The 72,089-nt window shown below is 35.0% G+C and overlaps 3 protein-coding genes and 1 pseudogene across 5 annotated transcripts; 3 read left to right on the top strand and 1 right to left on the bottom strand.

Moving 5' to 3' along the window:
* The first annotated feature begins 3,079 nt into the window (after positions 1-3,079).
* On the top strand, positions 3,080-4,950 carry AMT1;1 (ammonium transporter 1;1). The gene has a single exon (XM_082875333.1). It carries the CDS (start codon positions 3,171-3,173, stop codon positions 4,656-4,658), a length of 1,488 nt encoding a protein of 495 aa, XP_082731459.1. The 5' UTR covers positions 3,080-3,170; the 3' UTR covers positions 4,659-4,950.
* Positions 4,951-23,325: 18,375 nt separating this feature from the next.
* Positions 23,326-28,722, top strand: LOC114295293 (carboxyl-terminal-processing peptidase 2, chloroplastic). 2 transcript variants are annotated; one of them, XR_014333541.1, is made up of 13 exons: positions 23,326-23,537; positions 24,354-24,708; positions 24,837-24,986; positions 25,393-25,475; positions 25,614-25,822; positions 26,282-26,350; positions 26,767-26,885; positions 27,358-27,433; positions 27,516-27,557; positions 27,722-27,830; positions 28,009-28,096; positions 28,180-28,273; positions 28,357-28,722. XR_014333541.1 is itself a non-coding variant. In XM_028239520.2 (13 exons), the coding sequence occupies exons 1-13, from the start codon at positions 23,442-23,444 to the stop codon at positions 28,480-28,482; spliced, it is 1,626 nt and encodes a 541-aa protein (XP_028095321.2). In that variant the 5' UTR covers positions 23,326-23,441; the 3' UTR covers positions 28,483-28,722. The 2 variants fall into 2 exon arrangements, 1 of the variants encoding a protein (XP_028095321.2); XM_028239520.2 differs by having other exon boundaries at positions 27,999-28,096.
* Positions 28,723-38,459: 9,737 nt separating this feature from the next.
* Positions 38,460-46,858, bottom strand: LOC114262577 (uncharacterized; annotated as a pseudogene). Its single transcript, XR_014333930.1, has 12 exons — positions 46,698-46,858; positions 46,481-46,565; positions 44,897-45,005; positions 44,725-44,792; positions 44,520-44,645; positions 43,527-44,446; positions 43,021-43,231; positions 42,858-42,918; positions 42,379-42,493; positions 41,842-41,955; positions 41,667-41,753; positions 38,460-38,985 (listed from the first exon to the last, which is right to left on the bottom strand). The product of XR_014333930.1 is annotated as an uncharacterized LOC114262577 (transcript).
* A 263-nt stretch (positions 46,859-47,121) lies between these two features.
* LOC145793029 (uncharacterized) lies at positions 47,122-49,763 on the top strand. The gene is made up of 2 exons (XM_082875342.1): positions 47,122-49,414; positions 49,522-49,763. Exons 1-2 carry the CDS (start codon positions 48,616-48,618, stop codon positions 49,548-49,550), a joined length of 828 nt encoding a protein of 275 aa, XP_082731468.1. The 5' UTR covers positions 47,122-48,615; the 3' UTR covers positions 49,551-49,763.
* Positions 49,764-72,089: the final 22,326 nt, after the last annotated feature.

The raw sequence follows: 72,089 nt of genomic DNA, 5'->3' as shown, positions 1-72,089 counted from the left end.
GTAACCCTTTCACATTGATTCCATTTCCAATCTTCTTCTTGCCCAACAAAACCACCCACCTGAAATCGAGACAGAAACTTGATTTCTAGAGAAAGAGAGAGAGAAAGGGAGGGACAGAAGGGAGTAGAGAGAGAGAGAGAGAGAGAGAGATGTGGGTGTTCCATCTGATCTCGCTACCTCTAACATTGGGCATGGTGGTATTGACGCTGCGGTACTTCGCTGGACCATATGTGCCTCGCTACGTCCTCTTCACCGTCGGCTACACCTGGTTCTGCTCTATCTCTGTATGTATGTATGTATGTACATGTCTGTGTATGTGCGTGAGAGTAGACAAAAGGAAGGGACATAATTTCTGTGTGATAAATGAGAGAGACCTTAGATATCAAAAAATAATTTTGTGGATCTCTTCCATTATGAAAAGTGGGAGATGGACCCTAGACCAATTTTTCCTTTTAAATATTTTAATTTTTTTGTTATGTATTTGGTTACGATTTGAGTGTAGAGTTGTGAAAGTAGTGTGAAATTTCAAGTTATGTGTTTGGTTATGAGTTTCAAAATTAATTTCTTAATTGAGTTTTGTTTTATGTATTTGGTTATAATTTGAGTGTAGAGTTGTTTTTAAATTTAAAATATTAACATTTTAAATTATTTAATTTTTTTGAGTATTTAAATTTTTACGATTTAAATTTTTTGAATATTTATTTTAATTTTTTACTTATTAAATTTTTTAGATTATTTAAATTATTTAAATATTTATGATTTAGATTTTTTGAATATTTATTTTGAAAAAAAAAATTATTTTCTTTGTAATATTTTCAATTAAAAAATTGATTAATGTTATTTTCTGTTAATAATAAATTTTTTTAATTGAATTTTAAAAAGAGTTTGGTTATGAGTGTTGATCAAAATTTTCAATAGTGTGAAAGTAGTGTATTTTATTATGAGTTATAACAATTTGAATTAAGTTTTGAAAACTCTTTTCAAAATTCATAACCAAATAAATTTTCTTACTTCACATGTCAAATCAAACTTTCAAAACTAAATTCCACACTTAATTCAACACTCTATTTAAAAATCATAACCAAACAAATTTTCTACATTCAAATCATAATTTCACAACTCATAAATTCAAAATATAACTCATACTCTCAAATCATATATACAAAACTCTACCAAGCGCAACCTAACATTTCAAACCACAAAATCAACTAAAAGTTAGCTCAATTATTTATTTATACATTTTAACTGAACGGTCATGTTCTCATGAGTCTTGATATTTGCCAAATACAAAGATTAAATTATATATCTTTCATTATGAGCGTGTTTTGTTATAATGAGTTTATTTCTTCCGACTTGTTATTGTGTTGATTGTGTTGAACTTTCTTATCGTGTTGATTGTTGGCATTAACTAGAACTGACCAATTTAATATAATTCTTTATAAAATTCTATTTATAAATTGTCTTGACTATGAATGTCTAATTTAATATAATTATCTTTATATTTACACTATTTATAAATAATCACATATCACTGGGAAAAAAAATTCAAACTACAATTTATGAGTTATGGCCATGTATGTGGAAAGAATGTGACCACTCAATTATTTAATATTATTATCTTTCTTTATTATTATTTTTTTTCGTAAGAATGTTCTGATTAGCACGTGCTATGATGTCATAGAAATGGCGTTAGGATCCTCTGGAGTGTAAATCCTACAATGATCTCCTAAAGTAGTTCATCCAAGGGCTAATATTAAGCTTCACCAAAATGACGTCGTTTTGGTGAGCAATTTCAAAAAAAAACAAAAAAAAAAAAAAATCAAAATTCAAAATATCGATTGTTCCTGTGAAGCATTACAGAGAGAGAGAGAGAGAGAGAAAAGAAGAAACTGAAAATATTAGGGCTTTGAAAAAACAGAGTGCGAGAGTAACAAGAAGATAAACCCACCTCTGTGGATCTGTGCTTGTATTTGTATTTTTTTCCTAGCAAGTTATTGAGCATCAAATTGAAGAGAGAATGCATGGAGGTGGGTTTTGGAGGAAGAAAATACTGTAACTGGCATTGGAGAGAAGGCATCAAGTTACAAGTTTATCTTCTTCTCTCTCTCTCTTTTGGTAACTTGGGCATCGAATTGAAAAGAGAAGGCATGGAGATGGGTTTATCTTCTAAATAAGATACATTCACAAAAAATTCAAAGAAATCACAAAGGAATAAAAAAGGATATATATATATATATATAGAAATTCAAACAAACCCAGCTCGAAAAATCCAAAGAAATTAAAAATAAATACAAAAAAATAAAAGGAAATATTCACAAACCCAACTCCTAAATAGGATATATATATATATATATATATATATATATTCACATATGTATGAACACAAACACAAACCAGAGAAAAAAATAAAGAAAAGAAAAGTAAAACTGTTGGAGTATGGCAGGGAAGGCGTCGGTGATGGGGTGGCAGCGACGGCGACCGAGCGTCGGGGTAGGAAAGGGCGGGGTGGGGGTGGCTTCTCCTCTTCTCTCCTCTCTCAGCCCTTTTCTCTCTCCCTCTCTCTCTATCTCTTTCCCAGAAACTGAGTGAAATGTGAAAAATTTTGATTTTTTTTTTTTCAATTTACTCACCAAAACGACGTCGTTTTGGTGAGGCTTAATATCAGCCCTTGAATGAACCACTTTAGGAGATCATTGTAGGATTTACACTCTAGAGGATCCTGACGCATAGAAATGTAGTTCCACAATCACCTATTGTTAAGGTCTATTTTGAAAATTAGAAAGAAAAAAAAAATTAACATTTTGGGTTTTTTTTTATATTTTTAAAAAACAATATATAAAAAAAATAAAGAAATAATATAATCGAATAATTTAATAATTTTTTTTTTCTAATTACTAAAATAAGCATAAATGACTCATTTATATTTTTTTTATCTTTTTATTATTTTTAATCACATAATCTATTTTCAATTTTTTAACATCTTTTTATAAAAAAAATAAAAATATATATTTATTTAAATTATTCTAAACACCTACACTTCTATGAAAGAGAACAACAAAAGTCAAAACGCTTTCTCTATAAAATAGGATCCAATAGTCTATCCCCACCATTTTCATTCTCCCCCCCCTCTTCTCTCTCTCTCTCTCTCTCTCTCTTCAGAGCACTCAGCCATGGACCGTCTGAACTGCTCAGCCGACCAACTAGCACAATACTTAGGCTCCAACACCACCGACGCAGCCGCCGCCGCCTCCTACATATGTGGCCAATTCGCCGCCGTCTCCAACAAATTCATTGACACCGGCTACGCCGTCGACTCCACATACCTCCTCTTCTCCGCCTACCTCGTCTTCTCCATGCAGCTCGGCTTCGCCATGCTCTGCGCCGGCTCCGTCCGCGCCAAAAACACCATGAACATCATGCTCACCAACGTCCTCGACGCCGCCGCCGGTGGCCTCTTCTACTACCTCTTCGGCTTTGCTCTCGCCTTCGGCTCCCCCTCCAACGGCTTCATCGGCCACCACAACTTTGCTCTCAAGTCGATCCCCTCCTCTCTCTTCGACTACAGCTACTTCCTCTACCAATGGGCTTTCGCTATAGCCGCCGCCGGAATCACCAGCGGCTCGATAGCCGAGCGAACCCAGTTCGTCGCTTACCTAATCTACTCTTCGTTTCTAACCGGGTTCGTATACCCGGTTGTTTCTCACTGGTTCTGGTCTCCAGACGGGTGGGCCAGCGCATCCAAACCCGATAATCTCTTGTTCGGATCCGGAGTCATTGATTTCGCTGGGTCCGGAGTTGTACACATGGTTGGCGGCCTTGCTGGGTTGTACGGCGCTCTCATCGAAGGTCCGAGGATCGGCCGGTTCGATCACTCGGGTCGGTCCGTTGCGCTTCGTGGACACAGTGCCTCGCTTGTAGTGCTTGGTACCTTTTTGCTGTGGTTCGGGTGGTACGGTTTTAACCCGGGCTCTTTTACCAAGATCTTGAATCCGTATAGTAGTGGTAGTTATTATGGGCAGTGGAGTGCGGTGGGTCGGACCGCTGTGACCACAACCCTAGCGGGCTGTACCGCAGCGTTAACGACCCTGTTTGGAAAACGGTTCATTTCGGGTCACTGGAATGTAACCGACGTGTGTAACGGACTTTTGGGCGGTTTTGCCGCCATCACCGCCGGGTGCTCGGTGGTGGAGCCCTGGGCGGCAATAATATGCGGGTTTGTGGCGGCCCTAGTGTTGATCGGGTGCAATATGCTGGCTGAGCGGGTCGGATTTGATGACCCGTTAGAGGCAGCGCAACTTCACGGCGGGTGTGGAGCGTGGGGGGTGATTTTCACGGCCTTATTTGCCACTAAGGAGTACGTGAACCTGGTGTACCCGGGGCAGCCGGATCGCCCATATGGGTTGTTTATGGGCGGCGGAGGGAGGTTGTTGGCGGCGCATGTAATCCAGATTCTGGTGATACTCGGGTGGGTCAGTGTTACAATGGGTCCATTGTTTTTTGGTCTTCATAAAATGAACCTTCTTCGGATCTCAGCCGAGGATGAGATGGCAGGTATGGATCTGACCCGACATGGTGGTTTTGCATATGTGAACCATGAAGAGGAGTCAAACAAGCCAGGGATCCAGATGAGTAGGATTGGACCATCAGTTCAAAGTTAAACCATTTTTTCAAATTTCAATTTCAATTTCAATTTCAATTTTTATGCTCTTATCATCAGTTAGTAGTAATTTTCGATTACTTTTGGGGTATTAGTTATTAGTATATTAGGTTGTGAAAAATGTATGTATGTAAGACAATTCTTGGGTTGGAGATGAGAGGTTGTGACTGGAGTCTTTAGAGATGATGAAGACATGGACATTCTTTTTTTTCTCTTTTCTTTTTTCTTTTTTAATTTCATTGTCATTTTATCATTTTGTGGAGTGCTTATCCAATTTTCATAGTTCAGTCCAAGTCACTCACCATTCATATTCTGAAATTTCTACGAATAAATGTTTTATTATTTAGAATGGGGTGGGTATCATTTTTCATAATATCAAAACGCACTGCCATGATAAGACGAAATTTATGTATAGCAACGAACAAACTGAAATTAATTTAGATAATAAAAAGAGAAAAATACTTTAGAGTTTTAAAATATCATTATTTTAAATTTTATAAAAATAAATAAATATATAAATTTATCCATAATGAGACGAGTTGTTACATGTCAATTGTTAACTTATTTATAAATAATGTTTTAAGAGTTTTTAATATTAAGAAATTGTTTAGAATGATTTAAATAAGTGTATTTTTTAATTTTTTTTTATTAAAAAATAAAAAAAAAAAGAAGATGTGATTTAAAAAAATAAAAAGATTAAAAAAAAATGTATTAATTTCGAAAATGTCAAACAACTCATAAATATGAAAAGAGACCAATGCAAGGAAGCTTTAGTTGCACATTGCCCATAAAACAAAATAGTTAAAGAGCATTTAGATCTCAACTAATGTCTAGTAGGTAACGTTGTAAAAAAATTTAATGAAACTGAGCTTACTATATGAGATTGATCGAGTCCTATCTCTATATTGAAAATTTTAACACGAATTCTGACGGAATTGATTGAAAATTTATATTCATTTACTTTTTATATTTTTTAATCTTTGAACATTAGAAAATACCAATGATATACATTTTACATACATATGTAGGGGTTGTTTGAGATGATCTAAATAAGTGCACTTTTTATCTTTTTACGAAAAGATATGTAGAAAAGTAGAGAAGTAATGTGATGAAAAAAAGATAAAAATATGAATTATTTGAGACTTTCCAAACTTGACCTTAGAGGGAGTCGTTTATATAGCTTCACTCGCTCACTTCACTCATTAATAATGTTGAATTCTATAAGTTATTATAAAACTTTAAAGCTATAAATTTCTATATTTTTTAAAATTGAAATCAGACATTTAGCTTGTTGCAAATTATCATCTTAACTTAGGAAAGCGTTTAGATTTGGTAGGTTTATTTTTTGATTGATTTTGATGATTTGGGACGTTCATTTTTTAGAATTTATTGAGTAGAATATTTAAGTAAAAAATAAGATGATTGAACATCGATAGCAATATCTTTAAATCGTTAATTTTAAAAAAATAAACAACAAATATAATTTCAAGAATAACTATTCATATTTTGTAATACAAATTTGATTTAAACATATAATTATCGATATCCGATAATTTTGACTTTTTACATAAATATTTTACTTAATAATTTTTAAAAAGTAACGGTTCAGATCACCGAAATAGGTTCTAAAATGAGACTATCAAGTCCAAATGTTCTTTCAAGTTGAGATAGTCAACATAAGAGAAGTTCAACCAAAATCAAAATATAATGTAATGATCAATTATAGAGATTATTTAGAATGATCTAAATAAGTATATTTTTTTTATTTTTTATGAAAAAATATGCAGAAAAGTATAGAGATAATGTGACTTAAATAAGTATACTTATTTAATTTATGCCAAATAATGCCTTAATTTCTCAATTAACAAAAAAAAATTAGTTATAAATTTCCATTAGCTCAACCAAATCCAATTGATTTCTCTTATTTAACTAGTTAATAGAGGGAATTTATACACATCCTAATAGGTGAATTTATTATTTAATAGATTTTGTGAGGTATTTTTTAGGAAAAATTAGTCTAAGGTCCTTCTCTCATTTTTAGTAATAGAAAAGATCCACAATATTATTTTATGATGTTTAAGGTCCCTACAGAGAAATTTGATATATCTTACACATTCAAACCCTTGCCCCTCTCTCTCTCTCTCTCTCTCTCTCTCTCTCTTCGCTGCTCTTTTCTCTCTCTCTCTCTCTCTCTCTCTCTCGTCGATCCAGCTTATCGGCCACTCTCACTTCGTCGAAAACGTCGTCCTCTCTTCTGACAGCCAGTTCGCTCTCTCCGACAGCTAGGACTCCGAGCTCCGCCTCTCAAACCTCTCCACCGACATCACATGCAATGGCATTCTAATCGAGTTTGTTTCAATATTTCAAAAGCACCAAAAATATCATCTATGTTTTCCATTCAAATAATTTGATTCTTAATTGTTCTCTAGTGCATCTTCAGCATTAGCTAAGGTTACACTGTAAATTTCCATATTTTGCTCCATTTTCAAAAGTTCACTCACAAATTTTTTACTTAACATCATATCAAGCTCTACACTAATATCTTCGCATTCATTGAAACTAAACATTTTTTTAATTTTATCTCCCTTCTAGATCAAAGATCGAGTAGAATCCCACAATTAAAGACTGATTAAAGCAGTGATTTCTTGCCTTTATGCTTGCATCAACAAATAACAGATTATATCAGGAAGCTTCTCCCAACAGTTCTGAACTGGAAAGGTAATTGGACTTCAAGATCTAATAATGGGTCTGCCTATATATATGGCTAGTGGATATGAAGAAACACGTTCTTTGGGTTACTTTTTCTTTGATAATGTTAAACCTTCCTTGATACTCCGTGTGAGAAATTTGTGTTAAAACTTCTCTGGTTTGGTTAATTTTCTCGGCCTTGTTTAATTTTCTTTGTGGTGTTCAATTTTCTCTGGATAACGTACCTTCTCCGTTGCTTCCTTTGACAAAGGAAGTTAGCAACCAGAAATTAGCGGCTCAGTACATCCACATACAGTTACGTGAGGCAGATGAAGCAAATTTTCTTGATGAAGAAGGTGAGTTTTTCCTTTTTTTGTCAGATACCAATTCATGCATGCTTGCCTTGTCTGATTTAACTTTGGTTCCCCTTCATTCAAAAGGTTTAAAGTTACTTTTGTATAGGTTGTACTTGTACATCTTTAAGCTTTTTGTATAGTTGGGAGTTGAGATTTGTTTACCCCACTCTTGACCCATTATTGGATTTTGTAGAGTTTTTTTGTTAAACTAGGCAGTGTATAGGTGATTTCATGCTTTTCTTTCCTTCTTTTTATATATGGATGGTATTTTGTGCCTTTTCTCAATGGAACTATTATTTATCAAAAAAGAATATTAAATTTTGGTTACTTTTGCACTGATTGGTGTTAATACTTCTTCAACTATCTTGATAATTTTGTGTTGCAAATATGCATGTATTTGATTGGAAGCCCATGACGGATTCTTTGCATTTGGTAAGTTTTGGAAAATCTCATTCTTTTAGTAGGTTTTCGCATAGTAGTATCTTAATGCTTTATGATGTTGTGACAAGGGAGCCTATCCTATAAGTATTTTTGCATGTTCTTGTCCACTTTACTTCCTCTGAAATGTCCCTTTGTGAAGCTGTTTGTATGTGTACAGTGGGCCATGGTAGGAGATATTTCAATTCCAATTCTACTTGTAATAGTCTAGACATCCAGAGAAATTTGAATATTAGTCCAGAGAAATTTGTGAAAGGTTCAAGGGTTTTTGATGTTAGTCCAGAGAAATTTGAATGTTAGTCCAGAGAAATTTGTGAAAGATTCAAAAGTTTTTTATGTTAGTCCAGAGATCCAAAGAAATATGATGTTAGTCCAGAAAAATTTGAATATTAATCCAGAGAAATTTGTAAAATGTTCAAGAGTTTTTGATGTTAATATAGAGATCCAGAGAAATTTGATATTAGTCCAGAGAAATTTGAATGTTAGTACAGAGAAATTTGTAAAAGGTTCAAGGGTTTTTGATGTTAGTCCAGAGATCCATAGAAATTTGTGAAAGGTTCAAGAGTTTTTTTATGTTGGTCCAGAGATCTAGAGAAATTTGAATGTTAGTTCAAAGAAATTTGTGAAAAGGTTCAAGGATTTTTGATGTTAGTCCAGATATTTAAAGAAATTTGATGTTAGTACAGACCAAAGAAATTAGTCTAGAAAAATTTGAATGTTCAAGGGTTTGAACCCAGAGAAATTCTTTGGGAAGTCTAGAATTTCTCTGGATTGAAATTTCTCTAGAAAGAATTTCTCTAGATTGAAATTTTTCCGGATCAATGTTGAAGGATCTTAGACATTATAAAAATATTAAATGTCTTTTATGTTATAAAATCTTAATATCAAGGACCTTAAAAAAAAAACCTATTTTTTATTAAATACTATTAAAAAGTCATTAATAGTTAATTTTCAACGACAGTTTAAAAATTGTCACAAAAATATCACTAATTATAAGTTTTAGTAACAGTTTAAAAAAATTGTCATAAAAAAAGTCACAAAATTTTAATTTTCAGTGACAATTTAAAAATTTTGTCACAGAAAAACGTCTCTAATTATAATTAGTAACAATTTATAAAAATCATAACAAAAAAAATTACTAACTGTTAATTTTTAACGATATATCTAAAAAAATAATTATAAAAAATTATTTTTAACTACACTTTTATTAAGACTTCAATAAAATTTAATAAAAATTAAATTTAACTATTAAAATTTATTAATAATTTACCGTAAAATAGACAATCCACATCACTTAAAGTGACATTTTGGTGAAGTAGAGGTCCACTGAATCCACAATCCATTGGTCACATGAACACATGCGATGTGAACAATCTGGTTAGGTTTGACATTGCTTTCAATTAATAATTTGAGTCTGCAATTTTTTTTTTGGAGTACATTGAATTATAACTTTTTCATGAATTTTTTATGTTTCATTCCGTATCCCAAATGATATTGGCAAAATCTAGAAGTTCACTTTGAAGACTTAGCCTTCGTTTGGCAAGCAAAAAGTCAGGCTTTTTTGGCTAAAATAGCCACAAAAAACAAAATAGGCTATTTTAGTCACAAAAAACAAAACATCAAATCCAACCCATAATCATTACAATCCTCTCTCACAAAAAAAGCCAAAAAAGCCAAAAAGCAAAAAACCCTTCCCAAACCAGGCTAAAATAGCCCATGCTAAAATAGCCAAAAAGCCAAAAAGCCAAAAAGCCAACCCACTTCCCAAACGGAGGCTTAAGAAAATTCAAAGCAAAACTTATGTGCAAATAAAAAAAATAATAATAATAATTAATTAATTATAAATACATCTTTTAAAATTTATTTAAAATATAGATGACCTCTTATGATTTAAAAATTTATAAATATCCTATTATTAGAATTTTTATTTAACAGAATTAACTAAAAAAATAATTTTTTTAACAGCTCACTTATATAATAATAAAATTACCTAAATTATTAATTGAAATAAATTTCATACATCATTAAAAATTATTAATTAAATTGATAATTTATTAATAAAAGAAGCTATTTGTTATGAAATTAAAAATCTTATGAGGCATGATATAATTTTTAGAACCACAGTGGGTAATTTGTATTTTAAACAAACTTTAGGGGGTGTGTTTGTAATCTACCAAAAAGAAAGTGAAATGAAAGAAAGAGATAATAAAAAAGAAAAAAGAAAATATATTTTCTTACAAGTATTTGATTAAGATTAAAATTTTGTAAGGCTCCGTTTGGGAAGAAAAAAGCCAGGCTTTTTTGGCTAAAATAGCCACAAAAAACAAAATAGGCTATTTTAGTCACAAAAAACAAAACATCAAATCCAACCCATAATCATTACAATCTTCTCTCACAAAAAAGTCAAAAAAGCCCTTCCTAAACCAGGCTAAAATAGCCAAAAAGCCAACCCACTTCCCAAACGGAGGCTAAGAAAAAGACTAGAAAAACTTAAAAGTTTGGTCATAAATAACTCACACATTTAATTTTCTAATGTTTTCTTGTATTTTTGCAAAAAAAATAAAAAATAAAAAAATAGTTTCAATGTTTATATGGGTTGTATTAAAAAAATATTTTTTCTATTTTTCACAACTTTCAAAATAAATAAACCCATAAAAGTTTGATTTTTTTCTTTCTCTTTTCCTCGCTTTTTACTTATTTTGTCTTGTATAAATTGTACTTTTGTAATTATATAACGCTTTTTATAGGGTGAGATCTCGAGTTTAACTTCTATATAGAGGGATTTGACACCTTTGATAGTGCTGTTCCAAATTTTCAAAGAATTTGACTGGGCAACTCACAATTTGAGCAATAGAAGTCATTGGCGTGTGGTCGGCAAGACAAATCAAAGAGTCCTTCTGGAAACGGTAAACAATCAGGCTCATTTGAAATTTATTAAAAAAGTAAAAATATTAAAACCTAAAAAAAATAGAAAAATTTACCAATAAATTCTATTTCACAAACTATTAAACCAATTAGTCTCAACTTTATTCTTTTGTTCGGATAAGTCCTATCAGTGGGGAAGTTTATTTCTTGTTAATCCTATTTTTCATATTTAGTGTAACTGTGTGGACGATTTTACCCATTATTGTTTTGTTTTCATATACTGTTGGGGCCATCAATGTGATCCCTCACTTCACCATCACTTCACCATCTCCCACATTATAACTCTTCCTCCCTTCTGTCTGCAAGCTCACCCGCGCTTCTCTCTCTCTGAAATTTCGTTCCCTCCAAACCCTTCCACACAACAAAAAAGAGTAAAATCGAACTCCTTCCGACTCACCATCAACAGCGACAAAGCAACGAACACGAACGCGAAGTTCCACAACAGATCCAGAATCACGATCGGCTTCGAGTACGCCCAATCGCTCTGCTTCTCTTCGATCTGCTCCGCCGTCGCCTCTCTTACCCTCAACTTCGGCTCGCGCATCATTCTCCGACTACCGCGGAAGCTCGGCGGGCGGCGCACGAACCGGCGGCTCAGGAAGATCTGATGGGTCAGCAATGGCGTCGCATCGATTAGCTATTGTGTGTGTGTGTGTCTGCCCCTCGTAATGTATGTGTGTATCTGTGTGTGTGTGTATCTGTGTGTGTGTGTGTGTGTGTATGTATCTGTGTGTGTGTATCTCTGTATCTCTGTGTGTGTGTGTGTATGTATCTGTGTGTGTGTGTATCTCTGTGTGTGTGTATCTCTGTGCGTGTGTGTATGTATCTGTGTGTGTGTATCTGTGTATTTGTGAGCAACGGTTAGATGAGGGTAATTACGTCCCTCACAATTAAATGGGACTAAACAGTTTACTAGAATAAAAATGGGACCAATTGGTTCATAAGTTTACATTTTGGGATTTATTGGTAAATCTCCCAAAAAAATATTTGTCATCAATTAAAAAATCAACTATCATTAATTTTTTTGCTCATAAAAACATAATCACTATACCTTTCTAAATATATCAAATATTTAATTTAAAAAGAAAAATGTTAGAGATCATGAAAAATTTTTCATGAAAATGATCATGAAAGATTTGTGACCCTTACATTACCTTGATTAGTATGTGGTACTTTATTTTAAGTGTAATCCAAAAGTCACAAATTTTTTATTATTATTTTTATAAAAAAAATTTCATAACATCTAACACTACTGATTTAAAAAATAAAAAATAAAAAATAAAAAATAAAAAATAAAAAAGCCAATCCAAGCTGATTCCCCTAGGTGGGTGGTGAGTCAAAATGCATTGGTACGAAACGCAAAGCAAAGCAACCGAATGCTTCCGTAAATGCATGCTTCAATAAATGTCATCATACGACTTTGAAATGCTTTTTGACTTCATAATATAAAGATTCGAAAAAAGAACATTTTTTAATAATTATCAAATTAATAATGTGATAATGAAATTCTTCACTGCAAAATACTTGTAACTTTTAATTCTAAAACCATTTACAAGGAAACTAACTCTACGGGCACGAAATATTCTTTCCGTATAATTCTGTTGATCAAGTCTGTGCTCTTTCGTATGTCGTCACTTTATTCCCTGAAAACACAAACGTGAACTAGCCGGCAAGTGTGTGCCGGATACCTCTCCGATGCCTAAGTCAGTAAAATAGACAAATAGAAAAAAACTCTGTGTATTCGAGAATCAAAGTTGTGTTACCTCTCCATAAGTGATATTTGTGAGCTTTTATAGGTTCCGTGTGGCACAATCCTAGTAGGACTTTTACTTCTTCATGTAGAGTCCTTCTAGGATTCACTCTCCTGAAAGGATAATACTTATCCTTCAACACCCCCTCACTGCTTAAACCAAGTAAGATGGTCTTACCATGGCCGGACTCCAACATGACCGAGGTAAGCATGGCTATGCTAAGCCGCAGACTAGACCGAGATAACTCTACCTCAGTTCTTCCATTCACTGCTCCTACCACGGTTTTCCTAGTGCTGACCATAGTATAGCTTAGATAGTGCTAACCATTAGCTAGGTCCGACAGAGCTAGCTGCGCTATATCGTGACTGTACTAACTCTGAGTGCAGCAGCCTAGCGACCAAGCTATCCGTAGTACTCTCCTGGACCAAGATAACAATAGGCTTTCAGGGACCGGACTAACTTTAGGGCCGTCTGGGACCGAACTAATTTTCAAGGTCTTTTTACTCTACCCTCCGTATTGTGGCCCATAACGGCCCATTGCCCAACTCGGCCCAATTTATGAATATAAATTACCCTCTCAATTGCCCCTTAATTCCATCTGCATAGCATGATAGGGATTACCTGTTTTACCAACCGAACCAAAAACTCTAGTCTTACGACCGAGCTAAACTTTTAAGCCTTTCCAACTGAGTTAAAACTCTTTAGCCTTTCCAGCCGAGCTAAATTCACACCGGGCTCTAGCTGTCCGGTCAAAACGTCTCTTCAATCACACCAACTGAATCACTTCTCATTCCCATGACACGTAGCGTATTCTGATTGGCCCAAGGCAGCTGTCACACCGTCTTCATATCTCGCGAAATTTGAACAGTCCCGCCATTTTTGTCCTTCCTTCTACACAAAACACACTCTTCATTTTGAATCTATCAACTTACTATTCATTTCCTTCATTCTCTCTCTCTGGGCTTCTATTTCTTCTCGACCCTGAACTTTGCTGAGTTCGTGTTCTTCACTGCCGTTGCTTCCATCTTCGATTTCTTCTTCTTGACCTGGTAAGTTTACTCAAATCTGCTTTGTTTTTGTTGTTTTTCGCATTTGCTTTTATAATACATGTATTTTGTGTGTTTTTTCAAAACACATACCTTTCTTTCGTTGAAGAGCCATGTAATAGAACCTCCAATTTTCCATGAATAAACTGAAAAACATTGATTTTGATCCAAAATCACAGTATAACCGAACTAAAAAGCTGTTTGTAGTTGATGTCACTTTAGCCAGACTTACCAACCGAACTAACACTGTACCAGTAGTTTCAACAAGTAAAACATCTTTTGATTTAATTTTGCCGAGCTAACAAACCATACTAAGTCTGCGTAATAGTGTGCTTAATAGTCTCGACCATGGCCGAGCTATAACCTAGGGCTAGACCAGCCTTCGTAGTTCAGACCGAACTAAGAGCGCTGCCCCTAGAGGCTCAACCGGACTAACAAAACCCATGCACAAACCGAGATAACAAACCCCTTGCACAAACCGAGATACCAAACCCTTTGCACAAACTGAGATACCAAATCCCTTCTACAAACCGAGCTAGGACTATATTTATCTTGCCTTTATTTCTTTTAGCACGGTCCCATGATCTGTGTTTAACACTTTTCTTTTCACTTTGCAGACTTTAGGTTGCCCAGGCCCTCCCTTGAGCGCTTAACCAAGCTACTCAACGCCTTTTTTCAACCGAGCTAACACTAGTTTAATTTATTCGTAACTTAATAGAGAATGGGTAAATATAGGTTTCTAGTAGACACACCTGATGGCTTGGCCGAATTCCGAAGAGAATATAACATTCCTGACGATGTCCATCTCACCTTAGCCAAACAAAATATCATACCATGGGGAAACCAAGGTTTTGTACCTTTTACCCTCCTGTCCATTATAGAAACTGGACTAAGATTCCCTATACAGCCTTTACTTTGTGAATTCCTTAAGCAAACTAGGATATGCCCCACCCAACTCTTCACAAATTCATACCGCATAATAAATAGTATAGCCGAGCTAAACCACCGAGCTAGCATTAACCTCGGCTTAGTCGAACTCTTCCATCAATATTCCCTAGGATCAAAAGAAGATGGCTGGGTCTATTATCTAAGAATACGCCGCCGCCGAGAGAAAATAATAAAGGACACATCGGACAAAGACTTAAATGATGATGATTTTTTCTGGGTATCTGGGAATTTTGAAGACCACCAAGCCCAGATCCCAGGTCGCAATATAAACTGGAAGAAAGGAACCCCCGGTATAACTACCTCGGCTTCTTTGCATGCCTCCCTTTATTTCGGTTTCTTGTTCCTGAACCGAACTGACAGTTGTCTTCTTTATGCAGATTCAGCCCACCTCAAGTCACTCTACAGCTACCCCAATCTAAACACACTTCGCGCCGCACTACGATATCCTGAAAGAAGTTGGGCCAAGCTTTTGAATTTTGAACCGACGTACAGATACAGCAGTCGACGAAAAGCCAGAGTAACAGACTTCTTACAGGAGGCATCTCCTAAACCAGATCCAACCTTGCCACAAATTAACCTGGTTCGTACTACTGTTGAACAAGAGATGGCCAAGAGGAATAGAGTAAGGGCCCTGCTAACTGAGACACACCAAGCTGAGGTACCATCACCTAACCAGACTCAGGAAACCATGGTGGCCTTTCCATCTCAACAACCCTCCTCATCTCGTCCAAGTAAACGTACCCGGACTACCATAACCGAGCAACGCCTTGTCAATGAAGACGAAACCCTTCTACCACTAAGCCCTCCACCGATCCCGTAACCGGAGCGCTCTGACCGGGCTAGCTCGTCCAAGTGGGTTCCCAAAATCACTTTCCAGAACCGAGCTATTCAGGACACTGACTCAGTGATTGCTGAAAAAGATCACTTAATGGCATTCAACCTTGCCAAGAGTGTTTGTCTCCCAGCAGACATGGAGCACCACAACCATTTGACCGAGCTGAAGGCCATCCGCTCGGCCACAAAGTCCATGGTGCTTGTAAGTAGCTTCTTTTGTTGATTTTTCTAATTTGCCCAACTTTTATCTCGGTTTGATTACAAGTCTTCCCATTCCTTCGCAGGCCATGCAGAAGAGTCACATTGTTCACAAGCATGTGTTAGAACTTCATAAGACAACAAGGCAGGCCATGGCCGAAGTGACTGAAAAAATTGCCGAGCTAGAGCAAGGCAGGAAGCAGATAGCCGAGCTACAATCTGAGAATGGCCGTCTGACCAGACTGGTTAGCTCGGCGGAAGCAGACAAACAAAAGGCTGCTGCCGTGATATAGGATAAATATTTGCACGAACTGGCTAAACTAGAAGGAAAGAAGAAAGCCGAAAGCCGAAATCGAGGAGCTGAAGAAGAAGCTGGAGGATGCTGAAAGCCGAGGTTTCAAAGAAGACGAAGCCTTGTACATTAAGCAGTGCAAAGCTGCGAAGGACCTTTTTTCAAATGCGGGTGGAAGGCGGCCGTAACGTAGCTCGGTCATCAACCAAAGACCGAGGTCTACAATCCTCCACCATATTTTATACCGAGCTCAATTGCGAAGTATGCTTCGACCGTTCAACAACAATTTCTTGAAGAATCAGATGAGGAAGAAGAAACCGTACCCAACGATACCTCGGTTGTCAATGATCTTGCTGATCAGTCAGCTCGATTGGAGCCAGTAGTGGAGAACCTGACTGATGAGCTGTCTACTGAAACCGTGCTCCCAACCGAGACTGTGCTGCCAGCTGAAACCGGTCTTAGAGTTGATCTTGATGCCGATCTTGACGATCTATTTGCCTGACTTCACTTTTCTTTTCATTTTGCTTGATTTCTGTATTTTCTTCTGTTTGTTGGACAAAAGTTTGTAACCAGGCTGAAGTAACATCCTTTTGTACTTGTGAATTTTAAATGCATGCCTCTTTTTTTTTCAATACTTATTTCGGTTTGATCTGCATACTTGTACTTGTAATGAGTTGTTAATGAAATCTTCTTTTGCTCCAACTGTTATCTCGGTTTGCTTTCCTGTTTGTGCTTGTTTTCTTACTACAAAACACAATATTTCCTGGCCGAGATACTTTACCCCGGTCATACCTGCCAACCACTCTTTTACTGAGATGCCTACCTTGGCTAAAGAGTACTAAGAGTTGGTTTAATCCAGCCAACCACTCTGTAGCTGATATTCCTACTTTGGCTAAAGAGTGCTAAGAGTTGGTCTAATCCAGCCAACCACTCTTTAGCCGATATCCTTACTTCGGCTGAAGAGTACTAAAAGTTGGTCTAATCCAGCCAATCACTCTTTAGCCGGTATCCTTACTTCGGCTGAAGAGTACTAAGAGTTGGTCTAATCCAGCTAACCACTCTTTAGCCGGTATCCTTACTTCGGCTGAAGAGTACTAAAAGTTGGTTTAATCCAGCCAACCACTCTTTAGCCGATATCCTTACTTCAGCTGAAGAGTATTAAGAGTTAGTTTAATTCAGCCAACCACTCTTTAGCCAATATTCTTACGTCGGCTGAAGAGTACTAAAAGTTGGTCTAATCCAGCCAACCTAGAATAAAGTGTTTGGTTATTCTGACCAAACGTCCTGCAGCCTGGATCTTTATCCTGGGCTTAGGAGGGGTGTTGGTTTTGCATCCAACCTCTAAGTTGGTTTTTCCAGCCAACCTAGAGTAAAGTGTTTGGTTATTCTGACCAAACATCCTGCAGCCTAGATCCTTATCCTGGGCTTAGGAGGGGTGTTGGTTTTTCCAGCCAACCTCTAGATTGATTTTTTCAGCCAACCTAGAGTAAAGTGTTTGGTTATTCCGACCAAACGTCCTGCAGTCTGGATCCTTATCCTGGGCTTAGGAGGGGTGTTAGTTTTTCCAGCCAACCTCTAGATTGGTTTTTCTAGCCAACCTAGAGTAAAGTGTTTGGTTATTCCGACCAAACGTCCTGCAGCTTGGGTCCTTATCTTGGGCTTAGGAGGGGTGTTGGTTTTTCCAGCCAACCATGTTTTCAATACCCCTAACTCACTAAAACAATTTTTACAGAAAAAACGCTTATGCTGAAAAGAAAACTACTTGTTTTATTGGGGAAAAGAAAAATTACAAGTATTTTGAAGACAAGCTAAAAATAAAATAGCTTGAGATTGGTAGTGTTCCATGGCCTGGGAATTGCTTTGCCGTCCTCATCTTCTAAGTGGTATGCCCCATTGCCAGCTAATCCGACCACTTTGTAAGGTCCTTCTCAATTAGGCCCTAACTTGCCATCTCCTGGTGTCAAGGTGTTTCCCATCACTTTGCACAGCACCCAATCTTCGATCTTGAATTGCCTTGGATGCACTGTTTTGTTGTATTTCCTGGATAACTCTTGTTGGTATGAGGCAATGTGAACCAGCGCTCTTTCTCTTCTTTCTTCGGTGAGGTCGAGTTCCAATGTTATGGCCTCTCCATTCAAGTCTGGATCAAAATTTTCGCTTCTAAGTGTGGGGAGGCCAACTTCTAGTGGGATTACTGCTTCCATGCCATAGGCTAAAGAGAATGGTGTCTCTCTAGTTGATCGCCGAGGTGTGGTACGGTAAGCCCACAGAACATGAGGCAGTTCCTCAGTCCACTTGCCTTTTGCCTTTTCTAACCTCTTCTTCAATCCATCCAAGACAACCTTGTTTGATGCTTCTGCTTGGCCATTTTCTTGGGGATATGCCGGTGCAGAATTGTAGAACTCTATCTTGTATTCTTCACAAAAGCCTCTAAAGATTTTGCCGTCGAACTGAGTGCCATTGTCTGATATTAGGGCTTTAGGTATGCCAAACCGAGCGATGATATTCTGCCAGACAAACTTCTTCACATCTTTTTCCTTGATTGATGCTAATGCTTCTACTTCCACTCACTTTGTGAAGTAGTTTGTTGCTGCGAGAAAGAACTTCCTGTTTTTTGGGTACTGTTGGAAGTGGTCCTACTATGTCCAAGCCCCACATTGCGAAGGGCCATGGGCTGGTTAGCAGTAGGAGCTCTCTAGTTGGCTAATGTATTTGGTGTGCAAACTTCTGACATTTCTCGTACTTCTTCACATACTTCTCCGAGTCTGCTTGCATGTATGGCCACCAGTATCCTTGCAAAATGGCTCTATGAGCTAACGATCTTCCTCTTTGGTGGCTTCCGCACACGCCTTCATGTATTTCAAACAAGAATGCTTCTACTTTGCTGGGGTGGACACATTTTAAATAAGGTCCTGAGAATGGCTTTTTGTACAATGCCATAGATGGGGAGAGCTAAAATCGCTGCGACTTTGCTCTAATTTTGTTGGCTTCTTTCTTTTCTTCCGGTAAGATGTCGTCTTTAAAGAACAGTATGATGGGATCCATCCATGAGGGGCCTAGTTCGGCGCAACATACCTCTTCTACTTCGGGGTTCTCAATGCTTGGTCTTGGTAGGTAGTCAATTAGTAGTGGATGAGGGATGGATGTAACTGCCATTGACGCAAAACCTGCTAGTTCATCTGCTCTACTGTTTTCCTCCCTGCCAATTTGTTCTATCCTTACTACTTCAAATTTTTTGATCTTTGTTCTGACCAATTCTTGGTACTTGGCCATCCTGTCATCCTTTGCTTCATAGTCGTCAGAAATTTGGTTTACCACCAGCTGTGAGTCGCTGTAGATCATTAGTTCGGTGGCCTTCATGTAAAATGCTGATTTGAGTCTTGCAAGAAGTGCTTCATACTCCGCTTCGTTGTTTGATGCTGGGAAGCCAAGGTTGATTGCTTGCTCCACAACCAGGCCGTTTGGTGAGATGAGGACTATGCCATGTCCTGCACCATGCCGGTTGGATACTCCGTCCACAAAGAGCTTCCACATTTCTCCAATGAATAATTTCCAGCAAGTTGAGGGATCAGATGATGCCGTGGGGTCAAGAATGTTGCAGGTGTTTTCTTCAAAGTCTATGCTTGCTGTCTGCCCCTTACTATCTGATTGAACTAAGTCTTTATTTGTTGGCGAGTCTTAGCTTAGTGTAGTATGGTTTGCTTCTGTCTTGCTCTCTTTACTTTGGTCTGCCTTGGAGTTTGACCGAGTATTCTGCACCAGGAGTTGCGCTATTCCGGCGTCAACTTTCATCCCTAGTTCGGTTGTATTAGTCAGGTCGACTGGGCAAATATGATGACTTCCAGGAGTAAATTCTGCGACAAAGTCTGCCAAAGCTTGGGCCTTTATCGCGGTTCTGGGTTGGAACTTGATGTCGAATTGTCCCAACTCTACTGCCTATTTCAAGATTCGCCCAGAAAAGTTCGCCCTCTCAAACAAAGCTTTTAATGGGAAAGCTGTGAGGACGACCATGGTGTGGGCGTGAAAGTAGTGTGATAACTTTCTTGAGGCCATCATTAAGGTCAAGGCCAGTTTTTCCAGTGGCAAGTACCTTGTTTCGGCACCCAGCAATGTCTTGCTGACATAATAGATGGGCAGATGTTGGATTCCTTCTGCACGTACCAACACTGCACTAATTGCGTGCTGAGAGACTACTAGGTACATGAAGAGTTCTTCTCCAGGTATTGGGGTCGCCAGTAGTGGTGGAGAAGACATTTATTCTTTCAAGCTTTCTAGAGCGCGGTCGCATTCTTCGTCCCACTCGAACTTGGCTTTTAACGCTTGAAAAAATGGTCGTAGTTTGTCTGACGACCGGCTAATGAATCGATTGAGTGCAGCTGCCATGCCGGTGAGATGCTGTACTTCTTTTACTGAGTTAGGTCTCTCCAGATCCTGAATAGCTTTGATCTGGGAGGGGTCTGCTTCTATATCCCGGTTGGTCATCAGGAAGCCCAGGAATTTGCCAGATCCTACACCGAACGCGCACTTAGATGCATTAAGGCGCAACTTGTGCCTATTTTTTTTTTTTAATTTTATACCTTTTTTTTGAAAAAATTATTTATAAGTCCTATTAGGGAGACTTATGTTACATATGGTCCTACTAAAAAACTTATGTTCTCATAAGTCCTGTGGGAAGTTTGTTGACACATTTACCCTCAATATTAGTTGTTAATATCATAAATAATACTAAAATCATATATAGGAAATTGAATATTATCATAAATCATATCTATATAAACATAACGTAACGTGACACCTACATAAACGTAACATGACACCTGTACGTAACGTGACACCTACATAAACGTAATGTGACACTTATAATCTATGGCAACATTCAATTTCCTATATAGGAAATTGAATATTACCATAGATCATATCTACATAAACGTAACGTAACGTGACACCTACATAAACGTAACGTAACACCTATGATTTATGGCAACATTCAATTTCTTACCATAGATCATATTTATATGAAACGTAACGTGACACCAACATAAACCAGCAACATTTTCACATTCAATTTAAAAAAATAAAAACTCATTAAGTTTGCGAAACGTAACGTGACACGTTACGTTACGTTTATGTAAGTGTCACGTTACGTATATGTGTCACGTTACGTTACGTTTATATAGGTGTCACGTTACGTATATGTGTCACGTTACGTTACGTTTATGTAGGTGTCACGTTACGTTACGTATATGTAAGTGTCACGTCACGTTACGTTACGTTTATGTAGGATCTTGTGGAATACATTTCTATCTAAATAGGACTTGAGACTATAAGAAATTATACAGGACTTAACCTATCATAAGTATCTAAAATATTGTTTATAAATAAGTCTCCCTTTTTTTATAAATATTGTTTTATAATTTATTCAATTTTGTGTTTGCTCTCTATCTGCCCATTAAAAAAAATAACTTATAATATGCTTGAGTCTAAAAAAAAAAGAAGGTTTAATTTGTACTGTATGACTTAATGATTATCATGCTAACAAGGAATCTTTCAAAGATAAGATCATATTAAACTCAATTTTATTGAATAAATTCAAAATACGTACAATTACCTGTCAATCAAGTATATCAAGTAATGAACAAGTAAAAAATGGATTAGAAACCTACTTTGCCGAATCATAGGGTTAGCCCTTACTCCTCATCAAGTTGGTTCATTAATTAAATTGAAGTGAAATGCATGTATATTGAGAAATATTTTTCTTCATTTGGAAAGTCCAATGGAGTAAAGTTATCATAATTTTAAGAAAGATATTGCAAAAATTCAAGAAATCCAGAGGAAGAGTGATCAGACTACCTACCCAAAAAAAAAAAAAGAAAAAAGAAAAAAAAAAAAGAGTGATCAGACCACCTTTAGCTGGGTAGTCTGGTTAATGAAAAATTATGTTCTGGTCTAGGTTAACGAAAAATTATGTACTGATTTTGAAACAAATTCACGTGATGTCTCAATATGATATTTATTGATTAAAATTGTAAAATCTAATACTTTTTGTTAAGATTTTAGAAGATAATTTGATAGATGTCATATGATAAATGGTATGAAGCAATATTTTAAAACAACCCAATAATCACTTCCTGAGTAACATGGGTGAAATTGGACCCTGTTGAACCAGTCCCAGGCTCCTCTTGGGAGGAGTTTTTTTATTTTTATTTTTGTTTTTGTTTTTTTAAGTGCCAAAATCAGGGTTTCAATTCAAAGGCCCAAAACAAATTTAAAAAGGGTCTAAGATGATTTAAAAGTATTGGTTTAGCCCAATGTCCAATTGTTGCCATGATTTTGGACATTTCGCAACCACAGCCCTAGGTTAGCCTTGAAAGCAAAATACTTGAAACTTTCTATTTCTAAAGCAATTTACAAGGAATTTTATATCATTGAAAAGTGCTATGAAAGCACAAAATAATTATGTTTATGAAATTCGCAAAAATTTGGACATAAAATGATGCAAAGAAATTTAGGGGACAATTAATATGTTTTGAAGGCCTACAAAGGATTTTTGAATTCAAATATTTTACACAGGTGTAGGGTTTACCTGAGGCTCATATTGTGTGGGTCTAACACTCATGTGAGACATTTAATAAAAATTTTGACAAATTTTTAGAGTCTTTAGTATTACTCTTTTGGATTTAGCAATGGTTGAACCCTAGTCCAAGATTTAGCCCAAAATAATAATAATAATAATAATAATAATAATAATAATCCGAGATTTAGCATACATTCACATTTTGTTTTTGTTTTTGTTTTTATTTTTATTTTTGTGTACCAATTGTTATTTTTCCTTCTCACCACCATTGCTGACCACTTCCTACCTCCAATAACCATAGCAAATATATATATATATATATATATATATATTCAAACAAATAAAAATATATGTATTAAGCACTAAGGGTTTATTTATTTATTTTTATTGGTGTATCAAGTATTCATCTGATGATTAAATTCAAGTAAAAAATAATATATATGTATACAATAAATAAAATAAAAACCAAACTTTGTATCATGAAGCTTTTTTTATCCCAAAATGCTAAGTATTTTTTTAATTTTTTTTTTATGTTACTTTTACTTTTAACTAATTTAGTTTTAATATATATATATATATATATATATAATTTTTTAATAAATAATGAAAGTCCAGGCATAAATTGTAGTCCTCACACAAAAGAATGTTCCCAAGCAGAGTCGATAAGGAACCTAAATACTACATAAATTGGAACTAAAATAATTTTCTGACTTGGCTCTCTGAAATGCTCTACAATGGAGGTAGTGCTATTTGGATCCTCTGATTATGCGTCTCTCTCTCCTCCTTTTCTCCTCTCCAACGCACACAGAAACCCCAATTTCTCTCCCAAGGTAATTCACAAGAAAACAGCGCCACTCAAAATTCTGAAATTCGTTTTCTATATCTTTTTTCCTTTGTTTTCTCCGTAACCAAACAATTAACATGTGAATTTGGGTTTATGCATTTACTTGATATCAATAGGAGGTGAAAATTATGAATTCGATTTCTGTCTGTTTTCTTGGTAACCAAACAGAGCGTTATGCGAATTGGGTTTATGCTTTTACTTGCATTGGCGAGACAGCTTTCCTGTAATTTGCTAGTTTTTAGAAGTGTTATCTTTTCTTACTGTAAATAATTGTATTAGTAGAATGACGAAACCCCATTTGAAAAACAAGGCTTTTTTGCTCTCAGGAGGAGGTTCATGACCCCCAAAAGTGGGCAATTCTTCCTCTCTTTTTTTCTCTATGTTTTAATTGTATTACATAATCTGATGTCTTTTCAAAGTTCACATGGAGATGGATGTTTATTGGTGTAATTCACAAAACATTCGTAAGCTTTTAAAGTGAATTTTTGTTCTTTCAATGAGACAAGCCTATTGAACTACATTTATTGCAGAGTAAACAGACAAAGTGATCTGAACGTCCCTCACATTCTTGGAAAGATTTGTGATCACCTGATCATTCCTATTATATGAAATGCAGTGGTGACATAAACCACATGCATTTCATTGCGTCTATATGTATTACTGATTTAGATAGGCAGTTAAATTTTGTTATTGTCTATAAGGAGAAATATTTTATCAACTTGCATCTCCTGAAATAGTAAGATACTGATTTTTGGTTTTATGTGCATATGAAAACGTTCAACTGTATTCTTTGCTGGTTCAGCTGCAGAGGTCTCTTCCCATTAGGATCATAGAAACTCGATTATGGAGTTCCTTATCGTATATAAGCAAAGGTGTCAATGGCAGGCCAAGAAGTTGCAAGCCAGTATTCTATTCTTTGCAAGATTATAGACACAGGTTCTTTTGTCAACCAGTACGAAAGATTACATTGCAATGTGGTTTGTTCTCAGTATGGAATGGATGCCTTCTCAAGTTCAGGAAGCACACAATCCGTCTTCTGCATGTAGTAAAATGTTCAGAAAATTTAAAAAAGCATGTATCCTTTCTTTTTGTCCACATCATTGTTGGTATGGTTCTTGTTATGATGGTTTCTGTTGCTGTTAGCAAAACTCCTTCCTGTAAGTTGGATCGTTTTGTAAATTAAAATTTGGTTTGAAGCTTAAGAGAATGGCGATTTTATTTTTTTCCGGTGGTTGAAATTTTATTTTATATCCTATCATAATACTTCAATGCTAACATGTTGTAGTGGCCCTGACTGAAGAGAATCGTCTTTTCTTAGAGGCATGGAGAACAATTGACCGTGCATATGTTGACAAAAATTTCAATGGACAAAGTTGGTTTAGGTACAGAGAAAATGCATTGCGCAATGAACCAATGAACACCCGAGAAGAGACATGTACGCTTTCGGAGCTTCTTAGTCATGTATTTTCCAGTGGGGTTTGCATGCATCCTAGAATTAGTGATAAAACTTTGTATACTATAAAAAGTAAGACCACGGTGACAATAATTCAATCACGGTTATATTGTGCAGGTTGGTGTGTATGTGTCTAATTCTTCCTATTATATGCAATTTATATACAACAATGATAATTCAGGTTATGGTTGTGATAGTGGGTTTCACTGAACACCAAAAAGATTGTTCTTTGTTGAGGTGAAAATTTTGATCAATAATAATCAGGCTGTTCTATGTCAATCATGTAGTTTTTAAACTGTTATAGGCCTTCATTGGGACTAGTTATAACTTCTATTTTTGTAAGTTAAATGCAGAATGTCTTTTAAGTTCAGTTTATCTCTGTAAACAGATAAGGCAATCAGGAAAATGCTTGCCACCTTGGATGATCCTTTCACTAGGTTTTTGGAGCCTGAAAAGTTTAAAAGTCTGCGGGTACAAGGCAGTTTCTTCTTACCACTTTAATTCACCGTACTTTGACTTGAGAAAGACTTTTAGTAACTATTTAGGGTCAGCAAATTAGCACCTTTTCATATTGCCTCCAAAATCTTTGAATATATCTTTTGAAGGCAGTTAGGGACACAAGGCAGTCTTACAGGTGTAGGACTGTCAATTGGCTACCCTACCGGAGGTGATGGATCAACTGCAGGACTGGTGGTAATTTCAACTGCTCCAGGAGGTCCTGCAAATAAAGCTGGTATTTTGTCCGGGGATGTTATCCTGAAAATTGATGACACAAGTACAGAAACCATGGGCATATACGATGCAGCAGACCGTTTGCAGTGAGTTTTGACTTATTTTTTGGCCAAAAACTAACATTCATTCAATGAGATCCAGTGCTCATGGAAGAATGATTACTTGTCTTGCAGCTTATATAGAAGATTTTTTCATAGAGCAGTAACTTCCCATCTGTATCAGTTTCAGAAATCTGAGAGAATGATTTATTTATTTATCCTTTCTGAAATAAAAAAAATTATATCGTCAAGATGATTTGGAAGTATCATTCTTGCCTACAACTAATTATTGTTGTTTGATGAACTTTAATGCTGAGAAGTTCAGCTAGCTGAAAATGCATATTACATTTCATATTGTTTAACTGAAATACTCCAAAAAACTTTACTTCTGATTGTCTTAGTTAGGTTCTTGCCTGTCTGATCATCTACTATCTTCTTGTTTCCTTTCAAATGTTTGTTAGTTATTTATGTAATTGTTGATATTCTAAACATTCAATTGAAATGCAGGGGACCTGAAGGCAGTGCAGTGGAACTAACTATTCAGAGTGGACCCGAGATAAAGCACCTATCTTTGGCGTATGTTTAACATCTTGTTTTTTTCTGCTCCAATGAGCTATGAGCTTTTTTTCTATGTAGTTTTTTGTTTTAATTTTGTAAGGGGATTTTTTTTTCTTTTCATTTACTGTTGTGGACCAGTAGTTTATGACTTATGGTGCTTAGTTATACTTGAGATATATAGATGAATGAGTATGCATGTTTGTATTTAAGCATGAATTTGCAGATATTATTATCAGTAATGTTAGAAACACAGAGACCAAATGGGATACAACACTCGCACTATTGTTGGGGCCCATATGTGTGGGATCCACATGTGGGACCCACCCCTCGTGAGAGGGTTGTGTCTCATTCTGTTTGGTTTTTGTGCACATAGACTTATTGTGCAGATATTCTAATCCTACAAATGTAAAAATTTACCAACTGCTGCTTTTCAGGCGAGAGAGAGTTTCATTGAATCCGGTGCAGTCGAGGCTCTGTGAGATAACTGGTTCGGGGAGGGAGGACTCCAAAGTTGGATATATCAAACTAACTTCATTCAACCAAAACGCTTCTGGTATGGTATAGTTATAGTTACTTTCTCTAAGTTATGTGGAATTATGCACTTGTAGTTTCAGTCAAAGTCACTCGGATAACATGATGTGTCCATTAATTTCCCAAAAGCTTGTTTTGACTTCGTAGCATATAACTTATCAATGAGTTTTCTCGTTTGGATACGCTACTGTTTTGCTAGTCTCTATCAAATCATAGGCTAAGATGTCTTCTCTCAATACCTTATCCCGCGTGACATGATTTTGCTTACTCTATAAGGTTCAAAACGATTTTAACCTTGAGAGAGAGAGACAGAGTTGTTAAAGTAATAATGTGTTGATGTCTTGTAGGCCTAAGATCTAAGATCTTAATAACTTTTTTCATTTTGGACATAAATGATGTTGGAAAAACAATGTTTATGCTTTTGTCCATGCTGTATATTCTTTAGTTTTAGACATTGCATTTCTTGATGTACTGAAAATATACATCACTTATAGGTGCTGTCAGGGAAGCAATTGAAACTTTAAGGAGAAACAATGTTAACGCTTTTGTCTTGGATCTTCGGGATAATAGGTGACAATGACAATGCTCTCAACATGCTTTGTTTTAAATTTTCCCTCCGAGCAAACTTTCTGAAAGATTAAATTTGATGCAGTGGTGGTCTTTTCCCTGAAGGAATTGAGATTGCTAAGATTTGGTAAGCTTCATAGAAGGATCAATATTGCACGTATACTTTGTTTGGCTAACCTTTTCTGCTGCTTTATCTTTTTTCGAGTCAATTGGAATCATTTAGCCCGTCTCAATCAGGAATAATTTTCATAGTACTTCCTGTAGTTCTCATGTTTAGCTATTGCCGACCAGGTTAGAGAAAGGTGTCATTGTGTATATTTGTGATAGTCAAGGTGTTCGAGATATATATGACACTGATGGAAGCAATGCTATAGCAGCTAGAGAACCCTTAGCCGTGCTGGTATGCAAACTTATATTCTGTGATGGTTATGATTTATGACAATGATTTTTGAAACTTTTGAAAAATATTGGCAATAATGTAGTGTGTTGACAATTATTCTGGAAAAAGAATTTACGATGAGTTTTTGTAAAGAATTTTTGATCTCTCTTCTAAGTGCTGCTTTTTAAGGTAAACAAAGGAACTGCTAGCGCAAGCGAAATTTTAGCTGGTGCATTGAAGGACAATAAAAGAGCAGTGTTGTTTGGTGAACCCACATATGGGAAAGGGTAAATGATTTTCGTTCTGCATCATGCAAAATATTATGATATATACGTATACCTACTGTCTTATATCTCTCCCTTCTTTACAGCAAGATTCAATCAGTTTTTGAGCTATCCGATGGCTCTGGTTTGGCTGTTACAGTAGCTCGCTACGAGACACCTGCTCACACTGATATTGACAAGGTCTCTCTCTCTCTCTCTCTCTCTCTCCCCATGCGTGCTTGAATGCTCATGTATTCCCTCTTTTTTATGAATCATAATCTTAGGTTGGTGTAGTTCCGGACCATCCTCTGCCAGTATCTTTTCCCAAGGATGATCAGGGTTTTTGTAGCTGCCTCCAAGACCCTGTATCTGCTTGCTATCTCAATAAAGTGAAGCTGTTGTCGAGATGACACAACTTAAAAGACTGAACTCAAAAGGAAACACAATTAAGGCTTAAAATCTCTAAACATTAACAAAACCTTTGTATGCAAAATTAGAAGACTTCCATTCTGTTTTCAAACGAAGTGATTTCAAATTCAAATTTCCCATTCAAGGATTGTTTTCTGTATGGACAACATTTTTCCGGAATTTCTGCAGTACACTCTAAATCTGTATTGTACCACATGACAAAGAAAAATATGTTCAAGCAATGTATACTATGAATGAGGTGAAAGAGAAGGTAAAAACAAGATACATTGAAAGGTTCCTTCATTCAAGTCTGAGGTGGGCTAGGGCTACCCAGGACTGAGAGCCCATTGTCTCCTTTTTTGGTTTATTCTTCTTCTTCTCCCTCTAACTCAACATTAGCTAGACTAGTCTTGGTCTTGGACTTGGGTTTGGGGTTGTGCAAGATTAAGTGCACAACTTCTTGAATGCGCAACTACTTAAGTGCTAACTGCCCAATGGGAAGTGCTAGAGCTAGTGCCATGACAAAAGCTTTTGGATCTGTTGCTAATAGGCATGGAAAATTATTAGATACTCTCGAGATTATGTGATCATGCTCTCTCACAAATTACCACTCATTATATTTTCTCATGTTTTTCAATCATTCAACATAAAATCATAGTACTTTACTTCTCTACCAATTATATTACCATTGAATAATCAATGCCTAGGCATCGATAGGAAGATGGCTGGAAGTATGGATGGCAATGGGGCAGGTTTGTAGTTACCTGTCTTGTGATGGGGTAAATAAAAATTAATATAATATATTATGGATAATAATTTATAATTAATGACAAATAAAAAATATAAAATGAGGAGTAAATAAGTGAAAATGAATGTCAAATGTAATATTTGTGTTAATTTTATTATAATAAAATTAATAAAATTATATTATATGTATGAATATATTTAATAAATATAATTGAAACAGGATTAAGAAGAATGGAGAGGAGAAGCAATACTCGTTTGTCTCACTTTCTCATTTTTAAGAGCATCTCTATTACTTATTCAAAATTTTCATTCAATTTAAGTAGAAGTTTGATTTGATATGTTGCGCTCCAATCATTTCATCAAATCTGGTCAGTTGTGCGGCCTAGTGTAAATTTTCGTTAAATCTTTTCCAATTCAGTCGTCCACTTGATTGATCAGTCGGTCATCCACTTGATCGACCACTAATGGTCACTTATGAGATTTAATAAAAAGTTAAATGCTTCCTTGATTTTATGAAAAAGTATGATTTCTTTCATTCGATATTAATTGGTGAAACGATTGAATAATTTTTATTAATTTTTTATCAAATTTAAATTTATTGAAAGATATAAGTCTAAATTAGAGATGACAAAAACATAAAGCCGAACAAGAAATGTCAGAAATCTTCTTTTAACTACAGTGATGTGATAGTGTGGCAAGGGAAGAGAGATGACCTAACCAATCATCATTTAATATGTCTTTCATGTTTCTTAATCACCCAACACAATACCCCACCTATCCACATTCTCTACTATGGAATATCATGTATCTATACTCCGGAATTACTGAGGAACCTTGTATTTTTAGTGAGGAACCTTGTGAGAGTTTCATTATCTCATATTAATTTTCTTGATTTTCTTAATTTTAAATAATTAAAAAAATCTCTATTTGCTAGCTTTTATTTGATAATCCTACATTGGGAAAAAAATGAAAAAAAATGAGTTGTTTTAATTATATAAAGAAAATCTTATGCTCTCATCCTATTTAGTGAGGAGCCTTATGAGAGTTTTAATATCTCATATTAATTTTCTTGATTTTCTTAATTTTAAACAATTAAGAAAATCTTTATTGGCTAATTTTTATTTGATAATCCCATATCGAGAAAAAAAGAAAAAAAAATGAGTTATTTTACTCATATGAAGTGCATCTTATACTCCCATTCCATTTAATATTGTAATGTCGTGTATGTTTCAATTCAATATAGTTTAAATTTTAAAAGTTTTAACTAATTAATTATGACCTAACCGATTAGGCTAAATTATTTTTGATTTGATTGATTTATTGGTTTAACCGCGATTTTAACAGTTTTATCAAAATATATTGATTAGATTTGTTTGATTCGAAATAAACTAAAAATTGATCTCATTAAAGATTGAGCCATGATTTGGCTAACATGTTGGAGCTAAATAATCACAAAAAGACAAAATAGACTATATAAGTCTATAAGACAAAACTCTACTTTTTATCTATAATCATTGCACTTTTTCTCTTACAACAGTCAAAAAAGCTCCAAAATAAAAACCAAACGAGATTAAAAAAGTCAGGCTAAAAAACCCAACATAAAAAAGTTGGCTAAAAAAGCCAATGTCAAACGAACTTTGAGATTCAATGTTTTGAAACCCGGACCGGCCGGCTGGACTAGGAACCGGGCCTTATTCTGGTCCGGCAAACCCCCTAAAACCGAAGTGAGAGCAAAACCGGTGTAAAAATGGAAAATTGGTTCTGCCGTTCAAAATGTAAAAATGGTCTGTTCAAATAATTGTTAACTTTTATTTAATAATCCCATATCGGAAAAAGAAAAAGAAAAAGAAAAAGAAAAAGAAAAAGAAAAAGAAAAAATAGTGAATTGTTTCACTTATATAAAATAAATCTTAATAGTGTAGTATTGTGTATACTTCAATTCAAGACAATTTAAATTTTAAAATTAAAATAATATTTAAAAGTTTCAATTAATTAATTTTTGTATAAGTTGGTTGGTCATTTAACTTAATCGATTAGGCTGAACTATTTTGGGTTTGACCGATTCGTTGGTTTAATTGCGATTTCACATACTAATTTTATTAATTTAAAACAATTAAAAAAAATGCATTGGCTAACTTTCATTTAATCATATAAAAATAAAATTCTAATTAGTTTATGATTTATTTTATAAAAAACAAAGTTTGTTTCACTATCTATCTATATATTATATAAGAAAAATGTGATTTTTAGGGAAGAGCCTTCTATGAGCTTCAAACCCTTATTCTAAAATTATTGAATTTTCTTAATTTTAAACAATTAAAAAAATTCTCGTTGGCTAGCTTTCCATTTACCTTTTATTTTACAATCTCAAATCGAAAAAAGAAAGAAAAAGTAAATTGTTTCACTTACATAAAATGAATCTTATGCTCCTATTTATATAAGCAAAATGAGATTTTTAATGAGAAGTCATATGATCAATATCTCATATTCATTTTTTTGATTTTCTTAATTTTAAACAATTAAGAAAATCTTCATTGACTACCTTTCATTTAACTTTTATTTTACAATCCTACATAGACGTTTTAATTTTAAAAATAATTTTGTATGAGATTTTAATACTCTTATAATATTTTATTTTAAAATAATTATAATTCCACATCGAGAAAAGAAATAAAAAGTGAGTTGCTTCGTTTATATAAAGTGTTACAATCCCATATTGGGGGAAAAAAAAATGAGTTGTTTCACTTATATAAAATGAATCTTATAAAGGAAGTTTTAAGGGAGAAGCCTTCTAGAAGCTTCAAACCCTCAATCTAAAATTATTGAATTTTATAATTTTAAACAATTAAGAAAATTCTTATTGGCTAGCTTCCATTTACCTTTTATTTTAGGAAAATTTGGCTATAAACCCCCTTTACATTCCTTTCATTGTTAGAAGGACTAAGAAAAAAAATTATACTTTCTAAACTTCCTCATAATTATAAAATCTTGCATAAAGGACAAAATTTATTATTTAAATATTTTATCAGACTATTATACCATCACATATACACAATCCAAATACAAAATTTATCTTCTCTCTCGTCTCTCACTTTTAACCCTAGCTTCCTCCATGGCTTGAGCTGTGTCATTCCTAAGCTCCGACGATCTCTCTCTGCATCTTCTCAACTCTCCTCCTTCAACTCTCCTTCAACTGTTTATCTTTTATCTCGTCTCTCTCTTCTAATCCTAGCTTCCTTCATGGCCGGAGCTGTGGAGAACTTGAAAATCGCGCTGATACATATATATATATATATATATATGTGTGTGTGTGTGTGTGTGTGTGTGTGTGTGTTTGTGTGCTTTGAGATTTGAATTCGAATATATAGATTTTTGAAAGCTCAAAGTTTTAAAAATCTGAAAAATCTGTAAAATCTGAAGAACCGGGGTATGAAAAATTGAGATTTCTCTAAAATTTTCAGATTATAGGCCTGATTCAAGGATTATAGGCATGATTCAATATTTTTCAAAGTAAACATCGATTGATTCAAGGATTATAGGCCTGATTCAAAGCTCAAAACTCAAAGTTCCATCGATTTTTCAGAGTAAATATCAAATTTCATTTGATAGAACCAGAGTAAAATTTTACTCTGGTTCTATTGCTCTGTTTTTTTCATTTGACAGAACCAGAGTAAAATTTTACTTTTATACAGAGTAAAATTTTATTTTTATACAGAGCAAAATTTTACTTTTAGTTTCAGAGTCTTACAGTTTACTTATTTTTCAGAGTAACATTTTACTTTTATACAAAGTAAAATTTTACTTTTAGTTTCAGAGTGTAAAATTTTACTCTCATTCATAGTAAAATTTTACTTTTATACAGAGTAAAATTTTACTTTCATACAGAGTAAAATTTTACTCTGAAATACATAGTGAAAATGTCTTAATAGGAGAGCTGATAGATATGAGGGTAATATAGTAAAAGAAACAAGTTTTAAAATATCAGGGGGTTTTGAAAGTACTTATATAATTCTTGTCCTTTTGAAAGAGAAATTAGATAATGAGGGGGCTATGACCAAATCCCCCTTTATTTTACAATCCCAAATCAGGAGAAAAAAAAAGAAAGGGCAAATTACATATATCTCTCTCGAGGTTTAGCTAAATTACAGATACCCCTGAGGTTTCGAAAATTACAACCTGTCCCCTGAGATTTGTATTTTCATAACAATTTGCCCCCTGAGGTTTATATTTCATAATAAATTACCCCCTAATTTCTTATGCAAATATAGCATTCAGGGAAATATTTGTAATTTCTCAAACCTTAGGGAGGTATTTGTAATTTAGCCAAACCTCGAGGGGTATATGTAATTTGCCCAAAAAGAAAAAAGTGAATTGTTTCATTTACATAAAGTGAATCTTTTGCTCTAATTTATATAAATTATTGAAATTTCTTAATTTTAAAAAATTAAGAAAATCTCCACTGGTTAGTTTCCATTTAACTTTTATTTTACAATCTCACATCGGTAAAAGCAGGAAAAAGTGAATTGTTTTACTTATATAAAGTAAATCTTATACTCCAATTTATATAAGTAAAAGAAGATTTTTAGTGAGAAGCTCTATAATCAATACCATTTTTTTTTCGATTTTCTTAATTTTAAACAATTAAGAAAATCATTAGTTAGTTTTCATTTAACTTTTATTTTGCAATCTCATATAGATGTTTTGTTTTTAAAAATAATTTTGTATGAGATTGTAAAACTTTTATAATATTTAACTCTAAAATAATTATAATCCCACATTAAGAAGAAAAGAAAAAAGAAAAAGTAAGTTGTTTTACTTATATAAAGTGAATCTTATACTCTTATTTAATATTATAGTATTATGCATATTTCAATTCAAGATGTTTTAAACTTTAAAATAAAATTTAAAGGTTTTAATTAATTAATTTTATTGTAAATTGGTTGGCCTTTTGACTTAGACGATTGGGCTAAATCGTTTTCAATTTGACTGATTCACTGGTTTAATCACGGTTTTAGCTGTTTTATCAAAATATATTACTTAGATTTGTTTGATTTGAAATAAACTAAGATTGACCTTATTAAAAATTGAACGACTGAGATTACTTAATTAGAAATGAATTTCCCGTCCAAACAACTGTTAAAAAACTGCGATTTTATCAAAATATATTTGTTAAATTTGTTTGATTCGAAATAAATTAAAAATTGACCTAATTAAAGATTAAACGCTAAGATTGCTTCATTCGAAATAAATTTCATGCTCAAACAATTGTCAACTTTTAAACAATTAAGAAAATCCTCATTTGCTAGTTTTCATTTAATTTTTATTTTATAATCCCACATTGAGAAAAAAAAGAAAAAATGAATTGTTTCACTTACATAAAACGAATCTTATACTCTCATTTATATAAGCAAAATGAGATTTTTAGTAAAAAACCTTATGATCAATATCTTATAGTAATTTTTTTGATTTTTTTAATTTTAAACAATTAAGAAAATCCAAATTGGTTAACTTACATTTAATTTTAATTTTAATTTTACAAAATATAAAAAAATTAAATATAATTATTATATTTTTATTAAATAATATATTATTTTATCTCGTTCATAATACAGTGATATGCTAGTTAGGCCAAGTTTGGCATCTACTAAATAATACGAAAAGTCAAAAAGTCATTATCCTATTTAAGTCACATCATCTTATTTAAATCACGTTACCTCTCTAACACATCACATCAAACCCAACCCATATAAGCCAATAAGTCAAAAAGTACACTTTTTTAGAACATCCCAAACCGACCCTTAGTATCTATATGGCGGGAAATTCTATGGCATAACTCAAAAGACTCTGTATGTATTCTAATTATGATATATGATATTTAGTTATGATTTATTATTATGTTAGTTATGATTTATTATTATGTTAGTTATATGATATTTGGTTATAACTTATTTTATTTTATTTTATTGGTTTTGGATAATTTACAAAAATCAAAAAGTTACTAAAAAAAGCTAAAAAATTCATATTATTTGGGGAAGCTTGTGGAGGAAGCCTAAATGGCAAAATTAGGGGTGGGCAACGGTTTATCCGAACCGTTCAAACCGCCCAATCCGCCCAACCCGCATATAAATGGGCGGTTTCGCAAACATAATGCGGGCGGATGCGGTTTGAAATATAACAAATTTGCGGGTTGCGGGCGGGTTGCGGTTTAAACCCACAACCCGCAAAAACCGCCCGCACTTTAATTATTATTATTATTATTATTTTTTTATATACCAACTTTGTAACTTTTACAGGAGCACCATTATATTCTCTATGATACTATGATCCTTAATGCCGTAGAATTATCAAGTCTTAACCTTGGTTTCTTATATGATTTTCATTGGTGATTCATCCACTTTTTCCTAATAAAATTTTTCTTCTAATGGTCGATGGAATTTATAGTTTGATTATTGATTACTGAACTGTCAATTCTAATTGAGTACAACCTTTAATGCATTGATATACATTTTTTTCATGGCAAAAATGCTAGTGTAGGGTCTCTTTGTTTTGGGTACTTTCATTTAATGCATTGATATTCAATTTTATTTGTAAACTTATCAAAAAATTGTTATCACAAATATATAAAATGAATCTGATGCCTAAATTCGCTGGGAAAAAAAAAATCGAAAATTAATTTTTAAAGAAAAAAGTGTAAACCGCAAACCGCCCACAACCGCCCGCACATTTGCAAACTCTATCCGCACAAACCACAAACCGCAAACCGCACTGCGGGCGGTTGCGGGTTGACTTTTTCCCAAACCGCATAGATGCGGGCGGGTCAAAACCGATCCGCAAACCGCACAAAACCGATCCGCGAACACCCCTAGGCAAAATATTTGAATTCAACTACTAAAAAGTCAAAAAGTTAAAAGTCAAAAAGTCAATAAGGATAGAATGGTAATCTTGATTTTACTACAATATTTTATTACATATTTTTTCATAAAAAGTCCAAAAGTTATCCTATACATACATATTTTTTCTCTATTTTTTAGTCAAAAAATTAAAAAGCACACTTATATAACACATTCTAAACAACTCCTAAGTTATAATATTTATAATAATCAAACGTAGGTCATCACTTACATATGGTATACATAACGATTCTTTGTTTATTGCTCACTAGTATTCTACTTATTTGCAATTTTTTTACAAAAAAAAATGTGCAAAAAATAAGAGATGTAATTAGATGTTTTGACCGACAAATACCTATTTTAGTCTGTAAGTCAAAAAGTTATTAAAAATATTAAAAAGTCAATAAATTATTAAAAAAAAATTATTCTCTCTCTACTTCTATATGTTTATTTAAAAAAAAAAAAAACTAAAAAAATTATCATAAATATATTAATTTTTTTACTTTATATTTTAGTTAAAAAATAATTAAAATAACATATTCCAAAATGGGGTCTAATTTTTTTGAAAATCCATCCAGTTTTTTCAAAATCTTGGCGGTAGTTTTTGAAAAAGTAGAAACGTACATTTAGCGTGTCTCACAATTCTCGTATACCGATTATATATAGTAATGTATATGCAGGAAACATGATGAGATGAGAAGGAAGTTGTTAACCAAACCAGAGAGGATCAGAAAAGATGAAGGCAAACGAGGAGGACCAGGGATCCACCAATGCCATGTACCTCGACAACCTCTCCGACTCCGATGACGACGTCGATGAAGTCACCTTGGCTTGCATCCGCGCCATCCTCGTCATCCTCCGCGGCCAATTACGTGAAAGGGAAATTGTAATTCAGTCCATAATCCAGTCCATGTTTCCAAAATAAATTTTAATTCAGTGCTAAAACTAACTTATTACAACTAATAAGTTAGTTTTTCGCATGCTGGTTTTGATGGACTAACGAGGAATGTTCTCTTTAGTATATCGATGTATGTATACACTTCTCTGTATGTACGTATGCATATATGTATGGTCGGATGAATGAATGGATTATGTACGTATTTATGGTTTCTCTTGTATTGGCTTCTTTCGTTTTTCATTTTTCTGATTATGTTTGTATGTTTATTTTAGGGGACCCGATTTGTTTGGTTATTGGGGTTTGGGGGGTTTTGACTGTAAATGGAGAAGAAAACCATGAAACATTCAATTGGGTTTGGGTTTGAGGTTTTGAGCATTTCCTAATACTTTTGAACCAGAAATTTTACTCTAAATTTTACCTATAAATATCAATTTATAGCTCATATTTATTTATATTTGGAATTCACAATATACCAATTCAGTTTTCACTATATAAATACACTATTCATGAAAAAGTACATCCAGTTACATCTACTTGCCCAAATGCATTGCATATTTTTTCGTTTTATTCTTCTACTTCAAAAATAAGAATAATGGGAAATAAAAAAAGAACACCCTCTTATTCATATCATTTTCAATTATGTGAAAATGTTTTCAAACATTTAAATGTATTTCAATTTTTGAGAATTAACACAGAAACAATAAAACGTATGTACGTAACACCACTGTTGCTAAAACCGGCATTCCTCTCAAACTTGGCTAATAAGCTCATTCACTAGTTCCCAAAAATTAGGGTAGTCTAATTTATCTCAGCAAAAACTAGGGGTAAGCATGGTCTCGATTAATTCAGTTTGGGATAAAATTAAAATTAATTTATTATCTATGATTTTATAAAAATTTAACTAAACCAATTTGAATAAAACTATTTAAATACGATTCGGCTTGATTTTGAGGGGTTGTTTGTGATGATCTAAGGCTTCGTTTGGGAACAGGTTAATTTAGTAACTTTTTGGCTATTTGACTAAAAAGGTAGGTAAAAAAACTTGTATGTTTGGGATGACTTTTTAGCTAATTACGAAAAGATGTGCAAAAAGTAGAGAGAAAAGAGAATCTTTGATTTTTTTGTATGAGTTGTTAGCTTTTTGGCTAATTTAGTAACTTTTTGACTAATTGGCTAAAAAAGTAAGTCCCCAAATGGGGCCTAAATAAGTGTACTTTTTGTCTTATTACGAAAAAATGTGTAAAAAAATAGAGAGGTGATGTGATGAAAAAAAAATAAAAAGATGAATTATTTTTAGGTTATCAAACTTGGCTTGAATCACGATTTCATATAATTTATTCACAAAGGAAAATTATATAATATTTTTATTTCAATATTAATCGGTCTATGATTCAACTAACAAATGAAACCCAAACGGAAGGAAAGCAAATACTCTAGTGCGAGATAGCAAAATGTTTGTTTTTATTTTCTATGTTTTGGAAATCAAGTTCTAATGTACAAATCACATTCCTTACAAACAAGTCTACCTTACAAGAGGTACAATAATATCAATCCATTTCACACAATTTTGAAAGTCTCTTTTTTCTTTTAATATATTTTTTTTAACAGAACACAATTTTGAAAGTCAGCCTCTGGTTTTTGCATCCAGTCTTTCCCCCTTCAATCAGACATCTCCTAAAAAGTTGTACATAATTTGAGCAACCTGCTTTGCCGCTAACCCATCGCTTTGCAAATTAACTCAATATTTTAGCTCAAGGTACTTCCTACTAATGTATACAACATACAACTCTAAGAACGCCTTGCGAGAGATACAAACACTGATTGTAGCACCAATCAGGAACCTGTAAAGCATCTAAACAAACAAGGAAACACTTGTGATTTTGGATTTATTATACTATGGATGCGATAGCAACAAATCCCCCATCAGTATGAATTGATATCACCGTTGAGCATGGCATGCAATCAAAAAACTGAAACCACAGATAAATATTCATAAATTAATACATTGAGAAAAGAAAAATGAGCAAAATAAGTAGCAAAGAGTCTATGCTAAAAATTGGCAAATACAATTGCATTTTTCAATATGGAAATATGCTTCATAAAAGGTGGAAACTATATAAAAAAGAAACTCACAAAACTTCTTTTACACCAGCAAGTCCAAAATCAACCATCCCTATTGACCAACTGGATTTTCTCACCAAGGCGTTTGCCATCTTGATATCCTCTTTGATCCCCACCTGGCTGTTTCCCTAAGAGGCATGGACACTTCTAAGGTGTCATGTCCATATCATGTCTGTATCAGACATCGATATTCATCGGACACTTCACAACACGTATTGGACACTCATCCAAACATGACTTTTTTTTTTTTAAACCTGCGCTTTGGATACTTGGAGGACACGTGTGACAACTGTTTAGACACACATGAAATTAATTATAAGTTTGAATAAAATTACTTCGGATATAATGATAAAACAAAAACAATGTAGATTTATAAGAATCAGTATTATGTTGCATTTTTTTACTATCTTCGAATGATATATTCATATATAGGACATATAATAACTATATAAAATTATATATCTTATGCATGTCTCCCATGTGTCATGCCCTGCATTTTAAAAAAAATATTGTGTCGTCGTGTCAATGTTGTCTCATGTGTTTGTGCTGCTTAGGCTGTGTACCTAAACAAACCAACTCACGAAGTCTTGGGCTGTAATTCCCCATGTGGCCAGCAAGACAAGTGAACCCCAAAATCTTCATACATGCTTTCTTCACAGAACTATACTAAACTGATCAAGTTTGGACGTGTCACTTCCTAAACCAAACCTGACTATTCATAGACAGCTCAGTTTATATATATGCAGCCCCAAAGGGAACCATGAAAACTCATGTATGCTACATCATTCATATACTTAATTGATATAGCATATAAGCTTAATATAACCAAGGCATATGGCACATCAAATAATACAAAACAAAAACATATATGACTGAAGAAAGGAACTGTCAACATATCAAAGGAACTATTGGAAAGAGAAATATACCATCCAAACTTAGTTGTACATGTCATGTATTGGCGCCTATTAGTTGTTACTAGCATTCTAAAGCATATGTTGGGACCTACAGGGAGAAAAGAAGGAAAAGAGACAAAAACACGCTGAGTTGGAATTACAAGTGACTAGAACAAAATAACTATTACAATCATAAGTCGGCACTTAGTTGCACGAAGCGGGAGCGGGAGCGGGGAAGTGTGAGCCGATAGAAGTTTCTTAGGTTGGGAGCGCCTTGGGGAGCGGTAATATATATATATATATATATATATATATATATATATATATTTTAATAGTTATTTTTAAAATATGTTTATTATATGAAGGTGAGTTAAATAGTTATTTTTAAATATATTTATTATTTTTATCTTGGTATTATTTTTATTGATAATATTTTTAATTTATTTATATAATTATTTTTATTTTTAATTGATGTATATTATAATTAAAAAATATAACAAATAAAGAATAATAAAATATGTTAAAGTAAATATAAGTTAAAAATTTTATTTTATAGATTTGATTTTGATATTTTTTGTTATATTTGATTTAATTAGATTTATTCTTATATAACAAATTATATTATTTATTATATGTTAAAAATGGAGGGGGGAGACAGAACTGAACATAAATCGACGAGAGAGAGAGAGAGAGAGAGAGAGAGAGAGAGAAAAGAAGAAGCAGATCAAAGAAGAAGAAGGGCGATGGCGATGGCGAAGGCGATGTCGTGAAGATCGAAGGCGAGAGTGATCGCGAGCAGATCGCGAGAGCAGATCGAAGGTCCAGGCGATGTCGAAGGAGAAGGCGACAGCGAGTTCAGGTTTCTCTCTCTCTCTCTCTCTCTCTCTCTCTCTCCCCCTTGCGATCCCATCTTGAACTGGATCGCGTTTCTCTCTCCACAGAAACGCGATTCTTACGCGTTTCTTTCTAGGAAGTGCGGAATCGTGATTCTTACTCAGAATCGCCACCTGGTTCCACGATTCCTGCAACTAAGAGTCGGCACCTTGCCCATAAAATAATATGCAGACAAAAAGACAATACCAAGATGTTCTAAATTTACATACAGGCAACTGTCTAAAGCATAACGAGGCACAAAAGTGGTACAAAGTTGTGCACTTGACCACTGAGACAAAACTAGGAAGAATAGGGCTAGGGAGGAACACACACACACAAACACAAAGCATAGCCTCGTCAATATTAATGATAGTAATAAATTAGAAAAGTGCACCAAGTTTAGTCCCACTGGGGTCCAAAGTAGTAGATTGGGTACAGATCTAACTTTTGGTATTATTTGCACAAAGTAGCTACTCTAAGTTTCAAACCCACAATCTTGAGGTTGATAGTTTGGACGGACTACTTTTCGCACTCCCCTTCTTTATATTTTTATTCCAAATTTTGTCATTTTGTGTGCATTGGGAATGGTATTATGTGTAATTTTTTTATATTAAAGACTATAAGGAGTGCATTTATATAGAATGGGAGTGCGAATGACACTTGTCTCTTCTGTTTTTAACTTTTTACACTGTTTTGAAACAAAAATTCAAAATGGAATGAAAAAGTTAAAAAAAAATTAGTTATAGATTTGGGCTTTGTTATACCTCTAGCATATGTTCATCAAGAACACCAGATGATGTGCAATTATCGCTATGAGAAGTTTCATATTGAAGGATCCTGAGCTTCCCTTCCTGCATTTTGTTAAAAGGACAATTTTGAGTAAAACAATATCTCTGGAAACCAACTACATAAATTTATAACAAATTTCAGTTGGTTCACCTTGGTTCCATAGACGAGGCCACTACCAACTGAAGGACGGAAACAAGCTACATTGACCTCATCCTCTGCACTAAGAAGAACTCTCACAAGTTCCATATCAGAAACTCTGTAGACCTGAGTGATAAAAAATAGATTTTGAGGAACTGCAGATGCTGATGAACAAAAAAACTGAAAAATTAAATCATGTTTTGGGTGGCATTGCTACCTCTCTATCCTTTGCTGCATCCAGTTCACATATTGAGATTACAAGATACCATAAACACATAGGATGGATCATTTGCACCAGGAGAGCAACCCTTGGATTTTTTCACGAAAATCACCTTTTTTTTTATTTTTTATAAAAATCCAAATCACACTTTTTACTGCAGTCTAAATCTATGAAGCACGGATACGGATAAGGATACGAACACAGATACGAATGTGAGACACTCATTTCAAAAAAATCAGGACACCAACACCAACACAGCAAAAGAGAGAGAGAGAGAGAGAGAGAGAGAGAGAGAGAGAGAGAGAGAGAGAGAGAGAGAGAGAGATTACCTCCAGAATGGTATAAATTGGGATTGTTGTCTCTCCATCAATCACAACACTCTTAAGAAGTGAACTATGGCGACGGCCGTAAGCTAAGTAACAAGTGCTCTGACGTGGGAGAGAACTGTAAAACAAAAAATGAATGCACAATCCAACAAAAAAAGTTCCAATAAGATTATTAACTAGTTTATCCACATCATACGGAACACATATTGTATAATATCCATAAAACCAATAACAATGTAGAGCGCCACTAAGAAACTTGTTATCTTGCTACTTATATTATTGTTATTTGAAATAAGACTACTATTGTAATTTTGTGATTATTGTATCATTTTGTCTGATACTTCAGAGATCCCATCACAATTTAGTGGTAGTTGTACTCTTTCCGTGGAGCAACAATCCTATTTCTACGTCCCAAGATTTGAGATGGCATCATAGAGCAATGATACACCAAAAAATAATTATACATATATATAGAAACTCACCTGTATAGAAGTTAAACAATGAGCAGCTCTGATTGCTCGCGGAGCAAGTACCAATCCGAAACTAGGTATATGAAAGGAAAATAGATTACAAACAAGCATAAATCATAAATGAGAACTGAAAAACATATAATTAAGTGCGGAGTTATAATAGGTTTAAGCTTACGTTGCTTCCTCGAGGGAATAGATCCAAAGTTCAAATATGACTTGATGGGCTGAGATAGGGTGTCGTGTTGGTGATGTTGAAACCCCAGTGACATCATGGTGGACCTGGCTGTGTAAACCAGGATCAAATTCCAGATGAGGAAGCCCAGTGACATCATGCAACACAGGCCGCTAGAAATCTTCCACAAGGTGAAAAATGAGCGCCCATATCGCTGCAAACAAATCATTAGAAATAAGCTTTCAAAGAGCTTTAATTAACATAATATGCAGTTTCGTCTGTTACTTGACAGTGATAAAATAGCCGGAGAAGCTCAACATCATCTATATGTGACAACTAATACTAAGCTTTCCATTGTGAGACTACTACTCACAAAACTGGGAGTAGTAATTAAATTCGAATGCATGTGCTTTCCATTGCATGTGACAACTAATACTAAGCTTAGTAATATTAAAAATTTGAGACTACAGGAAAACTGCCACAAATTCAACAAAGAACAAAAACTATACCTACAAAGTACAGCATGTGGTATGGTTAAACGACATCTTCCAGCATCAAGAGGGGAAGAAGGATCTTTAATATCATGCGCCCAAATTCTAAGCTTCACAGTGCAAGGTAACTCTGCAGTGGCTGCAGCAGCTAATGATGTTGCAAGATCGGATTGGATCCGGCTAACAAAAGGTTGATGATCACTCTCATCATGTGTGATGTTATTAGAAATAGCACCTTCACTAGATCCAGAAGCAGACATTGTGCGAGAGTGTGCAGAACGGTGACGAGAACTAGATCTTCCGGTAACTCTAGAATGACCAACACTGAGAGGGATAACTGAGGGAACTGCTGCAGCGGAATTTTGTGTCTCTCTAAATGAAGATGAATTTTCATGAGCACCACCATTAAGAGAACTTAGTGTTCGTTGGCCAGCTTGGCTTTGGCCAATCAACCACCCCTGCAAGAATGGTAATCCCCAATATCTCGGGTCCCCAAAAGGAAAAAATTGATTACTTCTCTCTTCAGGTTGCACTTCAGCAGTTTCCATAGAATCCATTGCAGGCTGAGGACCAGTATTTTCCATGTGTTCTTCTGGTACAGGAGAGGTACTAGGTTCAATAGGAGACAACAAAAGTTCATACTGCCCAGACAGAGTTGAATATGTGAGAAGCTGCACTGAAGCAGAAGCATCCACTCTATGTGCTGCACTAGATGAATCAACATCCCTATTAGTATGCTGCAAAGTTATTCTCTCATCATCTCTACCAATAGAAGGCCAAATCAAAAATGGTAAAGACACAAAAGGCAGTTCATTTGCCAAGTTAGAACGACCCCCAGAATGAGCATCTGCCAAATACATAGTAGGGGGAGGATAGCACAAATAACCCGGAGAAGTTGCAGGTGTCATTGTGGAATCTGATGAGTCCAGATCATTGACCTGCAAATCCACACAATAGTAGGATGAACGAAACTGGAATACGAAAATATAATTTTAACAACATGAAAATTACCTCGGCAGTTAACAGAAATGGGGCAGCATATGGATGAAAATGCACTACCCGAAGCGAACGGCGTGTCTTCAGTACAATGGTTGGTGAAGAAGTGTCCCCTCTTCTGTTGTAGTGCCATATATATAGCTAACACAGATTCCAAGATAATGCATCACGAAATGTCCAATATAAACTATATGAAATGCTCTCGAGCCTAGATTCTCACCTTGTGGCCTGAAGCTACAGCCAAAAGATCCCCTTGGGCATGGAAAGCAATAGATGCAATGGGACGGTTTGCATGGAGGAACAAAATAGACAATTCAGATCTACTGCACATAGGCTGGGCATAAAAGATGTTCAAATTTTAAAAGTTGACATAGATGCAGAAAAGTAATTACAAAAGTCATGTGATCCTATGCATTCTGCAGTATTTGCATCCCATAAGCGAACTTCATGATCTAAACTTCCACTTGCTATAATTTCAGGATATAACGGGTGAAACCTAACCTGCAAAAGGTCCACACAGCATATAAGATTGCAATGAATACCTGTGAACAACTACATATCAAAAGGGTTAGATGAATATAGCTAGAACAGCAAGGTTCTAATGATATTGCTAAAAGCTGCAAGCACTAACACCAAACAAATAGACAAATAAAATAAACAAGTAAGCAATATTAGAGATTATCAGTGTAACATGAATACATGTCCTAACTCATAACATGATGTCATTTTAAACTGAAAAAAGCTAGAACAGAGTAAAAAGACTTTAGATAAAAACTGTCTGACAATTAGATGTGAATATAATCGTTTGATCCAAAATTACTGATAGAATTGGTATAGTCATTAAATTGATGGAAATCCAAACCTATCATGCATAATTCAAATATTCCACATCCCTACATGGAATCAAACTCAAATAGCATTATGTCCAGTTCCTATACCCAATTTGTTTATAATGTTTGCCCATTGTTACAATCCTAACTCCCCTTGCTAGCTGATTTTCAAGGGTGAGTTCTACCCACTTTGGTATCAAAGCAAGCCATCATGTTGAGTATGGGATCGGACGCAACCTACACAAGTGTAGGATCAGATAGGTTGCAAATCTACATCAAGTCACGGAGGGAGCAACATGAGTTGGCCAAAATGAATGTGGACAAATTTTTGAGAAAAGACGAAATGACTCATCTAATAGAATGCTCAAACTCAATCACTCCAAAAACTGTAAGAGGAAAAAAAAAAAAAAAAGTAATTTAATTATAACCAGGAGAGTACTTCTAAGCCAACAATACAAGAGGTGAGACAATTAAAGCTTCTAGAAATAGGTTGGAGTGTTATTTTGTTTCTCCTTTAATAATTTTTCGGGTCATAGGGTATCCAACTCCACACCTGTTTTTACAGGTGAGACTAACCTCTGGATACACGAAGCAAATTGCACAACATGCTTTTACATTGTAATACCTGCCACAAACTATCGTGGTCAAGGTATAACAATACGAGGGGTAGCAGTCTAGGAATAATTATAGGTTATCAAAGCTATGAATATTCGCACCAACTCAGCTACCCATGTAGATGTTGAATGTTACTCTTGTATTTGCTATATGCAAACTTGAACAAATTATTACAAGTGAAGTCAAATCCACCTAATAACAATTACCCTATTTATCGCCTTGAACAATCTAATGCTAGTCTCACAACATAGCAGACAGAGTACAGGTTATGTGCTGCAAATTACAGAAACACAAAAATAGTGCTACATTAACAGTAAATATTCTTCAACCCTTTTTTTTACCATTGTGGGTTCTTATGATTGGCATGGGGGCTGTTCCAAAAGAGCATTCTTCTATAAAACTATTAACTTACAGTTACTTACATCTCATGGCAGCTAAAAACTATCTTAAGACAGGTTGCAGTTAAGCAAAAAATTTTAAAACGAACAAATGATCTGAAAGGGAATAAGTGAACAGTTTACTCAGGCTTACCACCCAAGGTGTCCTCCGATGACCACTCAACACCTTCAAGCATCTCCCTGTTTAAAAATCGATTGTCTTTACAGTATGATCGCCACTTCAAGCACAGAAACAAAAATACTATTTCAGAAACTAAGCCATTCTTGGCATACATATAACTCTACATAAGTCAACTATGGCTGATCAACCCTTGGCGTCAAAAAAATAAAATGAAAGAACAGGAACATACTGTGTCGAAGCAAGTGTTTTTCCATCAGGACTGAAAGCTGCTGCAATAGTTGACCTAGAAGGAGGCAACAGCGGACAATACTTGGCTGACAAATGCCGCAACAACTCAGCCTCCACCCTGATACAATGACAAAGCATGTCAAAAGAATCAATAAGATTCATGGTTATATTCCAACCATGTGAAAAAGTGAAGAACATATAATCACACATGGTCACACAAACATGGACATAACAACATGAAGATTACAGAAAAGAACATATAATCACACATGGTCACTGCCTGGATTTTTTATAGACTATTTTACTTTTATTTGCTGAAGGTTTGAGACAAATACTACAGATGAGTTACTTGTGATTACTGTTTAGTATGCCATTTGGAATTGTATAAATGATAAGCAGCATGAAAACAATTTTTGAAGACATGGATGTTAGATAATGTCTTAATGGGACCACATAATTAAATGTGGTGTTATCATTTATAAGAAGCCTACAATTTAAGTGATTCAATTTAGTTAATAGGCTTAAGGGTATATGTGTTATGGACCTAATGTGTAGATACTAGTTGTATAATTTCTATTTCTATGAGGGGCAGAAATAAAAATTAAAACATATTGGTTAAAGTTGGTTTTCATTCCTTTTCAACTTTCATAACTTTTCAGTTTTGAAAACCAATAAATAGAAATTAAAACCAATAATGGTTAAAGTTGGTTTTCATTCCTTTTGAACTTCCACAACCTTTCAGTTTTGAAAACCAATTACAACCTTTAAAAGGTTATGGTCCCTATTCCTTCCCAAGTGGAAAAATAAGAACACTGCCATTTTTCTTTCTAAATCCTCTCAAGGAGAAACATAAGGCACCAAAGGGGAAAGGATTAGAAGGAAATAACATAATCAATAACAAAGAGTTCATTGATAATTATGCTTCCGTTTAACCATTCATCAATGGATTCAGGTATGTCATTTTGTCTTGATTTCTTGATAATACACATGGTAAATGATCCAAAGTGTAAGGTTTATGTTTTGAAATTTATGTTAACAATTGGTATCAGAGCATGCATATCATGTGTCTTATCAGAATTGATATGCTTTATTCATTTTATTTAGTTTTCTGGAATCAGATTCTGAATTTTCTTATGGATGTAAATTTTGTTTTTTCCTGTTTTGTTCTGTGAAAATGGCAATCTGTTTTCTGAAATTGTAAAATGATTCGGTGGGCAGTTTTTTTTTTTCTCTCAAATGGATGAACATCATGTATTTATATATATATATAGATATATCTTGCGATTTGATCGGTTTAATTTTGAACATCATAAAAAAAAAAAACTATTTGTTTTTTGGACCCGTCAATTCTATTTATATATGTATATATATAATTGGAATTGCTGCAGATTATATAACATATACGGGGTCACAAATTTAGAAATCTTTAAATTTAATGTAATTTCATACAACGTCTACAGAAATTTAATTTTCTAACACTCTCAATATAAGTCAATTCAAACAAGATGTCACAAAAGTGATCTCTCTTGTCTAGATTGTTTTATATGGAAAGTTTTGAAGTTCATGTCTGTGTATCTCATGCGGGTATTTATCGGTCCAAAGACATGATTAAGACTTGGCAGAATTACACACACATTTTGTGGTGATAAACATGTGCCAATTGTCAAGAAAACCTAATGTGAATAATAAATCCATCAAAAGATAGATTTGTTATTTGACATAACTTATTGTCAATGTTTGATCATTACAACAAGAATACCACTTACAGTTAATATCACTACCCAAAGGCTTGGTATTAATGTTGTGCTAGGTATCTTGAGATGTTGTCATTAAATTAATTTATTTAGAGATTATCTGTTTGGTAACTTAATGTGAGCATAATTGTTTATTCCTTTTATTTTCTTTTCTATTCAGCTTTAATGTCGACTACTTCAATCTCTGCCAACATGAACAATGTTCCAATGTTAAATGGAACAAACTTTAAGGACTGGAAAGAGAACATATTGATTGTTCTCGGCTGCATGGACATAGACTTGGCATTAAGGATGCCAAAACCGAATGCTCTCACTGCACAAAGTACTCCTGAGGAAACTGTGTACTTTGAAAAGTGGGATTGTTCTAACAGGCTAAGTCTTATGATCATGAAGCGTGGGATTCCAGAAGTTTTTCGGGGTGCAATAACAGAGGATGTTACCGTTGCCGGTGAATTTCTTTCAGAAATTCAAAAGCGTTTTGCTAAAAACGATAAGGCTGAAACAAGCACGCTTTTAGCAAGCTTGATTTCAATAAAGTATAATGGCAAGGGTAATGTTCGCGAGTACATCATGGAAATGTCTCATCTTGCTTCAAAACTTAAGGCAGTAAAGCTCGGCCTATCTGATGATTTGCTCGTGCATTTAGTTCTCATCTCTCTTCCTGCACAATTTAACCAATTTAAGGTCAGTTATAACTGCCAGAAGGAGAAATGGACTCTCAATGAGCTCATTTCATTTTGTGTGCAAGAGGAAGAGAGATTGAAGCAAGAAAGGACTGAAAGTGCTCATCTGGCAAGCACCTCCAAGCATACAGGCAAAAGAAAGCATAAGGGAAAGGAAGTTGCTATTCCTCAGGGTCCGGAACCAAAGAAACAGAAAGTGCAGGATGGTTGTTTCTTTTGTGGCAAGCCCGGACACAGAAAGAAGGATTGTGCCAAATACGTCACCTGGCGTGTAAAGAAAGGTACATTTCATGTTTTGGTCTGTTCTGAAATAAATTTAGCTTCAGTACCAAGAAACACTTGGTGGGTAGATTCTGGTGCTACTACTCACATATGTGTTTCTATGAAGGGTTGCCTGAACTACCGAAAGCCAACTGATGCTGAAAGATACATCTTTGTGGGTGATGGCAAGTCAATAGAAGTGCAGGCAATAGCGCACTTTAGATTATTACTGAAAACTGGTTATTATTTGGATTTATTAGACACTTTTGTTGTACCGTCCTTTAGACGGAATTTAATTTCTGTTTCTGTATTGGACAAATTGGGATATTATTGTTCTTTTGGAAATATGAAGTTTAGTATGTCTATTAATTCAAATGTTGTTGGTACTGGTTTACTTAATGTGTTTGATAATCTATATTTGCTCGAAACTATTGCATCTTATACTGCAACCTTGCACGTGGAATCACGAGGTACAAAACATAAATTAACTAAGGAAAATTCAGCCTCATTATGGCACAAACGCCTAGGTCACATCTCTAAATCTAGAGTTGAGCGCCTTGTGTCTGATGGAATTTTGGACTCTCTTGATTTTTCAGATTTTGATGTCTGTGTTGAGTGTATCAAGGGAAAACAGACCAAAATAAAGAAATATGGTGCCCATAGGACTACAGATGTCTTAGAATTAATTCATACGGACATTTGTGGCCCATTTCCTATGGCGTCTTGGAATGGTCAACAATATTTTATCACATTCATAGACGACTATTCCAGATATGGGTATCTATTTCTTATCCATGAGAAATCACAGTCTTTGGACGTATTCAAAAAATTTAAGGCCGAAGTTGAGTTACAACTTAACAAACGGATTAAAAGTGTCAGGTCTGACCGTGGTGGTGAATACTATGGCAGATATGATGGATCAGGTGAACAACGTCCAGGACCGTTTGCAAAATACCTGGAGGAATGTGGAATCGTCCCACAATACACCATGCCAGGATCACCTAGCATGAATGGTGTATCTGAGAGACAAAACCGGACTCTTAAGGATATGGTAAGAAGTATGATCAGTCATTCTACTTTACCAGAGTCCCTCTGGGGAGAGGCTCTAAAGACAGCAACTTATATCTTAAATCGGGTGCCAACTAAAGCAGTTGTAAAAACACCTTATGAGCTTTGGGTTGGGCGAAAGCCTAGTCTAAAACATTTGCATGTGTGGGGGTGTCCTGCTGAGGCAAGGCCTTATAAACCTCATGAACGAAAATTGGACTCTAAAACCATTAGCAGCTACTTTATTGGCTATGCCGAACGATCACGGGGTTACAAGTTTTATGATCCCACAAATAGGTCAATATTTGAGACGGGAATTGCAACATTTTTTGAGGATGTTGAGTTTGGGGGGAGAAATCCAGTTAGAGACATTGTCTTTGAGGAGGAAGCAGGAGTAATCCCACTTCCTACTACTACTTTTGACCAATCACAGGTTCCTATACCTGTCATTGCTTGAGAAGTAATTTCGGATCCTCAACCAGACAATATTGTTCAAGATAATATAGTTCAAACCCCCATTCAATATGAGGTAATTGTTCCAGAGGAACAAACTCTACAACCTCAACCTCAAGAATCCGTGCCATTAAGGCGATCCACTAGAGAAAGGAGATTTGCATTTTCAGATGATTATATTGTATATCTCCAGGAACATGAGGTAGAAAATGGAATGTCGAAAGATGATCCAATCAACTTTCGTCAAGCCATGGAAAGTTCCAACTCTCATAAGTGGATATAAGCCATGAATGAAGAATATAAGTCTATGCAAGACAATAAAGTTTGGGAACTTGTCTCATTACCAGTTGGTGCGAAGCCCATAGGTTGTAAATGGATATTTAAAACCAAAAGGGATTCAAATGGTAATGTGGAGAGGTATAAGGCACGTCTTGTAGCCAAAGGCTTTACTCAAAAAGAAGGAATTGACTTTAAAGAAACTTTCTCTCCAGTTTCTTCGAAAGATTCTTTTAGGACAATTATGGCGCTTGTTGCATATTTTGATCTTGAGTTGCATTAGATGGATGTCAAAACAGCTTTTCTTAATGGTGACATTAAAGAAACAATTTATATGGTGCAGCCAGAAAACTTTGTGTCAGGAGACCCAAAGAATATGGTTTGCAAATTGACTTTGCTAAGGGAGACAAGTTTAGTCTCAGCCAATGCCCGAAGAGCAGTCTTGAAATTCAAGAAATGCAGAAGATTCCTTATGCCTCGGCTGTAGGGAGTCTAATGTATGTTCAAGTATGTACGCGTCCGGATATTGCGTTTATAGTTGGCATGTTAGGCAGATATTTAAGTAATCCTGGCATGGATCATTGGAAAGCAGTCAAGCGTGTTATGCGATATTTACAAAGAACAAAGGAATATATGCTCACATATAGGAGATCGGATAAGTTAGAGGTCATTGGATATTCCGACTCCGATTTTGCTGGATGCCAAGACAGTAGGAAATCCACATTAGGCTATATTTATCTGTTAGCTGGCGGAGCAATTTCTTGGAGGTCTGCAAAGCAGACGCTCATAGCTTCATCCACCATGGCCGCAGAATTTGTAGCATGTTATGAGGCATCAAACCAAGGGATATGGCTGCGGAATTTTGTCACTGGGTTGCGTATTTTGGAAGGCACTACAAGACCACTTAAGTTATATTGTAACAATAAGTCTGCAGTTTTATATTCCAATAACAACAGGAGCTCGACAAAATCAAAGCATATTGATATCAAGTTCCTAGTTGTAAAAGAAAGAGTGTAGAGTGGACAGATTTCCATAGAGCACATTGGGACAAACTCCATGATAGCGGATCCACTTACGAAGGGACTACTACCCAAGGTCTTTCATGAGCACACTGCTCAGATGGGTGTTGTTCTATTTGAGAACATTCTGGTTTAGTGGGAGTTTGTATTTATATTACTGCTTTATGTCAGCCTTGAGTTTTATCTATGTAATTAGATTAATTTCTGCAGAAATGAAATATTCAGTTTGTTACGCTCTGTTACGTATTGTGAAGTATTGATCTCAATAAAGTTAAGTAGGACCAGTTGGAAATAGGCATGTATGGATCACATCACATGTAATTTCCATGCTACGCATCCATGATTGATCTATGCCATTTAGCTGTATTAGTATACGTGACCATTGGTGGGTCGAGTTACGATTGATGTAACGAAGACCGCTTTGATCCTATATTAATATAGTTAATGGACAAGATTGTTTGGATACCCTCAAGTTATGATAACAAATTTCTGAGCTCACTAAAGTTAAGCACATTTTTCAGGATACATATGTGGTCCAGTGGGAGATTGTTAGATAATGTTTCAATGGGACCACATAATTAAATGTGGTGTTATCATTTATAAGAAGCCTACAATTTAAGTGATTCAATTTAGTTAATAGGCTTAAGGGTATATGTGTTATGGACCTAATGTGTAGATACTAGTTGTATAATTTCTATTTCTATGAGGGGCAGAAATAGAAATTAAAACATATTGGTTAAAGTTGGTTTTCATTCCTTTTGAACTTCCACAACCTTTCAGTTTTGAAAACCAATAAATAGAAATTAAAACCAATAATGGTTAAAGTTGGTTTTCATTCCTTTTGAACTTCCACAACCTTTCAGTTTTGAAAACCAATAAATAGAAATTAAAACCAATAATGGTTAAAGTTGGTTTTCATTCCTTTTGAACTTCCACAACCTTTCAGTTTTGAAAATCAATTACAACCTTTAAAAGGTTATAGTCCCTATTCCTTCCCAAGTGGAAAAATAAGAACACTGCCATTTTTCTTTCTAAATCCTCTCAAGGAGAAACATAAGGCACCAAAGGGGAAAGGATTAGAAGGCAATAACATAATCAATAACAAAGAGTTCATTGATAATCATGCTTCCGTTTAACCGTTCATCAATGGATTCAGGTATGTCATTTTGTCTTGATTTCTTGATAATACACATGGTAAATGATCCAAAGTGTAAGGTTTATGTTCTGAAATTTATGTTAACAATGGAACCTCCTACATGAGTACTTCACAATTCTACGAACATGCAAATATGCAAGCAAGCTTTTTGCCTGATTATATTGAACTTTTATATTCTCTACAGCCTGTAGCACTAGCTGCTTAAATTCTATTCAAACCCTCCATCTTCTATTGTGTATCCCATATTTGAGTATTTGACCTTGACACGTGTGTTGCTTGGTGCAATTTATATTTATGGATGCTTTTATTATTTTTTTATTTTATTTCGGAGTTTGCACTAAATATTTTTTGTATAACTTCTATTTACATTTTAGGATACTAGGGCCACAAGTCCAAATTTAAAAATTTTGGGTCCCAAATTTTATTCATTTTTATCTATATGAGGAACAATAATTTGAATTATTTTTATGTCTGTTTGTCCACTTGTCTGTTCATGGTTGCCACTGGTCATTGGCAACTTTTTCAGCATGAGCAAAATTTTGGCAATTTTCCCATGCGGGCGGTGGCAGTGGGGGACAATTAATAATAGTGTGTAAAAATATATAAAGAAAGTAGAGATAGAAAAGTACAAAGGATAAAAACGAAAATAGGTAAATAAATTAAAACAATGATTTATACTTTTCACCATTATATATTTGATAATCTATATGTTTAAAATCAAAACAAATCATTAATGATAGACATCATATTGTCCATTGCTCTTCCATCGAGTATTGGTGTTGATAACATATCTTCATTTGGGGTTTGGGTGTCACCCTTTTCAACTTGTGACTTTCTCTTTCTTGAATCGAAGATGATGAAAAGTCCGATGAATGCACCTAAAAGTAAGAGTGTTCCACCAAGAGGGAGCACGATTATAAGAACAAGTGTCCCTTTTTGTAGAGTGTGTTTGTGCATTGAAGAAGGAATTTTGCAAGGCTGCAAGCCTTTGACATTTCCACACAGACCTTTGTTCCCTTGCAGTGCTTCTATTGATGCATTCATGAAGGCGTTGCTCTTAGGAATAGGACCTTGCAACTGATTGTACGATATATCAACACACGCCAAGTCATGCATATCTTCAAAACTCTTTGAAATGAGACCAAAGAGTTTATTGTGGGAGAGGTTCAACTTCTCCAAGCTCCCCAAATTTGTGATTTCCAATGGTATTTCCCCTATGAGAATGTTACTACTCAAATCCATCTCAGTTAGTTGAAATAACTTACCAATCTGTAATGGGATTTTCTGGTTTAACATATTGTTGCTCAGGTTCAAGTAAAACAGATTTCGATAATTCTCCAAAATACCTGGTATTGGCCCACTAGATTTGTTTGTGGATAGATCAAGTTTCGACGACTTAGTTAGTGATCTGAGTTCTTGAGGTATCCAACCCGAAAGCTGATTATCAGCCAAAATCAGCCACTCCAAAGAAGTCAACTTTCCAAATTCCTTTGAGATCTCCCCAACTAAACGATTTGAAGATAAATCAAGTCGTTTTAGGCGTGTTGACTTTCCAAACCCTGGTGGAATGCTACAAGTGATGCTATTTCTTGCTATTTTTAGGAGTGTCAAATTTGGAAATATTCCCCAATTTTCTGAGAATTTGCCATAAAAATTATTGTTACTCAGATCTAGGTAGACCAGGTTTGGATTAGTGCCAAAATCTTCAAATATATTTCCAGTGAGTTGGTTTCCCTCAAAGCGGGCTGTGGCTAAGCGCAGTTTCTCAGACTTTTGGGGATTGTACCTGTGAGCTGATTGTGGTGCACTGCGAAGTATTAAAGTTTACCACCTTGGCAAAGCTCTGGGAGATTTCCAGAAAATTGATTTTCATCCATTACTAGCTCAACCATTTTTTTCAAATTGCGAAATTCTTGGGGAATGCGGTTGGATAGTCGGTTGGAATGGAGGTTTAGAATTTCTAAATTTGTCAAATCACCTAAAGAAGCTGGAATGGGACCACTAAGTTGATTCGAACTCAAATCCAGATAAATGAGGGACTTCAAGTTCCCTAATTCCTTAGGAATTGGACCAGAGAGTTGATTATTCCAAAGGTACAAAGGTGCAGTTAGGCTAGAGAGGTCAAATTACCTAAAGATGTTGGGATTGAGCCAGTAAGATTGTTGGTCTGAAAAGTTAGGCTCTGTAGTAATTTCAACTGTCCTATCTCTTAGGGAATGGAACCTGTTAGGTTTTATTATTTGCAATCCCGTTTGACAAGGATTTCTTTAAGAAGTTGATTTTCTTCCAAAACTAGGATTACTTTTGGATTTCTATAAGTAATTGGATTTCTTCCGAAACTAGGATTACTTTTTGATTTTATATAAATAGTTGGTTTTCTCCCAAAACTATTTAATTCCTTCAGATCTTCTTTTTGGTTCTTAAGGTTTATACCTGGGGATATTTTGTTAGTTTTCTTTGATGTTTTATTGAGTATTCAACTCATGGTTTAAAGAGAGTACATCAAAGGTTTTGTTTGTTATACACAAGAGAGAGAGAGTTGTTCTTCGGTGGATTCTGAAGAATTCGAGCCTGAAGCTTTGGTGGATTCTGGAGTGCTCATCGTAAAGACAATTCCGAGGTGAAGACGGGGTTGGAAGAGGCACATAGAGGTTGGTTCAATTAGGCGTGGATTCGCTAGGTAATTGAGAGTATACCTGTGTAATTCTTTTAAATCTTCTTAGTGGATTGTTTTGTGGCTGTTGCCCGTGGTTTTTTAATCACAGTTGGAGGTGTCCAATTATGGTTTTTCCACATTAAAATCGTTGTGTTGATTTGTCTTGATTGTTTGATTGGGATTGTTATATACTGCTTAAAATTGTTACATAATCACATTCAATATCTAGGGGATTTCTAGATTTTTCAATTTGTATCAGAGCAAGTTGTTCTATTTTTTTTTAAAAAAATTCTTTTAGAATGAGATCTTGTTTGATTTGTGATAATGGATTCAATTCGTGAAGGAAATTCTATGGTTCGACCACCCCTACTTGACAAATCCTCGGCAGAGTGATGATGAAGAGCTTGAGCAAGCTTATGAAAAGTTGTATAAGGAGTCTCTTAACTTATTCAAATTAAATGACAAACTCACAAAGAAACTCAAAGCATGTGAAAGTGAGAATGTCAAACTTAAGGAGGAGATTTCCGAGGCTAGGATTGATGCCATCAAGATAGCTGATGATCGACAAGCTCTTTGTGCAAAACTATTGACTTGTGAGACAAAGAGGAATGAGCTACTGGAAACCCATGCCATGGATGAAGAAAAGATTGAATCTCTTGAGATGTCACAAGTTGCTTTGGAAGAACTATTGATCAAGAAAGAGGAAGAGCTCAAGTGTGCTATGGCTACCATTGGTCTTTGGAACAGAGGATCAAAGACTTTGGACAATATCATTGGGTCTCAACAAATTTGTTCTGACAAGAGTGGCATTGGCTTTGGAGGTAAGAAAGAGCAAAAACAGAGTGCATCTACATCTCATGATACAAGAACTCAAGGAAAGGGAGAACAGAAAATTCAACATAAGGAAGGACTTCTCAAACTTCCTAGAGTTGGTAAGGTAAAAGAAAAGAAGGTACACCCTGGACACCCTGTTTTTATTTGTCATCATTGTGGTATGCATGGTCATATTCGCCCTTATTGTTATAAGTTGCATGGGAGAGTGTCTCAAAAGGGTAGAAATTCAAACACTTTTTGGGATAGGAGACAACCTTGCATGTCCAGGCAGAATACCAAGATTCATGAGGGTGTTCACAATGCCACGACATTTACCAAGACCGCTAGACCTAATTTTGTTAAGATCAAAAAGATTTGGGTGAGAAAACTTGACTTGTGTTAATCTTTTTATTTATTTTAGTTTTTGGGTTTCTGTGTGTTTTTTTTTTTTTTTTTGTCATTATATGTGTGCTTGTTCGTTTTTTATCTTGCTTTGGTTAAGAAAAAAAAAAAAAAAAAAAACCCAAAAAGATTTTCTTAGTATGGTTTTGCAAGCTTGAAATTTTTGAGTGGTCCTTGGTGCATATTGGAATTGATGAGAATATCCATTATATATTAATATATGTGTGCTTTCTGTGGTCATTACTAATTTTGGAGTGCGTATTTTTTGATTAGTATGTCTCATTCTGTACACACTCTTGGATTAGCAAATATCAGAGTCTTTCGCCTTAGTGATTATTTTTTTCTATGGACTTCTGTCATTGATCTTTTGTGTTTTTAGAGGAATTGACCTATACTAGCATATCTTGGGTGATGTTGAGTCTCTTAACCATCCTCCATCTTTTTGCACCTCCACGGCTTTCCCCTCAAGTCTTTGCAGTCCAGCCATGAGGAAAAGGCTACCTCAGAGTCACCAACTAGGCCATCCTTATTATATCCATGCTTCTCTGGTTCGGTTTCCATACTCTTGAGCGTGTCAGCCACCAATGAGTGTGCAAAAGAAAAAGAAAAAAAAAAGAAAGAGAAGAAGAAAAAAATATGCAAAAGAAAGAAAAAATGTGTAAAAGAAAGAAAGAAAGAAGAAGAAAGGATTCATTGATTGAGGGGGAGCCTCCGCCTTTACTCACCAAATACCCCTTGATTCCTAGTGGTTTGACTTTCCTTAGTTATGCTTAGATTCTTTTGTCGGAGGTTCAGCTTCCATATCACTACTAGGATTGAATCTAGTGTTTGTCAAACTTCAAGAGTCACACACATACTTTTCTCATGGGATCTATGCTTTTCACATAATGCATCATTTTCTTTCATGAGGAATATTCTACAGACTGTGCACATTGTGTTTACTAGTAATTGTGATTCTTGGATAGTCTTGTGTGTTTTAAGGTACTAATCTGAAATTCCTTGCTTGCTCCACCATAATTTCTGTCGTTTTCAGTGTTTGTGGTTGCTTTTAGTGAGGGGGAGTTTGGTTCATCTTGACCTGGGTTGGTTTATGATCTTGCTTTTGTTGTTTGAGAGTTGTTTTTCATGAGTCTTAGTTTTCATCTATTCATGTTTTCCATCTCATGTTTCAAGATAATCTTGTCCTATGTTTATGGTTTTTACTTATACTCTTGTGGGACTAATAGTTGTTTTGGAGATTGTGGCACTAATAGCTGTTTTGTAAATCATGACCTTGAGAAAGAAGTTTGTTTTTGTTGGCTGTAATGGGTTGGGTGTTTAGGATTTTATTTGTTAGGTGTGTTTTGTTATGGCATTGCCAAAGGGGGAGATTGTTAGGTTTTATTATTGGTAATCCCGTTTGACAAAGATTTCTTTAAGAAGTTGATTTTCTTCCAAAACTAGGATATCCAAAAGTAATTGGATTTTTTCCAAAACTAGGATTACTTTTGGATTTTCTATAAATAGTTGGTTTTCTCCCAAAACTATTTAATTACTCCAAATCTTCTTTTTGGGTTCTAGGGTTTATATCTGGGAATACTTTGTGAGTTTTCTTTGATGTTTTGATTGAGTATTCAACTCATGTTTTAAAGAGTATACATCAAAGGTCTTGTTTGTTCTACAAAAGAGAGAGTTGTTCTTCGGTGGATTCTGAAGAATTCGAGCCTGAAGCTTTGGTGGATTCCGGGGTGGCTCATCGTAAAGACAATTCCGAGTTGAAGACGGGGTTGGAAGAGGCACATAGAGGTTGGTTCAATTAGGCGTGGATTCGCTAGGTAATTGAGAGTATACCTGTGTAATTCTTTTAAATCTTCTTAGTGGATTGTTTTGTGGCTAAAAAACGAACAAGCACACATGTAATGACAAAAAAAAAAAAACCCAAAAAGATTTTCTTAGTATGGTTTTGCAAGCTTGAAATTTTTGAGTGGTCCTTGGTGCATATTGGAATTGATGAGAATATCCATTACATATTAATATATGTGTGCTTTCTGTGGTCATTACTCATTTTGGAGTGCGTATTTTTTGATTAGTATGTCTTATTCTGTACACACTCTTGGATTAGCAAATATCGGAGTCTTCCGCCTTAGTGATTATTTTTTTCTATGGACTTCTGTCATTGATCTTTTGCGTTTTTAGAGGAATTGACCTATACTAGCATATCTTGGGTGATGTTGAGTCTCTTAACCATCCTCCATCTTTTTGCACCTCCACAGCTTTCCCCTCAAGTCTTTGCAGTCCAGCCATGAGGAAAAGGTTACCTCAGAGTCACCAACCAGGCCATCCTTATTATATCCATGCTTCTCTGGTTCGGTTTCCATACTCTTGAGCGTGTCAGCCACCAATGAGTGTGCAAAAAAAAAAGAAAAAGAAAAAGAAAAAGAAAAAGAAAAAGAAAAAGAAGAAGAAGAAGAAAAAAATATGCAAAAGAAAGAAAAAATGTGTAAAAGAAAGAAAAAAGAAGAAGAAAAGATTCATTGATTGAGGGGGAGCCTCCGCTTTTACTCACCAAATACCCCTTGATTCCTAGTGGTTCGACTTTCCTTAGTTGTGCTTAGATTCTCTTGTCGGAGGTCCAGCTTCCATATCACTACTAGGATTGAATCTAGTGTTTGTCGAACTTCACGAGTTACACACATACTTTTCTCATGGGATCTATGCTTTTCACATAATACATCACTTTCTTTCATGAGGAATATTCTACAGACTGTGCACATTGTGTTTACTAGTAATTGTGATTCTTGGATAGTCTTGTGTGTTTTAAGGTACTAATCTGAAATTCCTTACTTGCTCCACCATAATTTCTGTCGTTTTCAGTGTTTGTGGTTACTTTTAGTGAGGGGGAGTTTGGTTCATCTTGACTTGGGTTGGTTTATGATCTTGCTTTTGTTGTTTGAAAGTTGTTTTTCACGAGTCTTAGTTTTCATCTATTCATGTTTTCCATCTCATGTTTCAAGATAATCTTGTCTTATGTTTATTGTTTTTTCTTATACTCTTGTGGGACTAATAGTTGTTTTGGAGATTGTGGCACTAATAGCTGTTTGGTAAATTATGACCTTGAGAAAGAAGTTTGTTTTTGTTGGCTGTAATGGGTTGGGTGTTTAGGATTTTATTTGTTAGGTGTGTTTTGTTACGGCATTGCCAAAGAGGGAGATTGTTAGGTTTTATTATTGACAATCCCGTTTGACAAGGATTTCTTTAAGAAGTTGATTTTCTTCCAAAACTAGGATATCCAAAAGTAATTGGATTTCTTCCAAAACTAGGATTACTTTTGGATTTTCTATAAATAGTTGGTTTTCTCCCAAAACTATTTAATTACTCCAGATCTTCTTTTTGAGTTCTAGGGTTTATATCTGGGGATACTTTGTGAGTTTTCTTTGATGTTTTGATTGAGTATTCAACTCATGTTTTAAAGAGTATACATCAAAGGTCTTGTTTGTTCTACAAAAGAGAGAGTTGTTCTTCGGTGGATTCTAAAGAATTCGAGCCTGAAGCTTTGGTGGATTCCGGGGTGGCTCATCGTAAAGACAATTCCGAGTTGAAGACGGGGTTGGAAGAGGCACATAGAGGTTGGTTCAATTAGGCGTGGATTCGCTAGGTAATTGAGAGTATACCTGTGTAATTCTTTTAAATCTTCTTAGTGGATTGTTTTGTGGCTAAAAAACGAACAAGCACACATGTAATGACAAAAAAAAAAAAAAAAACCCAAAAAGATTTTCTTAGTATGGTTTTGCAAGCTTGAAATTTTTGAGTGGTCCTTAGTGCATATTGAAATTGATGAGAATATCCATTACATATTAATATATGTGTGCTTTTTGTGGTAATTACTCATTTTAGAGTGCGTATTTTTTGATTAGTATGTCTTATTCTGTACACACTCTTGGATTAGCAAATATCGGAGTCTTCCGCCTTAGTGATTATTTTTTTCTATGGACTTCTGTCATTGATCTTTTGCGTTTTTAGAGGAATTGACCTATACTAGCATATCTTGGGTGATGTTGAGTCTTTTAACCATCCTCCATCTTTTTACACCTCCACGGCTTTCCCCTCAAGTCTTTGCAGTCCAGCCATGAGGAAAAGGCTACCTCAGAGTCACCAACCAGGCCATCCTTATTATATCCATGCTTCTCTGGTTCGGTTTCCATACTCTTGAGCGTGTCAGCCACCAATGAGTGTGCAAAAGAAAAAGAAAAAGAAAGAGAAGAAGAAAAAAATATGCAGAAGAAAAAAATATGCAAAAGAAAGAAAAAATGTGTAAAAGAAAGAAAAAAGAAGAAGAAAAGATTCATTGATTGAGGGGGAGCCTCCGCCTTTACTCACCAAATACCCCTTGATTCCTAGTGGTTTGACTTTCCTTAGTTATGCTTAGATTCTCTTGTCGGAGGTCCAGCTTCCATATCACTACTAGGATTGAATCTAGTGTTTGTCGAACCTCAAGAGTCACACACATACTTTTCTCATGGGATCTATGCTTTTCACATAATGCATCACTTTCTTTCATGAGGAATATTCTACAGACTGTGCTCATTGTGTTTACTAGTAATTGTGATTCTTGGATAGTCTTGTGTGTTTTAAGGTACTAATTTGAAATTTCTTGCTTGCTCCACCATAATTTCTGTCGTTTTCAGTGTTTGTGGTTGTTTTTAGTGAGGGGGAGTTTGGTTCATCTTGACTTGGGTTGGTTTATGATCTTGCTTTTGTTGTTTGAAAGTTGTTTTTCTTGAGTCTTAGTTTTCATCTATTCATGTTTTCCATCTCATGTTTCAAGATAATCTTGTCCTATGTTTATTGTTTTTTCTTATACTCTTGTGGGACTAATAGTTGTTTTGGAGATTGTGGCACTAATAGCTGTTTTGTAAATTATGACCTTGAGAAAGAAGTTTGTTTTTGTTGGCTGTAATGGGTTGGGTGTTTGGGATTTTATTTGTTAGGTGTGTTTTGTTACGGCATTGCCAAAGGGGGAGATTGTTAGGTTTTATTATTGGCAATCCCGTTTGACAAGGATTTCTTTAAGAAGTTGATTTTCTTCCAAAACTAGGATATCCAAAAGTAATTGGATTTCTTCCAAAACTAGGATTACTTTTGGATTTTCTATAAATAGTTGGTTTTCTCCCAAAACTATTTAATTACTCCAGATCTTCTTTTTGGGTTCTAGGGTTTATATCTGGGGATACTTTGTGAGTTTTCTTTGATGTTTTGATTGAGTATTCAACTTATGTTTTAAAGAGTATACATCAAAGGTCTTGTTTGCTCTACAAAAGAGAGAGTTGTTTTTCGGTGGATTCTGAAGAATTCGAGCCTGAAGCTTTGGTGGATTCCAGGGTGGCTCATCGTAAAGACAATTCCGAGGTGAAGACGGGGTTGGAAGAGGCACATAGAGGTTGGTTCAATTAGGCATGGATTCGCTAGGTAATTGAGAGTATACCTGTGTAATTCTTTTAAATCTTCTTAGTGGATTGTTTTGTGGCTAAAAAACGAACAAGCACACATGTAATGACAAAAAAAAAAAAACCCAAAAAGATTTTCTTAGTATGGTTTTGCAAGCTTGAAATTTTTGAGTGGTCCTTGGTGCATATTGGAATTGATGAGAATATCCATTACATATTAATATATGTGTGTTTTCTGTGGTCATTACTCATTTTGGAGTGCGTATTTTTTGATTAGTATGTCTCATTCTGTACACACTCTTGGATTATCAAATATCGGAGTCTTCCGCCTTAGTGATTATTTTTTTCTATGGACTTCTGTCATTGATCTTTTGCGTTTTTAGAGGAATTGACCTATATTAGCATATCTTGGGTGATGTTGAGTCTCTTAACCATCCTCCATCTTTTTGCACCTCCACGGCTTTCCCCTCAAGTCTTTGCAGTCCAGCCATGAGGAAAAGGCTATCTCAGAGTCACCAACCAGGCCATCCTTATTATATCCATGCTTCTCTGGTTCGGTTTCCTTACTCTTGAGCGTGTCAGCCACCAATGAGTGTGCAAAAGAAAAAGAAAAAGAAAAAGAAAAAGAAAAAGAAAAAGAAAAAGAAAGAGAAGAAGAAAAAAATATGCAAAAGAAAGAAAAAATGTGTAAAAGAAAGAAAAAAGAAGAAGAAAAGATTCATTGATTGAGAGGGAGCCTCTGCCTTTACTCACCAAATACCCCTTGATTCCTAGTAGTTTGAGTTTCCTTTGTCGTGCTTAAGATTCCCTTATCGGAGGTCCAGCTTTCATATCACTGCTAGGATTGAATCTAGTTTTTGTCGAACTCCAAGTTTCACACACACACTTTTCTCATGGGATCTATGCTTTTCACATAATGCATCACTTTCTTTCATGAGAAATTTTCTACAGACTGTGCACATTGTGTTTACTAGTAATTGTGCTTCTTGGATAATCTTGTGTGTTTTAAGGTACAAATCTGAAATTCCTTGCTTGCTCCACCATATTATTTTTATCGTTTTCTTCTTGTTCACTGTTTTCAGTGTTTGTGGTTGCTTTTAGTGAGGGGGAGTTTGGTTCATCTTGATTTGGGTTGGTAAGGGAGTTTGGTTTTTCATTGCAAGAGTTGTTTAGCATGAACACTTTGATATATTTGGTAAGGGAGATTGGCTATATGTTTTGCATGTTACTATGCACTGTTTGCCCTTCTTGTATGTTCCTGATATTTACATCATCATATCATTGCTTGTGTGGTTTATGATATGGCTTTAGTTGATTGTACTTCCTTTGTCAATTCGTGACAAAAAAGGGGGAGTATGTGTCTTAGTTTTCAAGCTACATGTTCTTAAAGTTCTCAGGTTTTCATATTGCATGTTCTTAAAATCTCCAAGTCGCATCTATTCATGTTTTTCATCTCATGCTTCAAATGCTTCAAGATAATCTTGCCATATGTTTATTGCTTTTTCATATACTCTTGTGAGACTAATAGTTGTTTTGGAGATTGTAGCACTAACAGTTGTTTTGCAGATCTTAATCTTGAGAAAGAAGTTTGTGTTTGTTGGTTGTAATGGGTTGGGGTGATTAGGATTTTATTTGTTAGGTGTGTTTTGTCACGACATTGCCAAAGGGGGAGATTGTTAGGTTTTATTATTGGCAATCCCATTTGACAAGGATTTCTTTAAGAAGTTGATTTTCTTCCAAAACTAGGATTACTTTTGGATTTCTATAAGTAATTGGATTTCTTCCGAAACTAGGATTACTTTTGGATTTTCTATAAATAGTTGGTTTTCTCCCAAAACTATTTAATTCCTCCAGATCTTCTTTTTGGTTCTTAAGGTTTATATCTGGGGATATTTTGTTAGTTTTCTTTGATGTTTTATTGAGTATTCAACTCATGGTTTAAAGAGAGTACATCAAAAGTTTTGTTTGTTATACACAAGAGAGAGAGAGAGAGAGTTGTTCTTCGGTGGATTCTGAAGAATTTGAGCCTGAAGCTTTGGTGGATTCTGGAGTGGCTCATTGCAAAGACAATTCCGAGGTGAAGATGGGGTTGGAAGAGGCACATAGAGGTTGGTTCAATTAGGCGTGGATTCGCTAGGTAATTGAGAGTATACCTATGTAATTCTTTTAAATCTTCTTAGTGGATTGTTTTGTGGCTGTTGCCTGTGCTTTTTTAATCACAGTTGGAGGTGTCCAATTGCGGTTTTTCCACGTTAAAATCGTTGTGTTGATTTGTCTTGATTGTTTGATTGGGATTATTATATACTGCTTAAAATTGTTACATAATCACAAATCAATATTTAGGGGATTTCTAGATTTTTCAATACTATTCCAGCTACTATTTTGGTAATCAATTGTGTCCCACTTATCAATTGGTTTGGAAAAAGTTATTCATCAGTAGTAATTGTTGGTTCGGTCCACCCATTCATGACATATTCTCAACTGGCACATAGAGGTTGGTTCAATTGTTTGATTGGGATGTTTTATTGAGTATTCAACTCATGGTTTAAAGAGAGTACATCAAAGGCTTTGTTTGTTATACACAAGAGAGAGAGAGTTGTTCTTCGATGGATTCTGAAGAATTCGAGCCTGAAGCTTCGGTGGATTCTAGAGTGGCTCATCATAAAGACAATTCCGAGGTGAAGACGGGGTTGGAAGAGGTACATAGAGGTTGGTTCAATTAGGCGTGGATTCGCTAGGTAATTGAGAGTATACCTGTGTAATTCTTTTAAATCTTCTCAGTGGATTGTTTTGTGGCGGTTGCCCGTGGTTTTTTAATCACAGTTGGAGGTGTCCAATTGTGATTTTTCCACGTTAAAATCATTGTGTTGATTTATCTTGATTGTTTGATTGGGATTCTTATATACTGCTTAAAATTGTTATATAATCACAAATCAATATCTAGGGGATTTCTAGATTTTTCAATTGGTATCAGAGTAGGCCGTTCTATTTTTTTTTTTTTTAAAATTCTTTTAGAATGAGATCTTGTTTGATTTGTGATAATGGATTCAATTCGTGAAGGAAATTCTATGGTTCGACCACCCCTACTTGACGAATCCTCGGAGAGTGATGATGAAGAGCTTGAGCAAGCTTATGAAAAGTTGTATAAGGAGTCTCTTAACTTATTCAAATTAAATGACAAACTCATAAAGAAACTCAAAGCATGTAAAAGTGAGAATGTCAAACTTAAGGAGGAGATTTCCGAGGCTAGGATTGATGCCATCAAGATAGTTGATGATCGACAAGCTCTTTGTGCAAAACTATTGACTTGTGAGACAGAGAGGAATGAGCTACTGGAAACCCATGCCATGGATGAAGAAAAGATTGAATCTCTCAAGATGTCACAAGTTGCTTTAGAAGAACTAATGATCAAGAAAGAGGAAGAGCTCAAGTGTGCTATGGCTACCATTGGTCTTTGGAACAAAGGATCAAAGACTTTGGACGATATCATTGGGTCTCAACAAATAAGTTGTGACAAGAGTGGCATTGGCTTTGGTGGTAAGAAAGAGCAAAAACAGATTGTTTCCACATCTCATGATACAAGAACTCAAGGAAAGGGGGAACAAAAAATTCAACATAAGGATGGACTTCTCAAACTTCCTAGAGTTGGTAAGGTAAAAGAAAACAAGGTACACCCTGTTTTTATTTGTCATCATTGTGGTATGCATGGTCATATTTGCCCTTATTGTTATAAGTTGTATGGGAAAGTATATTTGCCTGGACCTAGGAATAGGAGGTTGGAAACCATGTCGAGACGGGTTCCTATTGCAGGGGAAAGGAATCACAACGTCAAGACACTACCCAAGAATTGCAATTCTCGCAATTTTGTTCGTACTAAAGCAGTTTGGGTGAGAAAACTTGACTTGTGTTAATTTGTTTATTTGTTTTAGCTTTTGGATTTTTGTGTGTTGTTTTTAATGAAAAAAAAAAAAAACATGTGTGCTTGTTCATTTTTTTTGTCTTGCTTTATTTTTCTTTTTAAAAAAAAAGAAAAAAAAAATCCCAAAAAGATTTTCTTAGTATGGTTTTGCAAGCTTGAAATTTTTGAGTGGTCCTTGGTGCATATTGGATTTGATGAGAATATCCATTATATGTTAATATATGTGTGCTTTCTGTGGTCATTACTCATTTTGGAGTGTGTGTTTTTTGATTAGTATGTCTCATTCTGTACACACTCTTGGATTAGCAAATTTTGGAGTCTTCCGCCTTAGTGATTATTTTTTTTCTATGGACTTCTGGCATTGGCCTTTTGCGTTTCTAGAGGAATTGACCTATACTAGCATATCATGGGTGATGTTGAGTCTCTTAACCATCTTCCATCTTTTTGCATCTCCATGGCTTTCCCCTTAATTCTTTGCAATCTAGCCATGAGGAAAAGGCTACCTCAGAGTCACCAACCAGGCCATCCTTATTATATCCATGCTTCTTTGGTTCGATTTCCATACTCTTGAGCGTGTCAGCCACCAATGATTGTGCAAAAGAAAAAGAAAAAGAAAAAAAAATAAAAAGAAAGAGAAGAAGAAAAAATATGCAAAAGAAAGAAAAAAAAAAGATTCATTGATTGAGGGGGAGCCTCCGCCTTTACTCACCAAATACCCCTTGATTCCTAGTGGTTTGACTTTCCTTTGTCGTGCTTAAGATTCTCTTGTCGGAGGTCCAGCTTTCATATCACTACTAGGATTGAATCTAGTGTTTGTCGAACTCCAAGTTTCACACACACACTTTTCTCATGGGATCTATGCTTTTCACATAATGCATCACTTTCTTTCATGAGAAATTTTCTATAGACTGTGCACATTGTGTTTACTAGTAATTGTGCTTCTTGGATAATCTTGTGTGTTTTAAGGTACAAATCTGAAATTCCTTGCTTGCTCCACCATATTATTTTTATCGTTTTCTTCTTGTTCACTGTTTTCAGTGTTTGTGATTGCTTTTAGTGAGGGGGAGTTTGGTTCATCTTGATTTGGGTTGGTAAGGGAGTTTGGTTTTTCATTGCAAGAGTTGTTTAGCATGAGCACTTTGATATGTTTGGTAAGGGAGATTGGCTATATGTTTTGCATGTTACTATGCACTGTTTTCCCTTCTTGTATGTTCTTGAAATTTACATCATCATATCATTGCTTGTGTGGTTTATGATATGGCTTTCGTTGATTGTGCTTCCTTTGTCAATTCGTGACAAAAAAGGGGGAGTATGTGTCTTAGTTTTCAAGCTACATGTTCTTAAAGTTCTCAGGTTTTCATGTTACATGTTCTTAAAATCTCCAAGTTGTATCTATTCATGTTTTCCATCTCATGCTTCAAATGCTTCAAGATAATCTAGCCATATGTTTGTTGCTTTTTCATATACTCTTGTGAGATTAATAGTTGTTTTGGAGATTGTAGTACTAATAGTTGTTTTGCAGATCTTAATCTTGAGAAAGAAGTTTGTGTTTGTTGGTTGTAATGGGTTGGGGTGATTAGGATTTTATTTGTTAGGTGTGTTTTGTCACGGCATTGCCAAAGGGGGAGATTGTTAGGTTTTATTATTGGCAATCCCGTTTGACAAGGATTTCTTTAAGAAGTTGATTTTCTTCCAAAACTAGGATTACTTTTGGATTTTTATAAGTAATTGGATTTCTTCCGAAACTAGGATTACTTTTGGATTTTCTATAAATAGTTGGTTTTCTCCCAAAACTATTTAATTCCTCCAGATCTTCTTTTTAGTTCTTAAGGTTTATATTTGGGGATATTTTGTTAGTTTTCTTTGATGTTTTATTGAGTATTCAACTCATGGTTTAAAGAGAGTACATCAAAGGTTTTGTTTGTTATACATAAGAGAGAGAGAGTTGTTCTTCGGTGGATTCTGAAGAATTCGAGCCTGAAGCTTTCGAGCCTGAAGCTTTGGTGGATTCCGGGGTGGCTCATCGTAAAGACAATTCCGAGGTGAAGATGGGTTGGAAGAGGCACATAGAGGTTGGTTCAATTAGGCGTGGATTCGCTAGGTAATTGAGAGTATACCTGTGTAATTCCTTTAAATCTTCTTAGTGGATTGTTTTGTGGCTGTTGCCTGTGGTTTTTTAATCATAGTTGGAGGTGTCCAATTGTGGTTTTTTCTACGTTAAAATCGTTGTGTTGATTTGTCTTGATTGTTTGATTGGGATTGTTATATACTACTTAAAATTGTTACATAATCACAAATCAATATCTAGGGGATTTCAAGATTTTTCAATTTGGGATTGTTATATTCTGCTTAAAATTGATACATAATCACAAATCAACATCTAGGGGATTTCTAGATTTTTCAATCAAGACAAAGAGACACAACGATTTTACGTGAAAAAAATCACAATTGGACACCTCCAACTGTGATAAAAAAACCACGGGCAACAGCCACAAAACAATCTACTAAGAAGATTTAAAGGAATTACACAGGTATACTCTCAATTACCTAGTGAATTCATGCCTAATTGAACCAACCTCTATGTGCCTCTTCCAACCCGTCTTCACCTCAGAATTCTCTTTACGATGAGCCACTCCGGAATCCACCAAAGCTTCAGGCTCGAATTCTTCAGAATCCATTGAAGAACAACTCTCTCTTTTGTGTATAACAAACAAAACCTTTGATGTACTCTCTTCAAACCATGAGTTGAATACTCAATAAAACATCAAAGAAAACTAACAAAATATCCCCAGATATAAACCTTAAGAACCAAAAAGAAGATCGGGAGGAATTAAATAGTTTTGGGAGAAAACCAACTATTTATAGAAAATCCAAAAGTAATCCTAGTTTTGGAAGAAATCCAATTACTTATAAAAATCCAAAAGTAATCCTAGTTTTGGAAGAAAATCAACTTCTTAAAGAAATCCTTGTCAAACGGGATTGCCAATAATAAAACCTAACAATAGGGAATTTTTGAACAAGCTCAACACAGTTAGGTTATTCAAGTTTCCCAATGTGGAAGGAATAGAACTTGTGAGATTGTTGCTAGCCACGTAGAGCTCAACAAGATTGACTAGGTTTCCCATTTCTGGAGGAATGGAACTACAAAGATCATTTCCACAGAGATATAGACGAGTCAAGTTTCTCAATTTGGTTAAAGAAGTAGGAATGGGACCGGAAAGACTGTTGGTGTACAAAGCAAGCTCAATTAGAGACTTTAACTGGCCTATCTCTTGAGGAATTGAGCCATTCAATTGATTATTGAACAAGTGGAGAGTTTCAAGATTTGTTAGCAGGCCGATTTCTAGTGGGATGATTCCTGAGAACTGGTTGGTGGACAAATCAAGATAGATGAGTTTGAAGAGGGAACCAATTAGAGGTGGGATGACACCAAAGAATTTATTGTTGCTGAGCTCGATATATGCAAGATTGGGAAACAATAAAAATGAAAAGTTGTCTAACGTACCATTTATACTTGAACTTGTGAGGTTCAATCTAATGACGCTTCCATTATGGTTTCAAGAAACTCCAAACCAATTGCAGGGACTGGCATTTGTTGAGCCATTATCATGGGGTGGAAGGACCCATGAAGTTAGCAGGGAATCGTTTGCACTTCGCAGGCTGGTTTTCTATGTGAGAAGAGCATTAGCTTCTTCAGCAGAAGCAGAAGCAACTTTAATGGTTGAAGAAAAGGGTGTAACAAACAGGACTAAGGAAAAAAGGCATCGTAGTTTCTCCAAAGGTCCCATTGCTTTCTTTTTTCTTTTTTTTCCCCCTTTGGTGGATGACTAATGGTTGTCTCAAGGCTCTAATTTATACACAAATTTATTTTCCAATGGTACTCATATTGTTTATCCCATATAGACTTTGAACTTGGAAGTCTTTGTAATTGGGTCTCATATATGTAATTTTGTAAGAAGAAAACAGAAAAGCTTAAAGCTCAGTCATAAATAACTGACAAATTCAATTTTTCTAGTATTTTTTTTTTATATTTTTACAAAATATATATATATATATATATATAGTTACAATGTTAATATGGGTTGTATAAAAAAATATTTTTTCTATTTTTCACAACTTTCAAGATAAATAAACTCATAAAAGTTCTTCTTCTTCTTTTTTTTTTCTTCTTTTCTTCACTTTCTACTTATTTTATCTTAAACAAGGTGTTTGAGAAGAAGGTTTTTTAGTTTTTTTTAGCTAAAATAACACTAAAAGACAAAATAGGTTAAAATAGTTAATAAAATAAAGGGAGACTTATTTATAAGTCATTTTTCAGACACTTATAATAGGCTAAGTCCTGTGTAATTTTTTATAGAGTCTCAAGTCCTATTTGAATAAGAATGTATTCCACAAGATCCTACATAAACGTAATGTGACGTGACACTTACATAAACGTAACGTAATGTAACGCGACACCTATATAAACATAACTGTTGGCTTTTTGGCTTTCGAAGGTTATTTTTGTAATTGCGAGCACGCCAGCAAGGATCAATCAGTCCTTACAGAAAATTAATTGCCAACCAATTATCAGACGATTGTGTTTTAGTTCTTTCAGGCTCAATGAAGAGGACTTTTACAGGTGGCTTGATTTAGGAGAATTAAACAAGATAACAATTAAATGAAGAACAATTGAAGCATTTCATTAACATGAAAACTTACAATGATCCAAACTCAGCCTCGTAAAGGTTTACAGCAACAATCTATTACTTGAAACTACTCCTATGAACGAAGTGCAGTGTAGGAATTTAAAGTACAGGAATGTAAAGAACAGGAAATGTAAGACTGAAAAACTGGGAAGGAAAATAAGTAGAATAAGATTGGTTTTTTAGATCTGAGTCTGGGGGTCTTTTTCTGGGCCTTCTCTGCTATTTATACTTCTCAAAGATGACCATCGAACTGCATTTCCAATCGTCGAACTGCTCTTTCATGATCGCTGATCATGTTGCCTTATAATTAGCTCCACGGTGCCATCACTTGCAGTTAGGCTTCCCTCATAAATTTGAATTTAAATGTGAGTAACTGTTGAAGCCACATTACCTTGCATCTCTTTGTTGATCCACTGCTACTCAGATCTCGCAATAACCAATACTAACTGCCACGTCTGCGATCAGGATCGAAGACTTGAATAATCTTTCTGTATTATCCTTATTCTGCCACGCGTCGAATTGTAATTGGCTTGTACAAAATATGTAGCCAACATTACCCCCCGCACTAATATGCCCAATACTTGGTGATATTAGTGGATCAAGGTCTTTTATCCACGTCTTAGAACGTGCATGGGCTTTGCATTCTTCCAGAAATGCAACTGTCATTCATCATCTGCATTAAACTCTACTTCAATCTTTTGAACACTCCCACCACCTTAGTATTCGAACAGACTGATACATTTTCTATGGCCGAATCAATTTTCTCCTCCATTGATCGAGTACACGAAGAGTCATCTGATGATGTTGTTCCTCCTCGAAAGAATCTCTATGCATTAATTAGCC

The sequence above is a fragment of the Camellia sinensis genome, chromosome 6, assembly GCF_055761805.1.
Source record: "Camellia sinensis isolate YWXY chromosome 6, ASM5576180v1, whole genome shotgun sequence".
Classification (NCBI taxonomy): Eukaryota; Viridiplantae; Streptophyta; class Magnoliopsida; order Ericales; family Theaceae; genus Camellia; species Camellia sinensis.
Note: the sequence above shows the minus strand (reverse complement) of the source record. Positions and strands in the feature narration are given on the sequence as shown.

Bases quoted from the DNA above. Each gene is read 5' to 3' on its own strand.
- LOC114295293 (XM_028239520.2), top strand. From the start codon at position 23,442: ATGGAGGTAGTGCTATTTGGATCCTCTGATTATGCGTCTCTCTCTCCT. The intron at 24,709-24,836 runs GTAAGTTGGATC...AACATGTTGTAG, and splicing joins TGTTAGCAAAACTCCTTCCT to TGGCCCTGACTGAAGAGAAT. The intron at 27,558-27,721 runs GTAAGCTTCATA...ATTGCCGACCAG, and splicing joins ATTGAGATTGCTAAGATTTG to GTTAGAGAAAGGTGTCATTG.
- LOC145793029 (XM_082875342.1), top strand. From the start codon at position 48,616: ATGTCGACTACTTCAATCTCTGCCAACATGAACAATGTTCCAATGTTA. The intron at 49,415-49,521 runs GTACATTTCATG...GTTTCTATGAAG, and splicing joins CACCTGGCGTGTAAAGAAAG to GGTTGCCTGAACTACCGAAA.